This window comes from Aegilops tauschii, chromosome 7 (assembly GCF_002575655.3).
Source record: "Aegilops tauschii subsp. strangulata cultivar AL8/78 chromosome 7, Aet v6.0, whole genome shotgun sequence".
NCBI classification, from domain to species: Eukaryota; Viridiplantae; Streptophyta; class Magnoliopsida; order Poales; family Poaceae; genus Aegilops; species Aegilops tauschii.
Window position 1 is genome coordinate 437592418 of NC_053041.3, and position 72089 is coordinate 437664506.

At 46.3% G+C, this 72089-nt stretch overlaps 3 protein-coding genes across 3 annotated transcripts in view; 1 reads left to right on the forward strand and 2 right to left on the reverse strand.

Annotated features, from left to right (window-relative positions):
• The first annotated feature begins 45031 nt into the window (after positions 1-45031).
• On the forward strand, positions 45032-47504 carry LOC109777273 (uncharacterized). The gene is made up of 2 exons (XM_020335922.3): positions 45032-45745; positions 47217-47504. The coding sequence occupies exon 1, from the start codon at positions 45163-45165 to the stop codon at positions 45697-45699; it is 537 nt and encodes a 178-aa protein (XP_020191511.1). The 5' UTR covers positions 45032-45162; the 3' UTR covers positions 45700-45745; positions 47217-47504.
• Positions 47505-47637: 133 nt separating this feature from the next.
• LOC109777264 (agamous-like MADS-box protein AGL61) lies at positions 47638-48574 on the reverse strand. Its single transcript, XM_020335913.2, has one exon. The coding sequence runs from the start codon at positions 48375-48377 to the stop codon at positions 47796-47798; it is 582 nt and encodes a 193-aa protein (XP_020191502.1). The 5' UTR covers positions 48378-48574; the 3' UTR covers positions 47638-47795.
• Positions 48575-64794: 16220 nt separating this feature from the next.
• LOC109777543 (uncharacterized) overlaps positions 64795-72089 on the reverse strand; it is a 21100-nt gene continuing 13805 nt past the window's right edge. The window contains exons 4-10 of the mRNA XM_040397388.3: positions 69684-70487; positions 69112-69314; positions 68616-68739; positions 67681-67887; positions 66336-66614; positions 66099-66221; positions 64795-65281 (exon numbers count right to left, since the gene is read on the reverse strand). Of these exons, the coding sequence (XP_040253322.1) occupies positions 66471-66614; positions 67681-67887; positions 68616-68739; positions 69112-69314; positions 69684-70487 (1482 nt within the window). The 3' untranslated portion in view covers positions 64795-65281; positions 66099-66221; positions 66336-66470. The remainder of the gene's footprint in view (positions 65282-66098; positions 66222-66335; positions 66615-67680; positions 67888-68615; positions 68740-69111; positions 69315-69683; positions 70488-72089) is intronic.

Consider the following 72089-nt stretch of genomic DNA (forward strand, 5'->3'; position numbering starts at 1 on the left):
CAGGACGAAAAGCCCATTTTCTGTCATGATTTTTTGTCATAGAAGTAGGAGCCCACCACATCTATGATGATACCGGGTTTTGTCACAATTATCGTCATAGAAGTGTCATAAGTATGACAGAAAAAATTTCGTTCGGCCCAAAATGTCACGGATGTGTCTTTTTTTGTAGTGATGGGGTTTATATCATATTTCATGAGTTTATCCCTCTACATCATGTCATCTTACTTAAAGCATTACTCTGTTCTTTTGAACTTAATACTCTAGATGCATGCTGGATAGCGGTCGATGTGTGGAGTAATAGTAGTAGATGCAGGCAAGAGTCGGTCTACTTGTCACGGACGTGATGCCTATATACATGATCATACCTAGATATTCTCATGACTATGCTCAATTCTATCAATTGCTCAACAGTAATTTGTTCACCCACCGTAATACGTATGCTCTTGAGAGAAGCCACTAGTGAAACCTATGGCCCCGGGGTCTATTTTCCATCATATTAATCTTCCAACACTTAGCTATTTTTATTGCCTTTTATTTTACCTTGCATCTTTATTATAAAAATACCAAAAATATTATCTTATCATATCTATCAGATCTCACTTTCGTAAGTGGCCGTGAAGGGATTGACAACCCCTTTATTGCATTGGTTGCGAGGTTTTTATTTGTTTGTGTAGGTGCGAGGGACTTGAGCGTGGCCTCCTACTGGATTAATACCTTGGTTCTCAAAAACTGAGGGAAATACTTACGCTACTTTACTGCATCACCCTTTCCTCTTCAAGGGAAAACCAACGCAGTGCTCAAGAGGTAGCACGGAGCGGCATGGTTCACCTGTTGCTCGCCTCGCCCCTCCATCATATTCCCTCGCAAGCCACTTGATGGTTACCCCTTCCTCTCTCCCGTCTGTCGCCAGCCTTCCCACTGAACCCCTCCTCCTTCCGCATCGCCGCGCGGAAATGGGGAAGAAACTCGCAGAGAAGGGAAAGCAGACGGCCATGGCGAAGGAAGTTTCCGCTGAGGGAAGCAAGAGGGCGGCGGAGCTGAACAGGAGGCGTAGGGAAGACGTCATCTTCATCCCGTCGACCTTGAGCGGTCCGGTTCTCCAGGCGAGGTATGGGTACTTGTGGGGGAGGCCCGTCCCGAAAGGGCACGCGGCGCCCAAAGTTTTCGCGGCGGGGAAGGAAGATCCCCCGGACTCATATCGATTCTTTTGCGCTTACTTAATTTCTGGCCTCTGTTCCCCTTTCACCGAATTCTTTGAGGCGATCATGACCATCTACGGATTCCACCTCCTTGATTTCACACCAAATGCAATGGCGACCATGGCCATTTTCGCGCATTTGTGCGAGAACTTCGTCGGAGTCAAACCCAATGTGGATCTGTTTTGGCATTATTTTGTTCTGCGGGCGGAGAACAAGGGTCACCGCTCCAGAAACATTAGTTGGATGCCACGGGTGGCAAGGAAGCTCTAGGATTACATCCCAGGGAACCAGCACGAGAGGTGGTATGAGGGGAGAGGGGATTGGTGCTGGATTCAAGACGAGGAAGCCCCCTAGTTTTGTGAAGCACGAAAGGAATGTGTTGAGCGCGGCAAGGAATGGAGCGTTAAAGGCCTCACTGAGGATAGGCTGCGCCCGGCAATCATCAGGGTTACCCGTTTGAAGGCTGTCGGGCTAACCATCGAGCATGTGGGGGTAGATTTTCTTCTCCGCCGCATCTCACCGCTGCAGGAGAGAGACAGGCTTGCCTGGCTGTATGGGGATGCTGCTGACAGGATGAGGCTACTCCCAGGGTTGGCCAACAACTTGTCAGTTTATGGCCATGGCTGGTTGTGCGACCAACTGTTCGGTCGCTTCGAACTTTTCAAGCTCCCAGGAACTGTCATCCCTTTGAACATTAATTTAGCCCGGGACAAGATATTGAAATGGATGCTAGATTGTAATGCCCATGGGGTGGCAGGAGATTGGCAACTGCCCCCTCTTGGTGAAGAGCTCCAATGGTCGAACACCCTGGTGGAGAAGGCCACTAGGGCTGAAACTTTGATGTATAAGCGCACCTCCTCTGTCGAGGTGGCGTATATCTTAAGGAGGGTTGAGGAGGACAAGGCCGCTAGCCTCACGGAGATGGCGAGGGCCGCGAAGGCCGGGAAGGGCAAGGGGAAAGCTGAGGACAAAAGTTCTTCCCATGGCGGTAGCGAGGTGTAGACCATGGAAGGGGCTGCCGGGGAAGAGCTTGTCGGGGATAACCTTGCCGGGCTAGAGGCCCTAGCCACGGCAGCAACGAAGCTTCAGGAGGAGGAGGATGTTGGCAAGGTGGCGGAGCTCGAGGAGGAGTGGCTTGCGGCAGGGCCTCAAGCCCCCGAGCCGGTCCCAGACCAGCGCACCCGTAGGCGTGCTGCCAACCAAGCGGCGGCGGCCTCCAATCCAGCGCCAGCCGCCAAGGGTGCAAAAGACCACTTCCAAGGTCACCAAGACTGAGGTGACGTGTCGCCAATCTCCTCGCCTAGCTTGGACCAAGGCTTCCTCCGCCAAGCAATCGGCGGGTGTGGAAGTGGAGTCCAGCTCCCACTCCGACTCGAGCTCCTCACAGAGCTCATCTTCCCCGGAGCCCCTGCCGCCACGCCGGGCACCAAAGCTACCGGGGAGTTCTTCCCTTCCGCCCCCAAAGAGAGGAAGGGAGTCCCCGCCTCCCGTGGAGTTCAACTTGAACTCCATGCTTATTGAAGAAGAGTAAGGAAGATCTTCCCTGCCCTTCGTAAGTATCTTTGATATGCTTGATTACTTTCACTGACTGACCTTTTGTTTTATTGTTGCCGACAGGGAAGTGGAGGAGGACACGGAAGCCCTCATTTATCGCCCACGGAAGAAGCTCCGCCGTCTTGGGTCGTTGATGGGCGTGGAGAGCCCGGCCTTGGCGGGAGTTGATTGAGAGGACCCTGTGTCGAGCCCCCTGTCTAGCCCTCGGCCCGGGAGTGGAGATTTGGTCCCATCCGCCGGAGGTGATAGGGATGGCCTCCTTGTTCCCTCGGCCGGAGGGGGAGGTGAGACGACGCAGGGCGAGCCCCTCCCAGAGGGGCACGCTTCCCCCTCCACTCGAGCCGAAGAGACCCCCACGGAACCCTCCATGGATGAGGTTGCGCAGAAGGCTGCCGTGACTACCACGGCAGAGGGCGAAGTTCATGGCCCGGCAACAGACGTTGCCGGGGAAACTGAGGTCCCCGCCCGGCAGACTTCTCCAGGTATTCCACTTATTTCCTTTTTTCCTTTCTTGCTCTGATTACTCCTCCTGGTTTCCCCATTTGCTTGAAACTTATGTTTCTTCATTGTTTGTCGGCCCTTTCATGTGCAACCCCCCAAGCCGAGGAACCAGAGCTGCTGGAGGTGGTAGCTGACATAGGAAGGGCTGCCGTGGATGAGGCCACCGAGATTGCTGCTGCTGAGGGGCAGGACCTTGCTGCCGGGAATGCCCAGGATTCCTTGGCGGTGGTGGAGCATTCTCCAGCGGATGCCCGGAGGAGGAGGTGGTGGTTGAGGTGAAAATTCCACTCCAAACCATGGATCCACTCCCCTCTTCTGGGATCGTCATGGAGATTCCGTCGCCTCCATCAAGTTCACTAGCCATGGCGTTGCTGCCGTCTGGCACTGGAGCCCCCGGCCTGTCCCTGACGATGGGCACGGAGCTCGACGAAGAGCTTCAGCATCTCCTGGCACCGCTTTACCAGGGAGCCGGAGAGGCTGATGACTCAGCCGCCGTCGCGATGGACTTGTCCTTCACGGAATCCATGGTGACGGGCGTGAAGGAGATGCAGGCCCGGCACAACCAGAAGTGGCAGGCGCTCAAGGAGCGGTGCGAGTCCGCCAGCAAGGTGGACCAGAAGCTGAAGGACAAATGCCTGGAGCTGTGTGAGTGGCACGACAAGCAGTTCAAGGCGCTCATGAGGCAGCTGGAGGCGCTCATGATGACGAAGGAGGATGTCTTGGCCCGCGAGGCACGCTTGGCGGACCTCAAGCACTACAAAAAAAGACACAATCCATGACATTTTGGGCCGAACGAAAATCTTTTCTGTCATACTTATGACACTTCTATGACGATAATTGTGACAAAACCCGGTATCATCATAGATGTGGTGGGGTCCTACTTCTATGACAAAAAATCATGACAGAAAATGGGCTTTTCGTCCTGGGCGGGCCGGAGACGCAGCCGCATGACATTCTTTGGGCCGTCCATGATGGAAAAAACTGTGGTAGAAGCGAGGGCGCGGAAAATATCGGGGAGTCCCCGGTTACGGTGGGTGGTCGGGGGCCGAGCGATGCGCGTTTCTCTTGTACGTACGCGTGTGTGTGCGAGTCATTGGGCTCTAACTGAACATGAGCGAGGCGTTGGGATCTAACTGAACCCGAGCGATTGCACTGCAGGCTACGCGTTACTGAACCCGAGCGATCGATCGATGGCTGTTAACTAAACCCGATCGAGCGATTCCTTCGCTACTCCTGCTAACTGAAGTCGATCGATGCTGCCTCTGGATGAACAGTGAGTGTTGCGGGGGGTGGATGAACAGTTCCCGGTGGGAGTGGATGAACAGGACCCCATGGCGTTGCCTCTGGATGAACAGCGAGCGTTGCTGGGGGTTTGGATGAACAATTCCCGGTGGGGGTGGATGAACAGGACCCCGATCGTTCGAGCCGGTTGGGGCTGGATGAACAGGACCCCGTGGAGGGCAGGATGAACAGGACCACCCCGTGGAGGGCAGGATAAACAGTAGACGGTGGAGGGCTGGATGAACAGTAGCCCGTGGAGGGGTGGTTGAACAGGAGCCCGTGGAGAGGGCTGGTTGAACAGTAGCCGGTGGAGTAGCGCGCGGTGGAGGCTGGATGAACAGGAGCCCGTGGATGAACAGTCGCAGGTGGAGGCTGGAGGAGGTCGGCGGTGGATGAACAGTAGCCCGTGGAGGCTGGAGGGGGTCGACGGTGGAGATGAACAGTATCACCCGGAGTCCCGTTTTGTGGTACGCCACACCCCTCCCGATGAACAGGACCCCTGTTTTGACCGTAGCGCTCCAACACAAGTCCGTTTCCTCCGTTTTGCGGTACGCCACACCCCTCCCGATCAACAGGACCCCCGTTTCGATCGTAGGAGGTCCCTTTCCTCCGTTTTGCGGTACGCCAGACCCCTCCCGATGAACAGGATCCCGTTTCGAACGTGGCCGGTCGAACACAAGGCCGTTTCCTCCGTTCTGCGGTACGCCAGGCCTCGTTTCCATCGGCTGTTCCGTCCAAGCCGGTTGGCTCCCACGCGTTCCATTTCCTCCCGATGAACACGGCGCATTCTGTTGGCTCCCCATGAACACGACGACGATGTTGTTTCTCCGTTCTGAGCCAGCCATGTACACGAGCCCTGGCCGTACGTACGCGTGAGTAGGCGTTCGAGACCCCACCCGTATGTATGTACGTGACCATATTTACTTTCTTGCACCCTGTCCGCTGTACATACGTGTACATGCTACGTGCGCGCCTCTACTACGACACGTGCGTGCCTCCACATCGACCAGTATGTACGTACACGTTCGTGACCAGAATGACAATGTTGTGTACACTTCGACCAGGTGGGTCCCGACTGTCAGGCACTTCCTTGCGTGCGAAGATGTAGCTGGTGGGTCCCAGCAGTCAGGGGGGAATGTTTTTTTGCGAAATACGGTGGCCCGTCCGGTGGGTCCACGCTGTCAGGTGGAGGAATAATTATTTTGCGCGTAATAAGGAGGCACTTCCTTGTTGCGCCCGTGGACCCAGCTGTCAGCCTCTCCACGTACAGTCCACGTCCGAAGGAAGCCGTTCCCGGACCACATTGACCACGCCGCGCCGAGAGCACCAGGGCGGTGGACGTCGGCGAGGCCTAGGAAGGGGAGGACGCGGAGCCGGGGAAGACACGGCAGTGGAAGCCCACGCGGAGAGGAGTACGAGGGTTCACTGGTTTGGCTGCGGTGTGAGGCTATCGTTGCCGCAGGGCCTGGCCAGCGGTGGGAATAGTAGGGGGCGGTGAGGCCTCCGCGGCAGCACAGCCAGCCACGGGAGGCAGGAGCATGCGGCACGACCGGCGCTGCTTTGGGCGGCTGGAGCAACAAGACCAGAGGTTGAAGAAGCACTACGGCCGTTGGATGGACATCGTACGGTCACTGGAGCTAGAATCGTGCATATTGACTAAGTTGACAAAGCCCTCTGTCCCCGTCAACTTAGTAGGCCCACAAGTCGGCCTGCCACTATACTGGGTCCCAGCTAGCAAGGGAGTATTCATTTTTTGTGCGTAATAAGGACGCACTTCCTTGCGTGCGAAGATATAGCTGGTGTGTCCGAGCTGTCAGCGGCGGTAACGTTTTTTACGCGAAATACAGAGGCCCTTTCGGTGGGTCCCAGATGTCAACTGGAGGAATCATTATTTTGCGCGTAATAAGGAGGCATTTCCTTGCGTGCGACCGTGGACCCAGCTGTCAGCCTCTCCACGTACAGTCCACTTCAGATGCATGTCGGTCGTTGGCCACGTTGACCAGGCCGCGCCGGGAGCACCAGGGCGGTGGACGACGGCGAGGCCTAGGGAGGGAACGACACGGAGGCAGGGAAGACTCGACAGTTGTTTCCCACGCGTAGGGGGGTACGACTGTACGAGGGTTTACTGGTTCGTCTGCCGTCGCCGGAGAATAACAGCAGGTGTGGGTGAGTAGAGGGATGGCTAGGCCAGCGATGGGAGTACAGTGGGGCGGTGAGGCCTGCGCGGCAGCACAGCCGGCCACGGGGAGGAGGGAGCAGGCAGTCCTGCCAGCGCTTGTTTGAGCGGCTGGAGCAGGAAGAGCAGAGATTGAAGAAGCACGACGATCGTTGGATGGACATCCAACGGTCACTGCTTGTGCGTCAACCTTTTTTTTAGGAAAGCCTCAAATCTGTGGAAAACAGCATACATCCCATCTGCCATTATTTCTAATCATTTACAACCCATTTGCTAATTCTTAAGGGTTTTTTTGGAGCCCATATTCTTTTTGTTAGCATTACAGCCCATATTGTGGCCACGGTTAAAAAATTATACGAAATTTTGCATATTTCGGTGCGGTCCGAACTGTTTTTAATCCCAAAATTTCGAGTCACATTCAAACTGATTTTAAAAATAAATGTATATCAATATAAAATCCAACAAATTGTCCACGCATAAAAATTAATGCAATTTAAAATCTCGAAATGAAAAAAAGAAATTTGAAACTAATTGCCGGTTTGATGTGTTTTAAAAATGTACAGCCCATTTCTCATTACTGATAGGCCATTTTCTCGTCCAGCCGAATGAAGCTCTCCTCGTCTTGAAAGATTTGCAGCCCAACAGGCCTGACAAAGCGACTTAGTTGGCAAATCACAAAAAAAACTGGGCTAGCCATTTTCAGAAAGAAGGAAAAACTACAGGGCTGGTCTGTGGTAAACATAAAAGAGAAGGCTGTCTAGACAGGCCAGAGTGCCCCGCACAGCCCAGTTGACACCCTGCTTCCGTCTCAAAAACAAATTAGATAAATGCCACTCCAATTATGGTGATTCATAAAAATGCCACTGCAATTTCCAAACTTTGAAAAATGCCACTGCAATTTTTGCAAACTTTGGAAAACGCCACTGCAATTTGCAAACTTTGAAAAACGCCACTCCAGACTTTGAAAAATGCCACTGGAAATGGCATGAAATGGCATTTATCAAAGTTTGGAAATTGCAGTGGCATTTCTCAGAAACACCAGATTTTGAGTGGCATTTATCAAATTAACCCAAAACAAAAATAACTGGGCGAGCTGCTGGGTCCCTAGTGTCAGCCGCTCGTTGTGCAATTCTCTCGTTTATTGACTACGTTGACAATGGCATGGGACCCAGATGTCAGAAATCCATTAGGAGGAGCCATTTTTTTATTGGCTTGAAATAAGGAGGCACTTGCTTGCGTACTGCCATGACCTTGGCGGGTCCCTGCTGTCATCCTCTCCACGTACAATCATCTCCTGATTGTGTACGCGTCAACTTGGTAGGCCCACAAGTCAGCCTCTAAACCTGTGGAGGACAAATACAACCCATTTAAAAAATAACAGCCCATTCCATACGTTCAAACGGAAAGTTCAACATTCAGGGCAAAGTAACAGGTCTGATCCACATATAGAGTACTGAACTTCCACGTTGACAACCATCATAGCCAAGTTAACTATCTACTCCCACTAATACTCTAGTAGTGTACAAGTACTAACTAGACGATGCCGGCCGCCATCTGCGGTACATGCTAAACGCCGGCACCGGCGTCCTCCGCCTTGCCTCGGACTTGTCAGAGGTGCGATAGGGCACGTTGCTCGCGCCCGTTGGCCCTTTCCATGCCGGCGTGGTCCACCGAAGCTTCGGCTTCTAAGCGGGAAACCCACTTGACGAGCTGGTAGTAAAAATCGGCGTCGCGAACGCGTGCGTGCCCGACAGCCTCCAGGGCTATTTGCTGGGCGCCGGACTCCACGTAGTCGGCCAAGTTGCGGGCGCTCTGCTCGCGACTCAGAGCATCGGTGCGCTGCTGCTCCATGTCCCGCTGTCAGCGCAAATCGGTGATACGCTGCTCCTCCGCCAAGCGGTCGCGCTCCAACAACTCCTGCTCCTCTACCAGGCGGTCGCGCTCCAACAACTCCTCGATCTCCGCATTGCCATCTAAAGACCGATAGAATGCCTCCTCCCTCCGTCTGCCTTCCGGTGAAAAACCGAACACTAGTTCCGGCAGTGACCGCCTCCGGTGTCGCCTATCGCGGACGGGCGAGGGCATGGCGAACGTGGCGAGAGCGAGGATAAGTGGCGAGCGACGTCGGGCCGGCGGGGGCTTATGAGGATAGGGCGAGTTGGGTGATGGTGCCACCGGAGAAGCCCGGGAAACAGTAATTAAAGGCGGAAGGTAGGCGAACTAGCGTGTCGCGGGAAACGCGACGGTCGTCGCAGTCATCGGAATTCAATGCATAAGCAGGCATGGCTTAGCGCGCCAGCTTGCCGTGGAAAACTAGAAAAACTGAAATTATGAGTGTGTCGTCCTGTCCCTTCAGTGGAGCGTCCCGTTCGTGCTGGGTCGCACGCCGGCATGCTGGTCAAACGAGTGCACCTGAATCATCCAGATGAGGTACTCCCTCCTTGTCAAAAATGATTCCACCACTCATCATCTACCTTGGTTGGTTAGATTTTTGAATTAAGCCTTGCAAACCGGAAAGGAGGTAGTATGTGCGTGATCCACTATTTATTCGTGTAGGATCGAGTAGGTCGTTTTCTGAATTGAGCCCTGCAAACCGAAAAGGAGGTAGTACGTGTGTGATCCGCTATTTATCCGTGTAGGATCGAGTAGGTCGGATAGTGTACATGTAGGATCGAGTAGGTCGGATGGTGTACGTGTACGATCGCATTAGCTGATGAACGTTCGCTGGGAGATAAGGCATTTGCGAACGTTTTTGCTGGCAGTTTCTTTAGATTCGCATGGCATTTTCTTCAGAGCAGCTTGTCAGTTTCTTCAGAGGTAGGCATTTTTATTCAAAAAACTACCACTTCGGATCTTGCGTCGGAACTAAAACTGCCAGGAGCGCATTAGTAGGCTAGCTAGTGATCGATCAGTAACTTGTAAACACTAAGCGAACAGAAATAAGGAAATGTTAGTAACTTGTAAACACTGAGAACACAGAAATAAGGATCATGCTTTGCACAGTAGTAAGAGTCGATCCGTTCAAAATGTCCACACGAGACTCACAGGCCTGGCATTGTAATATGTTCACATTAGTAGCCCAAATTCAAAACCAACTAGTATGATTCCCATACATAAGATCAACATGTTACTACATCTCAATGATTCACAGATCATATATAAATATGTAGCTCCAAAAGCAAAAATCTAGAAAAAACATCTGTTCTTCCTACTAACATGGATGCTTCTCTTGGCCAACATTCAGTACAGATTGAAAGACAAATTTGTTTGTGAAGTCTACAATTCCTCTTGCAAACGTAAGTGGTTTCACCAACAGCTGGAACCATGAGAATGAACCACACATGATGGAGGAACATCCGCTGCAATATGATTTGGTCTTCTCTCGATCACACGGCGAGACTATTTTCGGAATACAAACTTTGACTTAGGCAAAATGATCCCCATTGTATAATAACACCAAAGCAATGAAGCACCTAGTGTTGGCCAATAAATAGTACAGCACTACTTTTATGCAGTCCATGAAGTGACTATCCAATCTTTCTGTGTCTATTTTCAAATGGCACTGCATGCAGTGACTATACTATTCTCTTGTGCAGTTCAACCAAAATTGCGGTCACTTTGTGTGTTTGCCAAATAGCAACGGGCAGACATCTTTGTCTGCACAAATATCAAGCAGCTAGTAAACATATACCCCACCTTGTATTTTCGGTTTAAACATGTCTCTTCCACTTAGCATCTGTCATGTTTTGCACTGGACAATTTGATACAGTCATGTTTTGCCCTGGACAATTTCATACTGAATTGATTTGCTGGTTCAGAGCAGAAATATAGCGCCTATTCTTCATCAGACCAAGGATATCCATGTTCGCAGTGATGGAAGAGGTGAAATCGATACAACCGAAATTGAGCATCCAATCATTGAATCATGTCCTGCACCTCCAATGTAGGTCCACCCTGCCAATAAATTCACATGCAAACCACTAGTATTACTATCTAATGACAGTACAAAAAGAGTAGCAAGATAGTAGCAAACCATGTACCTTCGTAATGAACAGCTCATAGTGCCACCAATTGGATATAAAGGTTTGGAAGAAAACATGCTCCTAATGTTGAACCAGTTGGACCTTTTGTGCAGTTCCACTAAAATCGAGCATCCCTGTTTGCATAGATATTGAAAGTGTGATTACTATAAAAGTGGCACTAGTTGAAGCATAGACTCACAAATATAAGCATTCCAATTTCTTAATGGGAAAAGGTAGCAAGACTGTTTCTAACCACCTGTTTGAAGGAATAAATAAGGCAACAGCGGCTGATGTCAGAAAGGCATATATAGTTCTTTCTGAAAGAATGATCGATTCCTAACCTTTCCTCTTCTTTTAAGCATATTTTGTGCAATTCAACTAAAATAAAATGCCATCACCGCCTTGCAAATTCAGTGACACTGTACAAAAGGAAATGACTTAACATTACATCATGATGTCAGGTATGTAGTCGACAGGCATTAGAGACAAACATACAGACCTCCTCCGATAACATAATGAACATTAATTTTAACAAAGGTGTGACTAGCTTTACCGGGATAATTTGAGTGAACTCTACACCCTCTATTCCTTAATATAAGACGTTTTCGCAGTTCAATTTAAAGTACCCAAATGTTCAGTATTTAGAAAAACAGGTAGTAGTTTTCTTGAGCATTTATCTGGGAAAGCTTGCCACACTATATATGTCCATACGCTAATGCAACACCATTCGAATAGTACAAATATACACTAATCCAGTGGCTAGTGCAATAGTAGAGTGGTTATTTTATTACAGGGTACAGTACAATGGTTTTACTGAACAGATTTCCATAAGCTCTAGCACTGGAAGATTTCTATAAGAATTAACAATACAAAATGTAAAGGTAACAAGTTTCAACATTGGTATACTAGCTGTGCAAGAGCATTAAACCAAATACAAAAGTCTGAAGGTAACTAGCATTATTAACTAATGACAGTATTAAAAAATTGCAAACCATGTACCTTCAAGGTAAATATCATTTCGAACTCGAATGGACATGAAAAGTTGCTATCCCAATCTTGATAATCGATCAAACATAAAAACTTGATCGAACGAATCAATACAATAGCCAAAGGAGGAGGTGCCCACTCTTGACCTTTCCTCTTGTCTTCATAATTTTTTGTGCAGTTTAACCAAAATAAAATGACATCAGCGCCTTGGCATTTTGGTGACACTGTACAAAAAAATTGACTTATCTCATGAAAGTGAGGTATGTAATCTATAAGCATTAACAGTGCAAAAATTTGAAGGTAGTAACAAGTTTCATCGTTGGTATACTGGCTGTGCAACAACATTAGAATGCCTTAGCTGAAAAATCTTTAATATGTCCACAATCAACAGCTAACCCTGAAATAATCCAGAGACATTAAATGGCATTGCTTAAATTTATCGGTGGCATTAGACTGAATGCGGCATTAGTTAAATGTGGCATCACTTTAGCAGTAGCATTGGTTGACTTTACCGCTGGCGTTATACTAACAGCAAAAAAGTGGCAATAAGAGCATGGGAGACCCATTCGGACAGTGGGCGCACCAGTACAATGTACCTCCACGGACACATAGAGTGGTGAGGGAGGTATAGTTGCCCAGAGCAACAAATATCCAGGCAGCATATGTGGATTACGCCCCATTTTTGTTCTCTTTAGCCACCTTTTTCCTATGTGAGGACAACAAATCGATCGACCTGGTCATTCTCTATTGCGTTGTCATGCCTTTCTACCCTTCTTCAACCAAGAGACACGAGACTCGTTCCTTAGCTACTGATTTTCCCCTTTTTAACCTAGATGCGGGTTCGATGCCTACTCTCTTGGACAGTACAGTCTCCCTCCCTTTCTTTATTCAACCCTGACATGGATTAGTATGCATGAAGTAGGGTTTCCTTTAATAGTGCAAATTAAGGTTTTCATCTGGATGCTAGCAGAGCAGAGGACAGGAAATTGGGAAGATGGTGGAGTGGAAAAAGATCCACATGCAGCGACAGTGGCGGAGCCAGCTCAAGTTTAGAGCCTGGGCAAGATCTAAGTGGTGCCAAATTAATTTGTTTTTGTCCAAACAAAATTCTACGCTCGTGGCGGACGGGGCAATAGAACAAGGGTATGGTTCGAAAAGAGGTAGCATACCTGAGGGTCGGCGGGAAGTGGCTTCGCTCGTGGTCGTCGTCCTCCGCACGCACTACGGCAGCGAGCTTGGGGACGGAGGCCATCCCGCACGGGTGCTACGTCTGAGAGGACGGCCTTGTCGTCAGTGCGTGACCTTGCTCGCCGACGACGAGTGCGTCAACGCTTCACGTTCTTTTCTTCCCCGGCGGATCTATGAACACCGGTGAGGAGGGAGAGAGAGGCCGTCTTTTTTAGATCTGGAGAGAGGGTGATAGTGTGAGAAGCAAGTGGGCAGCCCTTAGCAAGAAAGCTCTGAAGCTCCAGCCTATATATCTTCTTTATACTACTAGTACTAGAGGTGGAGTAGTGGTAGAGTAGTTTATATTTTCTCTGCAAATAGTACCAGTTAGTCGTGCTTCAAAACTGAACGGCACAACATTAAAAAAATAAAGTCGATAACTAATGCGGCACCTCGGGCCAACGCGGCCAGATCGCATTTTACACGAGAAATTACACACCATGTTTCGTTGACATGTGGTCCCGTTCCAACATGTCAATGAGACTACGGCGAGTCCTTTTGTACAATTTCCGGAAGGACGTGTAGGCCGGGGTGCCTCTTCGTGTACCGTGGCAAACTGGCAACCGTCCACCGACTCTTCGCCTTTCCCTCTCGATTTGGAACTGCTGTCGCACGCTCTTCCTCCCTCCTCCATTTGCCTTCACCCTTCCTTCTGCCATTGTTCGATCGTCTTCTCCATGGAGGGAACAAGCCGGAAACGACCCCGTTATTCTTGCCCCGATCTGAAAGATGACGTGGTGGGGGAACTCATTGATCGGTGCGACGTCATCACCTCGGCTAGCATGGCAGGTTCGTTCAAGCCCATTCTCGACTCAACTAATAACATCATTACAAGGAACCCAAGGGTCCAGGAGCGGTTTGATCTTCCCTATCTTCATCGCCATGATCCTCCTCGCTGGCGAGCGGACGACGGAGACCTCGCCTTGTGCAAGTTGATGCCGCTTGATAATGATATGTGTGATGTCAAGATGCCATCGCTTAAGGGTAAGTCCTAGGCTGGCGCAAATGGAGATTGGGTTGTTTATATTGGGTACAATTGCGAGTGGGAACTTGTGAATGTGTACACTCGTCAGCGGATTCCACTTCCAAAAATCTCCGAGTGCCCTGAGGTTGAGCACACAGATGATCTACGTACTTTCAAATACGATCATGGTGACTGTCGTCTACTGAAGATAGCAATTTGTCGAGTTCCCAACCGCTCTTGGAATTACAAGAACTATCAAGTTGTTGCTATCTTTGACAAGCTTGTTGCCGTCCTTCGTGGTTCGACTGGATGGATATTGCTCAAAAATCAGTTTCTATACACGGATGTGTACTATGATGCAATTGAATACGAGGATCTTGTGTTTGCTGCCACCACTCGTGGCACTGTTTTTGCATGGAATCCTTATGATTTCGGTACATTTGTCTTCCCCCGTAACTATAATTGTTTCATACACATGCATGCGGGTTAGCAAGTTTCCCTTTACTAATTAACCTTCTTCTTGTGTTTCCAAGGTCCTGTGAACATTCCACCACCTATACTTGAAAAACATTATAAGCAAGGGGAGATGACGATGGTGATGATCACGAGCATGAGGAGGAGCAGAACTTATATACTCAGTGGCGCCTGGCACCTAATTCCGATGGATCACCTCTTCTTGTCTGTATATAGTGCACTCAGACTGTTACTACTGAGGAAGTAGGTGTTGTCTCCCATGGTCGCCCTCTCCTGACCTATTCCAACACCCGTTGCATGGTATTTAGGACGGATACTAGTGTGCTAACGCCAACACCTTCTCCCTGGTTCAGTATTGATAGTCTTGGAGCAAACTCGCTCTTCCTTGGACCAAACTATCCAATGATGGTGAAAGGAGATCCAGCTGCTATTGACACAACGTTACTACCATTTATGAGAAGCAACTGTATCTATACCTCGGACATTTCGGTGGTTCCCTACCCTGGTCCTGATATATGCCGCTTCAGCCTGGATGATCAGTCCTGCGTTGCTCTCGATATTGACAATAGCTGGCCCTTCCCAGAGCACCTATGGTTCAAAGCAAGCGTTTCCAACGCCGAGGATTGGTTGAGTTGAAGTTCATTTCATTGCTTGTTATTTGTTGTGTGATGAAAAATTTAGTATTTGCTAGAATGTTTTGTTGGAAATAATCTATAATCCAACATGTATCCTCGTTGTCATTGTGTGTTGATGACTTGTTGTATTTAATGAATGGTACATTTCAGTTGCAAATGCATGTCATAGACTCAATTTATGAGTGGTTTTCGAGTCACTTCTTGGAGTGTGAGTACCGTAGTAGTATAGCCAGCATCCGGTTAGTATATGAAGTTGCCACATCACATAGAACCAATCTAATATTGGAGTATGCTAGCCCTCCACCGGCGCGCCGCTTCAAATGGCGGAGGAAGTGAGAGGTCGCGTCACCTTGTGTCCAGATCTGAGATGCCACGTGTACCAGATGAATGACTCCAAGTTCGACCACCGTGATGCTAGGTGAGAGCCCAGGAACACTGTTGGAGAGACCCCCCCTCATAATTTTCCTACATTGGTCGTTTGATTCATAGGATAGAATGCTATAGGATTTTTTTTCCTATGTAATCATGTTTTAATTGGCAATCTAGCATCCACTCCAACTTTTGTTTCACTTCCTTTGTTCCTACGAAGAGAGTACTTGCTCTAAATGATGTGCCGCTGCAAGAGCCGCCTATATTTATTAACCATGCTCTAAAAAGGTGGACCAACTTTGGCTATAGTAGTACTATACTAGGTTAGTATGTGACCTTGCGCTTGGCTCTTCTCCTCTTCCGGAAGTCGAACAATAATGATGGTAATACAGTAGTACTTCTGGCAATCTGACACCGAATGAACTGCTGCACGTCCACCGCTTGTAAGCAAAAGTTTCTCCTCATGTTGCGAGCCACCACGCACGCGTTGGCGAGGGAGAAGACATAGTAAGCAAGCTTCTCGTCGTTCTGCGAGTTGACGGGACACATCAAAGTTATTTATTAGTACTCTCTTCAAAAAGGGCCGACCATGTCCATGGCTACCATCCCGTGCTCTGTCATTGAGTACGTGCACTATTCACGTGCCATCGAGGAGAAAAAAATATTGCGTAGTACTAGGTGCCATCGAAGTGCATGACTCACTTACGCACTGCATATCTCCATTTTCTTGCATGACACGCCAACTTGATGCTAGATTTCCCGCGTGTCATGGAGGCATATAGTATGATTTTGTAAAATGGAGGCATATAGATGTCCCGCGTGTCAGCAAAAGGATGAACAAAGCTCATGTCTTAAACAAAAGAGTGGAAGAACATAGATTCCTGACGACCGAGAAGGAGCAACAAACCTCGGGGTGGAGCGTCTTCACTCATAATATTTTATATTATTCAGTGATATAAAATCAACCAAATCTCTCCATGTTCATATACCATTCTATAGTATCAGAATAACTTTGAACGTAAGCCATTGATTCACTCTATCCAATGTTCATAGTTGGAAAATCCAAACAAAACCAAGCATTGGATCAACTCTTTTTTCGAGATCAACTCTTTTAGCACTTACCGCCTGCCCACCTAGCCCACCTATATATCCGCTCACATGTGATGACCACAGGAGCTATCCACTCAGATTGTATGTTAAAAAAAATAAAGGTCGATAACTAATGCGGCACCTCGGGCCAACGCGGCCAGATCGCATTTTGCACGAGAAATTGCACACCATGTTTCGTTGACATGTGGTCCCGTTCCAACATGTCAGTGAGACTACGGCGAGTCCTTTTGTACAATTTCTAAAAGGACGTGTAGGCCGGGGTGCCTCTTCGTGTACCGTGGCAAACTGGCAACCGTCCACCGACTCTTCGCCTTTCCCTCTCGATTTGGAACTACTGTCGCACGCTCTTCCTCCCTCCTCCATTTGCCTTCACCCTTCCTTCTGCCATTGTTCGATCGTCTTCTCCATGGAGGGAACAAGCCGGAAACGACCCCGTTATTCTTGCCCCGATCTGAAAGATGACGTGGTGGGGGAACTCATTGATCGGTGCGACGTCATCACCTCGGCTAGCATGGCAGGTTCGTTCAAGCCCATTCTCGACTCAACTAATAACATCATTACAAGGAACCCAAGGGTCCAGGAGCGGTTTGATCTCCCCTATCTTCTTCGCCATGACCCTGCTCGTTGGCGAGCAGACGACGGAGACCTCGCCTTGTGCAAGTTGATGCCACTTGATAATGATACGTGTGATGTCAAGATGCCATCGCTTAAGGGTAAGTCCTGGGCTGGCGCAAATGGAGATTGGGTTGTTTATATTGGGTACAATTGCGAGTGGGAACTTGTGAATGTGTACACTCGTCAGCAGATTCCACATCCAAAAATCTCCGAGTGCCCTGAGGTTGAGCACACAGATGATCTACGTACGTTCAAATACGATCATGGTGACTGTCGTCTACTGAAGATAGCAATTTGTCGAGTTCCCAACCTCTCTTGGAATTACAAGAACTATCAAGTTGTTGCTATCTTCGACAAGCTTGTTGCCGTCCTTCGTGGTTCGACTGGATGGATATTTCTCAAAAATCAGTTTCTATACACGGATGTGTACTGTGATGCAATTGAATACGAGGATCTTGTATTTGCTGCCACCACTCGTGGCACTGTTTTTGCATGGGATCCTCGTAGTTTCGGTACGTTTGTCTTCCACCGTAATTGTAATTGTTTCATACACATGCATGCAAGTTAGCAAGTTTCCCTTCTCTACTAATTAACCTTCTTCTTGTGTTTCAAGGGTCATGTGAACATTCCACCACCTATACTTGAAATTTTTTATAACCAAGGGGGAGATGACGATGGTGATGATCACGAGCATGAGGACGAGGAGGGCCCATATACTCAGTGGCGCGTGGCAACTTCTGATGGATCACCCCTTCTTGTCTGTATACAGCCCACTGCTGATGTTACTACTAAGGAAGCAGGTGTTGTCTCCCATGATTGCACTCTCCGGACCTATTCCAACACCCGTTGCATGGTATTCGGGATGGATACTACTGTGTTAGCGCCAACACCTTCTCCCTGGTACAGTATTGATAGTCTTGGAGAAAACTCGCTCTTCCTTGGACAAAACTATCCAATGATGGTGAAAGCCGATCCAGCTACTGTTGACACAACGTTACTACCATTTATGAGAAGCAACTGTATCTATACGTCGGACATTTCGGTGGTTACCTACCCTGGTCCTGATATAGTAGGCCGCTTCGGCCTGGATGATCAGTCCTGCGTTGGCCTCGAGATTTACAATAGCTGGCCCTTCCCAGAGAATCACTTGTGGTTCAAAGCAAGCGTTTCCAACGCCGAGGATTGGTTGAGTTGAAGTTCATTTCATTTCTTGTTATTTGTTGTGTGATGAAAACTTTAGTATTTACAATGTATCCTTGTTGTCGGTGTGGGTTGATGACCTGTTGTATGTAATAAAATGATATGTCTGTGATAAACTTACTAAATCTATGAATGGCTATCGAGTCGCTTCTCTGAGTGGGTGCTGCGATAAGGCAAAAAAATATTTTCCGAATACATAATTGTATGTGCATTGCAATAGGTTATCGGATGAGGTCAATCAACAATAGTACACTATTTGTACTAGCTTCACATGCTGCACTATCTCTACGTCTACGTATGTAATACAACAAGTTTTAAACTTGAGACCAGCCACCCATCCTCACAAAGAACACTTTTTAACCTAGCACAGACTCCAGGAAATTTGGCCATAGTGTGAGGTGGGCCATATGTTAATGTGTTCGCTGTACGTAACCAGCACCTCGAATCCTCGATACTACTACTATAAGTAGTACTAGGAGTAGTAGGGTGGCATGGGCCAAAACAAGCATTCACGTCCAGGAGTACGGCACACGCCACCAGCACGACTTCCATCTGACACCATATTTCTTGGAGTCCGTGCTACAGCAATCTCTTCAACCTAGTCGTTTCTCTAACTCAGCCATCGCGCGGCGGGCGAGGTGGGGGTTTGCCGATAGTCGGTTTCCTCAACTGTGGTCCCACTTGTAAGGCCAACTCCAACGCACGACCCCAAACGGACCTCCGTTTTGCCCGGATTCTGTCCGTTTGGGTACGGCAATGGGGTCGTGTCCGGGCCATTTCTCGGATGCGGTGGTCGTGCGCCAAACGCGCGACCGCATCTCGGCCGCGTACATTTTTCTTTGCAAACACATATCTTTTTTTCATCATTGATTTTTTGGTACATGGAAATACATCACCAAAATTTTGACTAGAAAAGCAAGACCAAAGAAAACAAGAACCACAAGAATACATTTTAGAAGATATCCAACTTCCATAACTGCTCCTGTAAGTTGGATTAGTGCCTTCTCGATGCATTCATTATTGATCTGCGGAGGCTCGATCTTGCGTGCTTCTTTCTTCTTCGAGTGTAAATAAGTAGACGTGTCTAGCCTCTATTCTATCAACAAGTGCACTAGTCTCATCTCTAGCCTCTATGCTAGCTAAAAGTGCTAGAACATCTACTAAATTGCGCTCTATCAATATATCGTTGTACTCTTCTTCCCAATACCAAAACTTGCATCCATTCTACACAATAAAATTTTAAGTTAGCACAACTAGTCTAATCCGAGAGCACAACCGAAGATTTGGTCAAGTTCTTCCTCCTTTTGCCAACACGTGGGACATCCAGCATCCAGGTCGTGTCATGCAAGAAAATAGAGTGGTAGGTGAAGCCACGTGATGTGCATCTTGGGTTAAACTGTAAATAGTATCTTACTACTCTTGAGTAACTCCAAAAGCGGCCACTGAAGATATTTATTGGATTTGTTTTTCATCACCAGCACGTCGAGGTGAAAGATGTGCAGGTTCAGTGGGTCCTCTTGTGTTTTCACTGACATGTGGGACCGCATATGAGCAAACAGACGATGGGCTCCGCGCGTCTGCTGGCTGGCTGAGAAGAGAGATAGAGGAGGGCTGAGCACGGACTCTAGGAAATTTGTTCTACATACTCGATATAGTGGAGTAACCAGCACCTCGATATAGTGGGGTGGCATGGGCCATAACTAGCATTCATGTCTAGCAGTACGGCACACGCCACCCACACGAGTCCCATCCGACACCAATTTTCTTGGAGACCATGCTAGCTACAGCCATCTCTTCTCCCTCCTGTTTTCTCAGCCATCGCGCGGTGGGTGGGGTGGGGGTTTGCCGATAGTCGGTTTGCTCAACTGCGGTCCCACTTGTAAGTGAAAATGCAACACAGCACACATTCCCCCTTGAGCGGCGTGCCGGACAAACCGTGTGGGGGTGCGACACGAACACGGCAGGCTTTTCCTTTTGAACTTGTAACTTGTAAAATTTGGTTCTGCTCCATGGGGCGACCGATAGATAGAAATAACGATTTTCCCTAGAGTAATGAGAAGTTTGGTTCTGGCGCGGTTCATGCATGGAGTACGTAGGAAAATTATGAAGTTGATGCGAAAGGTAAGATAATTACTAGTAGTACCATATACTACTACATGGATTTGACGGAAAGATAAAGATACATACGGATCCATCAACGACATCCTCACGCCCTAGTGCACCGGGTCACCAACCGATGTGTGAGGAGCAGCGACGTTGGTGGCAAGCTCAACGTGCTTCTGAACAATGCCGTCCAAGGTTGCCCTGCGGTCCAAGAAGGCCAGCGTCCTATCGTCCTCCTCTTGCATGTAGTAGTCCTTGTGGACGATTTGCGCATAGACGTGGGTGATTATGTCGATGGTGTCTTGCTGCGCCAGGCGCTGCCCGGCGAGCGCGTCCTCGAGGTGCACATTCTCCGGCGCGACAGCGGGCAGTCGCAGGGCCACCAGTGTGTCGAAGAGGTTGTCACCATAGAGGCCGTTGAGGGTGGCAGGCATCGCAGAGCCTGGGCGTGTGGGCTGGAGGCGTACGTCAAGGTCGTCCGCGAGCTTCTTGACAATGGTGAACTTGTTGAGGAAGCCAACGAGGACCTCGTCGAACAAGGAGACGAAGCTGTCGTCCAAGCGGCCCCTCGCCCTGGCGGCCTCAAGCACTACCTGGAGACGTTCCTCGGTGCCGGGCCGCAGGCCGGCGTCGTGGACCATCTGGCACAGCCGGCTAATGCTCGCGCTCATCGCCTCCATGGGTCTAGCTTCTAGTCAACTGATCTTGCGATTGGAGTGATCACTCTTGCCCTTGGGTGCGTAGGTGCGTAGGATTTCGTAGATTGGACTGGCGTGAGCCTTTATATGAGAAGTGCAGACTGCGTTGAATTCATGTGCGTGTTGGCCATCTACTCCTCGCCCCTCTACTGCACCTACCTTTGGCTGTATGACAGGTTGGCCAGCCACCCGTTGGGCCCACGTATCATACACCCAAAGGCAGGTGCAGTAAGTCAATGAAGCTACGTCCCCCTCCGTGCCCGTGCATGCTTTCAATGACTTGAGACTACCAAACATCACATGCGGTGGTTAGTTCATTGCATGTAATCCTATTAAGTAGCAAAAAGACATTAAGTTATCTCGCCGATAGGAATATAACAATACACCATGTATTTATTTACAGAGAGAGTAGTACAATTTTTGTGACATGCATTACTAGATATTGCTAGTCAAATACTAAATCCAGATGGACGTGGTAGTACTACTAAATCCAGACGTTGGTGCTAGTACTAGTAGTAGTAGTACTACCAATGTAGTAGCACTGTACTACCTGTTGGTCAAATTATTACGTGTTGCTCCTCACAGTGAAGTGACAAGACCCTACGCCGGAGATGACACCTGAGTATTGATACGTCTCCAACGTATCTATAATTTTTTATTGCTCCATGCTATATTATCTACTGTTTTGGACATTATTGGGCTTTATTATTCACTTTTATATTATTTTTGGGACTAACCTTTTAACAGGAGGCCCAGCCCAGAATTGTTGTTTTTGCCTATTTCAGAGTTTCGCAGAAAAGGAATATCAAAGGCAGTCCAAACGGAATGAAACCTTCGGGAACGTGATTTTTAGGAAGATTATGATCCAGGAGACTTGGACCCTACGTCAAGAAACAAAAGAGGAGGCCAGGAGGTAGGGGGCGCGCCCACCCCCCCAGGGCGCGCACTCCACCCTCGTGGGCCCCCTGTTGCTCCACCGACGTACTCCTTCCTCCTATATATACCTACGTACCCCCAAACGACCAGATACGGAGCCAAAAACCTAATCCACCGCCGCAACCTTATGTACCCACGAGATCCCATCTTGGGGCCTGTTTCGGAGCTCCGCCGGAGGGGGCATCCATCACGGAGGGCTTCTACATCAACACCATAGCCTCTCCGATGAAGTGTGAGTAGTTTACCTCAGACCTTCGGGTCCATAGTTAGTAGCTAGATGGCTTCTTCTCTCTTTTTGGATCTCAATACAATGTTCTCCCCCTCTCTCGTGGAGATCTATTCGATGTAATCTTGTTTTTGCGGTGTGTTTGTTGAGACCGATGAATTGTGGGTTTATGATCAAGATTATCTATGAACAATATTTGAATCTTCTCTGAATTCTTTTATGTATGATTGGTTATCTTTGCAAGTCTCTTCGAATTATCAGTTTGGTTTGGCCTACTAGATTGATCTTTCTTGCAATGGGAGAAGTGCTTAGCTTTGGGTTCAATCTTGCGGTGTCCTTTCCCAGTGACAGTAGGGGCAGCAAGGCACGTATTGTATTGTTGCCATCGAGGATAACAAGATGGGGTTTTTATCATATTGCATGAATTTATCCCTCTACATCATGTCATCTTGCTTAAGGCGTTACTCTGTTTCCATGAACTTAATACTCTAGATGCATGCTGGATAGCGGTCGATGAGTGGAGTAATAGTAGTAGATGCAGGTAGGAGTCAGTCTACTTGTCTCGGACGTGATGCCTATATACATGATCATACCTAGATATTCTCATAACTATGCTCAATTCTGTCAATTTCTCAATAGTAATTCGTTCACCCACCGTAAAATACTCATGCTCTTGAGAGAAGCCACTAGTGAAACCTATGGCCCCCGGGTCTATCTTCATCATATTAATCTCCCAACACTTAGTTATTTCCTTTGCTTTTTTTACTTTGCTTTTATTTTACTTTGCATCTTTATCATAAAAATACCAAAAATATTATCCTATCATATCTATCAGATCTCACTCTCGTAAGTAACCGTGAAGGGATTGACAACCCCTTATCGCGTTGGTTGCGAGGAGTTATTTGTTTTGTGTAGGTACGAGGGACTCGCGAGTAGCCTCCTACTGGATTGATACCTTGGTTCTCAAAAACTGAGGGAAATACTTACGCTACTTTGCTGCATCACCCTTTCCTCTTCAAGGGAAAACCAAAGCAGTGCTCAAGAGGTAGCAAGAAGGATTTCTGGCGCCGTTGCCGGGGAGGTCTACGCAAAAGTCAACATACCAAGTACCCATCACAATCCCTTATCTCCCGCATTATAATATTTGCCATTTGCCTCTCGCTTTCCTCTCCCCCACTTAACCCTTGTTGTTTTATTCGCCCTCTCTTTTTCGCTTGCTTTTTGTTTGCTCGTGTGTTGGATTGCTCGTTTGTCACGATGGCTCAAGATAATACCAAATTATGTGACTTTACCAATACCAGCAATAATGATTTCCTTAGCACTCCGATTGCTCCTCTTACCGATACTGAATCTTGTGAAATCAATGCTGCTTTGTTGAATCTTGTCATGAAAGATCAATTCGCTGGCCTTCCTAGTGAAGATGCCGCTGCTCATCTAAATAGCTTCGTTGACTTGTGTTATATGCAAAAGAAGAAAGATGTTGATAATGATATTGTTAAATTGAAGCTATTTCCTTTTTCGCCTAGAGATCGTGCTAAAGGTTGGTTTTCATCTTTGCCTAAAATAGTATTGATTCATAGAATAAGTGCAAAGATGCTTTTATCTCTAAGTATTTTCCTCCCACTAAGATCATCTCTCTTAGAAACGATATTATGAATTTTAAGCAACTTGATCATGAACATGTTGCACAAGCTTGGGAGAGGATGAAATTAATGATACGTAATTGCCCTACTCATGGTTTGAATTTGTGGATGATTATACAAAAAATTTATGCCAGATTGAATTTTGCTTCTAGAAATCTTTTAGATTCGGCTGTGGGAGGCACTTTTATGGAAATCACTTTAGGAGAAGCTACTAAACTCCTCGATAATATTATGGTTAATTATTCTCAATGGCACACTGAAAGATCTACTAATAAAAAAAGTGCATGCGATAGAAGAAATTAATGTTTTGAGTGGAAAGATGGATGAACTTATGAAATTATTTGCTACTAAGAGTGTTTCTTCTGATCCTAATGATATGCCTTTGTCTACTTTGATTGAGAATAATAATGAATCTATGGATGTGAATTTTGTTGGTAGGAATAATTTTGGTAACAACGCGTATAGAGGAAACTTTAATTCTAGGCCTTATCCTAGTAATTCCTCTAATAGTTCCTACAACAACTCTTATGGAAATTTTAATAAGATGCCCTCTGAATTTGAGACTAGTGCTAAAGAGTTTATGAATTCGCAAAAGAATTTCAATGCTTTGCTTGAAGAGAAATTGCTTAAAGTTGATGAATTGGCTAGGAACGTTGATAGAATTTCCCTTGATGTTGATTCTTTAAAGCTTAGATCTATCCCTCCTAAGCATGATATCAATGAGTCTCTCAAAGCCATCAGAATTTCCATTGATGAGTGCAAAGAAAGAACCGCTAGGATGCGTGCTAAGAAAGATTGCTTTATAAAAGCGTGTTCTTCCAATTTCTATGAAAATAAAGATGAAGATCTAAAAGTTATTGATGTGTCCCCTATTAAATCTTTGTTTTGCAATATGAATCTTGATAATGATGGGACTGAATATGATCCACCTTTACCTAGAAGGCGTTCCAAAAATTCAGAGTTTTTAGATCTTGATGCTAAATTTGATAAAAGTGGGATTGAAGAAATCAAAACCCTAGATGTTGCTAAACCCACTATTTTGGATTTCAAGGAATTTAATTATGAAAATTGCTCTTTGATAGATTGTATTTCCTTGTTGCAATCCGTGCTAAATTCTCCTCATACTTATAGTCAAAATAAAGTGTTTACTAAACATATCGTTGATGCCTTGATGCAATCTTATGAAGAAAAGCTTGAGTTGGAAGTTTCTATCCCTAGAAAACTTTATGATGAGTGGGAACCTACTATTAAAATTAAGATTAAAGATCATGAATGCTATGCTTTGTGTGATTTGGGTGCTAGTGTTTCAACTATTCCCAAAACTTTGTGCGATTTGCTAGATTTCCGTGATTTTGATGATTGCTCTCTAAACTTGCACCTTGCGGATTCCACTATTAAGAAACCTATGGGAAGAATTAATGATGTTCTTATTGTTGCAAATAGGAATTATGTGCCCGTAGATTTTATCATTCTTGATATAGATTGCAATCTTTCATGTCCTATTATTCTTGGTAGACCTTTCCTTAGAACGATTGGTGCAATTATTGATATGAAGGAAGGGAATATTAGATTCCAATTTCCATTAAAGAAAGGCATGGAACACTTCCCTAGGAAGAAAATAAAATTACCATATGAATCTATCATGAGAGCCACTTATGGATTGCCTACCAAAGATGGCAATACCTAGATCTATCCTTGCTTTTATGCCTAGCTAGGGCGTTAAACGATAGCGCTTGTTGGGAGGCAACCCAATATTATTTTTAGTTTTTTTGCTTTTTGCTTCTGTTTAGGAATAAATGTTTGATCTAGCCTCTGGTTAGATGTGTTTCTATGTTTTAATTAGTGTTTGTGACAAGTTAAACCTATAGGATCTTCTTGGATGATAGTTATTTGATCTTGCTGTAATTTCCAGAAACTTTCTGTTCACGAAAACAATTGTTAAAAATCACCAGAACGTGATAAAATAGTGATTCCAATTGATGCTGATCAATAAACAAATTGTCTAGGTCTTCCTATTTTTTCTGATTTTTTGGAGTTCTAGAAGTTCGCGTTAGTTACAGATTACTACAGACTGTTCTGTTTTTTACAGATTCTGTTTTTCGTGTGTTGTTTGCTTATTTTGATGAATCTATGGCTAGTAAAATAGTTTATAAACCATAGAGAAGTTGGAATACAGTAGGTTTAACACCAATATAAATAAAGAATGAGTTCATTACAGTACCTTGAAGTGGTCTTTTGTTTTCTTTCGCTAACGGAGCTCACGAGATTTTCTGTTGAGTTTTGTGTTGTGAAGTTTTCAAGTTTTGGGTGAAAGATTTTGATGGATTATGGAACAAGGAGTGGCAAGAGCCTAAGCTTGGGGATGCCCATGGCACCCCCAAGATAATCTAAGGACACCATCAAGCCAAAGCTTGGGGATGCCCCGGAAGGCATCCCCTCTTTCGTCTACTTCCATCGGTAACTTTACTTGGAGCTATATTTTTATTCACCACATGATATGTGTTTTGCTTGGAGCGCCTTGTATGATTTGAGTATTTTCTTTTTAGTTTACCACAATCATATTTTCTGTACACACCTTTTGAGAGAGCCATACATGATTTGGAATTTGTTAGAATACTCTATGTGCTTCGCTTACATCTTTTGAGTTATATAGTTTTGCTCTAGTACTTCACTTATATCTTTTAGAGCATGGTGGTGGATTTGTTTTATAGAAACTATTGATCTCTAATGCTTCACTTAGATTATTTTGAGAGTCTTAAATATCATGGTAATTGCTTAAATAATCCTTATATGCTTAGTATTCAAGATTTGTAAAAACTTTCTTATGAGTGTGTTGAAAGCTAAGAAAAGTTTGATGCTTGATAATTGTTTTGAGATATAAAGATGGTGATATTAGAGTCATGCTTGTTGAGTAGTTGTGAATTTGAGAAGTACTTGTGTTAAAGTTTGTGATTCCCGTAGCATGCACGTATGGTGAACCGTTATGTGATGAAGTCGGAGCATGATTTATTTATTTATTGTCTTCCTTATGAGTGGCGGTCGGGGACGAGCGATGGTCTTTTCCTACTAATCTATCCCCCTAGGAGCATGCGCGTAATACTTTGCTTTGATAACTTGTAGATTTTTGCAATAAGTATATGAGTTCTTTATGACTAATGTTGAGTCCATGGATTATACGCACTTTCTTCCTTCCACCATTGCTAGCCTCTCTAATACCGCGCACTTTTCGCCGGTATCATACACCCACCATATACCTTTCTCAAAACAGCCACCATACCTACCTATCATGGCATTTCCATAGACATTCCAAGATATATTGCCATGCAACTTTCCACCGTTCCGTTTATTATGACACGCTCCATCATTGTCATATTGCTTTGCATGATCATGTAGTTGACATCGTATTTGTGGCAAAGCCACCGTTCATAATTCTTTCATACATGTCACTCTTGATTCATTGCATACCCCGGTACACCACCGGGGGCATTCATATCAAGTTGTAATTGTTGAGTTGTAAGAAAATAAAAGTGTGATGATCTTCATTTTTTAGAGCATTGTCCCAAGTGAGGAAAAGGATGATGGAGACTATGATTCCCCCACAAGTCGGGATGAGACTCCGGACAAAAAAAAAGAGGCCAAAAAAAAGAGAAAAGGCCCAAATAAAAAAATGATGAGAGAAAAAGAGAGAAGGGACAATGTCACTATCCTTTTACCACACTTGTGCTCCAAAGTAGCACCATGATCTTCATGATAGAGAGTCTCTCATTTTGTCACTTTCATATACTAGTGGGAAATTTTCATTATAGAACTTGGCTTGTATATTCCAATGATGGGCTTCCTCAAAATGCCCTAGGTCTTCGTGAGCAAGCGAGTTGGATGCACACCCACTTAGTTTCTTTTGTTGAGCTTTCATATACTTATAGCTCTAGTGCATCCGTTGCATGGCAATCCCTACTCACTCACATTGATATCTATTGATGGGCATCTCCATAGCCCGTTGATACGCCTAGTTGATGTGAGGCTATCTTCTCCCTTTTTGTCTTCTCCACAACCACCATTCTATTCCACATATAGTGTTATGTCCATGGCTCACGCTCATGTATTGCGTGAAGATTGAAAAAGTTTGAGAATCTCAAAAGTATGAAACAATTGCTTGGCTTGTCATCGGGGTTGTGCATGATTTAAATACTTTGTGTGGTGAAGATAGAGCATAGCCAGACTATATGATTTTGTAGAGATAACTTTCTTTGGCCATGTTATTTTGAGAAGACATGATTGCTTTGTTAGTATGCTTGAAGTATTATTATTTTTATGTCAATACTAAACTTTTGTCTTGAATCTTTCAGATCTGAATATTCATACCACAATTAAGAAGAATTACATTGAAATTATGCCAAGTAGCACTCCGCATCAAAAATTCTGTTTTTATCATTTACCTACTCGAGGACGAGCAGGAATTAAGCTTGGGGATGCTTGATACGTCTCCAACGTATCTATAATTTTTGATTGCTCCATGCTATATTATCTACTGTTTTGGACATTATTGGGCTTTATTATTCACTTTTATATTATTTTTGGGACTAACCTATTAACCGGAGGCCCAGCCCAGAATTGTTGTTTTTTGCCTATTTCAGAGTTCCGCAGAAAAGGAATATCAAACGGAGTCCAAACGGAATGAAACCTTCGGGACCGTGATTTTTAGGAAGATTATGATCCAGGAGACTTGGACCCTATGTCAAGAAACAAAAGAGGAGGCCACGAGGTAGGGGGGCGCGCCCACCCCCCCAGGGCGCGCCCTCCACCCTCGTGGGCCCCCTGTTGCTCCACTGACGTACTCCTTCCTCCTATATATACCTACGTACCCCCAAACGATCAGATACGGAGCCAAAAACCTAATTCCACCGCCGCAACCTTCTGTACCCATGAGATCCCATCTTGGGGCCTGTTCCGGAGCTCCGCCGGAGGGGGCATCCATCACGGAGGGCTTCTACATCAACACCATAGCCTCTCCGATGAAGTGTGAGTAGTTTACCTCAGACCTTCGGGTCCATAGTTAGTAGCTAGATGGCTTCTTCTCTCTTTTTGGATCTCAATACAATGTTCTCCCCCTCTCTCGTGGAGATCTATTCGATGTAATCTTGTTTTTGCGGTGTGTTTGTTGAGACCGATGAATTGTGGGTTTATGATCAAGATTATCTATGAACAATATTTGAATCTTCTCTGAATTCTTTTATGTATGATTGGTTATCTTTGCAAGTCTCTTCGAATTATCAGTTTGGTTTGGCCTACTAGATTGATCTTTCTTGCAATGGGAGAAGTGCTTAGCTTTGGGTTCAATCTTGCGGTGTCCTTTCCCAGTGACAGTAGGGGCAGCAAGGCACGTATTGTATTGTTGCCATCGAGGATAACAAGATGGGGTTTTTATCATATTGCATGAATTTATCCCTCTACATCATGTCATCTTGCTTAAGGCGTTACTCTGTTTCCATGAACTTAATACTCTAGATGCATGCTGGATAGCGGTCGATGAGTGGAGTAATAGTAGTAGATGCAGGTAGGAGTCGGTCTACTTGTCTCGGACGTGATGCCTATATACATGATCATACCTAGATATTCTCATAACTATGCTCAATTCTGTCAATTGCTCAACAGTAATTCGTTCACCCACCGTAAAATACTCATGCTCTTGAGAGAAGCCACTAGTGAAACCTATGGCCCCTGGGTCTATCTTCATCATATTAATCTCCCAACACTTAGTTATTTCCTTTGCTTTTTACTTTGCTTTTATTTTACTTTGCATCTTTATCAATAAATACCAAAAATATTATCCTATCATATCTATCAGATCTCACTCTCGTAAGTAACCGTGAAGGGATTGACAACCCCTTATCGCGTTGGTTGCGAGGAGTTATTTGTTTTGTGTAGGTACGAGGGACTCGCGTGTAGCCTCCTAGTGGATTGATACCTTGGTTCTCAAAAACTGAGGGAAATACTTACGCTACTTTGCTGCATCACCCTTTCCTCTTCAAGGGAAAACCAACGCAGTGCTCAAGAGGTAGCAAGTATAGGCGCCGTGTTCGGCATACCATAGTCAGCCTCACCGTCTGCAGTCACTATCATCATGGCTGTAGACCTAGCCTGCTTACAACTAGCCGTGTTCGACATAATTTCCCGTGCGTAGATGCCCGTGCATTGCACGGAACACCAAGATTGGGGGGTGGACGGCGCCGGCAGCGGACATCGCGCCAGATTTTTCCATGGCCTTCTAGATGTGGTGGGGAGGAGATAAGGCTGATTGTGAGAGACAAGGAGTTGTTTGTAAATAGGTAACAAGTGCGGGAATCTTTTTGCAAAACTGGAGAAGTTTGGTTTGTATGCGTTAGATCTAGATCCGATGGCTATTGGTGAAAAATGGCAGGCACAACATCATCACCAACTCAGGACCTGTTTGATTCGCAAGGTTTTGAAAACGCAGGAATAGGACACATCAATAGTACAAGTTTCAAACTGATATTACAAATATTAGGACTAATGATGCACCTACGAAGAGGGAATTACTAGGAAGTTTACGTAAGAACTTTCGTTACTTTAGGTGGATGCAGCATTATCGTACAAACTAAAATCCACCGCCCTGACAAGTCACTAATGGGAAAATAAGTTTTCGAGTCTCTGGCCACTTGATGTTTCAAAAACAAATTCAGCTTCTGCGGAGACTTTGTCATTTAGGCTTAGACGCTTGTGGTGATCAGCACGCCATTCATTGTTGTGCCAGAGAACGCCAAACCTCATTACCTTGAGCACACTTGCCTCCAGAACAAAGAACCTGGCCAATTTAATCTCAGATGTGCTGCCTCGGTAGTCGATCAAATCAATTTCTGTAAGATGGAGATCAAGGCATTCGATGAGATTGTTATAGTGCAGCACATTTTTCACTTTCGGGTCTTTTTTATCTGCAAAAGAAGAGAACATATTAGAGCAGCTGGCTGTATAAGATTGTCGTGTCATCAAGAGGTACCAATATCATTCGCTCATACGATAGGGTTGGCTGGCTAGTGATATTTTTTCACTCTCTCTCTCTTTCTCTTTCCTCTCATTTACCTTGGAGTATGTGAAGAGCTTGGGCATTTGTTGCCTTCCACTATGTGGCTGATGCCATATTTCGCAAAAGTATGCCACATAATATGCATCGATGTCAAATCAAAAGATTTTGGCACCGCTCTCGCGATGTGAGAGAGTTGGCACCGCTGTGCACACAGACCCACATGTATAAACAAATCAATCAAACCAACAACACCAGCCTCTCACTCTCCCAAACAAGTGTTTTTTTATTGCCTCAGTCCTCTCTCTCTCTCTCCCACGCAAGTGTTTTTTCATTGCGTGAGTTAATTTGGTACCGGAGCAAAGTAGGTGATCCAGATTGGGGCACCAGGTGAGAAATGGAGGGGCATCGATGCCAAATGCATCACAAGTGAATTTGGCACGTGTTTTGGCCTACATAGTGGAGGGCCGTTATAGCCCACTTTTGTACTACCTCTTATTTAGTATAAAATTTTGACCATATATTTATGTAAGAAAATGCCAATGCATGTCACTAAAAATTACACCATTTGAAATTATGTTCAAATACGAATCCAACGATATAGTTCTTAGTGACATGCATTAACATTTTGTCAGTTAAATCTATGGTCAAATTTTCATACTACAAAATAGGAAGAGTAAACTAGGACGGAGGTAGTACTTGCTCTTAGGGTAACCATAGAGTTACTGGAGTAGTCTAAGTTACTTTCCACTATGACTAGCCTAGGCTACTATAGTAGTACAACAACAAAACGATGCAGGCGATCACGTGAGAAAAAATACTAAAACATTTCTTTCGGTGCAGTGCGTAGATGCAGTTTTGAACACTACACTTGTCATCGTAATTTGGGAAAATTATGAAAAGTTTGAGCTACGTTGTGATTACCATTTACTAATAGGAAAGAAGTTTCACCTCGATAAGTAGCTTCTCCGTGCACGGAAGCATGTAAGGAATCCAACAACTTGATCCAGATTGGGCCGATAGATTTTATTGCCAAGATCTTCACTGTGCGCATAGACTGGGTCAAGCTTGTGGGAATCATTTTCTGGAATACGGTCGTAAATACATCAAGAAGAAATTTAAAAATGTGAATTTCAAGAAGACGGAGAAGAAGATGAGTGTTGTACCTGAACAATTACGGATCCAATAAAGAGTTCGGAGAATTTGGCAGACGAGTGCACCAACACTGTCAATTTCGGCGCGTCAATGACCCTGATTTTTGTTGGACCTTCTAGATCCGATACAAGCAATCTCTCAAGGAAAGGCGCATTCTCAATGACCATAATGTGGAACAGCTGGAGTGATCTCTTCCCAATTGATGTCTTGTTGCGGGGCCAGCAAGACACATAAATCCATCGAAGATTCGTCAAGGCGATGTGGAGGCTAATGAACCCGTGGATCTGCTCAAGACGAAGGTACTCGAGCGCAGTACAGCTGCGGAGCAGGTGCTCCATAGCCTTCTTCGAGATGACAACGTCGAAGAGGTCGAGCTGCTTGAGTTGAGGGAGAAGAAGGGCGGGCGCGGCATTAATCTGGGGAAGATAGCAGGAGCTGAAGTTGGCGCGGTGCAGCGTTGGCGCTAGGCGGAGTGCGGACGGCGGCAGAGAGCGACATCGTCCAGCTTCAAAGCGGAGCTCCTCGAGCTGATCTAGGGCGGGGGATAAGAACCACTCATCGAACTTGGGTTGGACCTTGCAGTTGGTACTGAACATGCGGATGTCAAGGCGTCTGGCTGGCCCAGGGTGCGATGAAAGGATCTTGGAGACTGCAGCCATGCGTTTGCAATCCCTGTCGTAGAGGCAGCTGTCGACGGTGAGGTTGAGGGGGACGCGGCACCAGAGGGGGCGCCACTGCCGGGAGAGCAGGGCGGTCTGCACGGCAGATTTGGTGGGGAGGAGGCCAATGATGACGAGCAGCATGTCGTCGGGGAGGCTGCTGATGAAGTCCAGGCTCGCCGGATGCGGTTTTGGCTCGAGCCACCTCCGCTTGTTGGCTGCCTCGCCGTCCATCTCAACCGGCGGCGACGCTGGTGTACACGTGTGCTGGTGTGTGTTGTGTGCTGGGTGTGCGCGAGTGCGTCCTTCTGTGCATGCCGCCGCGCAGTGGTGAATTGTGCGTGAGTGCGTCCTCCACGCGGAAGAAGTGTGTCCTCAATGCGCCCTCAATTTACTAGCGTGCGGGGTCCTACCCCGAGTGGTTTCAACTTTGTTTACTTCACCGTGTGTCAGATGGGCCTCTAGTTTACTTATTTTCACCCACTGCCACATGGGCCAGCACACGAAGATACAGAACACGAGCTGACAAGGCGTGGACTGGTTGACTGGTCAACTAAACAATATATGGAGCTATACGCTGACACAGTGAGCGTATAATCCGTCGATATAGAGTGTTCGTGTGAGAGGGGAGGCCCGTGAGAGATAGCAGAGAGAGATAGAGAAAGAGCTACTCCCTCCGTTCGATAATGTAGTTCCAACATTTTTTTAAAAGTCAAACTTTTGAAACTTTGACTAAGTTTATAAAGAAATTATTTATATCTACAATACCAAAGATAAATGATAGTATGAAGTAAGTACATGTTGTGATGAATCTAATGATCTTTCCAGATGTAAATGTTTTTCTCCACATATACCTGGTCAAACTTTTCTGAGGTTTGACTTTTCAAAACATCCATAAGCAGTCCCTAACTAGAGAGAGAGAAATAGAAAGAGTGAGTGAAAAAAATGTGTGTGCGTGTGTGAAAGAGACATGGACAACACTTGATAAAACTCGAGAAAAAACGTGTGTGTCTTATGCAAACATATCACAGATGCATCTTCGACAACGGAAGCAAGGTGAGGAGATAGTGTGTGGTTGTTTGCAACCGAGAGAGCAAGACCCCTAGCACGTGGCCAAGAGGGGTCTGACAAACAAGGGAGATAGGTCGAGAGAGACGTACGGAGAAAATGCAGACATGGGGAGGAGAGAGTGTATGTTTGTCATAGAGATCCCCTGGAGATCGTGATGGGACTACATGGGTGGGAGATCGAGTGACAAGGTGTGTGCTCGATAGAAGATACCCCGAGAGATATCGAGATAGACGTATGGATGGAAGGAGACAATACGTGTGTTCCTGATGGCTAGTGAGAGATAATCATACTTAGGGGGGCAGTGCTTGCGCCTATGATGGAGTGAGGGATTATGGTACTTATTAGGGGGGTGCGTGTCACATAGAGAGAGAACAAGGGCGGAGAGTGTTGGATGGGTCTATATGTATAGCGCGAGCGAGACATGTGTATGTGTGAACTAGGGAGATATAAAGTTTGAGAGAGATTGAGGAGCCCCGATAAGGCTGAGTGGTGCGTCAGATAGCTGAGAGGGGGAAAGAGATATTCCATCCGCTCGATAATGCAGTGCATGTAACTTTTTTAGAAGTCAAACTTTGGAAACTTTGATCAGGTTTACACAAATGTTATTTATATCTTCAATACCAAAGATACATCATACGAAACTACATCTCATGGTGAATCTAATGGTATATGTTTGTCGTTCCAGATGTAATTGCTTTTCTCCACGTACATGGTCAAACTTTGTGATGTTTGACTTCTCAATAAATCAATATGCTATGGACCGAGGAGAGTGCCTAAGTCGAGAGGGATCAAGTGCGTGTGAAGGAGAATGAGTAAGTGTGCAAAAAGAGTATGTGTGTGAAAGAGAAAGTGACAACAAATGATAAATTAGAGAGAGTGTGTGTTTTTTCGTTTCTTAAGCGAACATATCACGCATGCATCTCCGAGATAGAAAAGCGAGGCGAGGAGATACACGAAGATAGCTAGTGTGTGATTGTTTGCAATGGAGAGAGACACCCCTAATAGAGGTCTGGCCAACAAGGAACAAAGGTCGAGAGGGACACATGGAGAACATGGACGCATGGGGAGGGCGAGAGGGTGTGTTTGTGATAGAGAGACCCCCTCGAGATCGTGAGGGGACTATATGGGTGGGAGATCGAGGGAGGTGCGTGTGCGATAGAAAGATGCCCCGAGAGAAATCGAGATAGACCATGCACATGTTTGTGATGGAGACTAAGATTAGCTAGTCATATACATATAGGGGGGACTGCATGTGCCTGCAATTGAGTGAGAGACCATCATACTTGGCTAGCTAGGCATGAGATTGTGTGTGTGTGCGCGCGTGTGAGATGGAGAGAGAACGAGGGAGAGAGATAGAGTTTTAGATGGGCCTATCGAGTGCGAGTGAGATATGCATGTGTATGTGTGACCCAGGTAGATGGAGAGTTTGAGAGAGAGGGGGAAGAGCTCCGAGACGACAGAGTGGTGCGTGAGAGAGTTACGGGTAATGAGCCAAGGAATTTGTGTGCGTACGATGAGTGCACCCAAGATATCTAGCTTGGACTAGAGAATCATACATAGTGTGCGAGAGATACCTATAGATGGAGTATATATGCATGCGAACTAGAAAGACCCCCCCCCCACCCACGCACACACACAAAGAGAGAGAGATGGAGAGAAAGAGAGAGGACCAACAAGGTTTGTGTTGGATGCGTGCGACAGAATTGAAGATTGTCGGCGAGAGAGAGAGAGAGAGAGCAGGAGTCCGGGAGAGGGGGAGGTCGCGTTTTATGCATTAAAGACTAATATAAACCATGTTTCGATATAAACTTGTATTCAAATATTTAAATTGGAGAACATGTTGTCTGCAATCCACACATGAACGGATATATGCGTATATCAAACAAGTTCATTAATTTGACTTTCAACATGTTCATGGAGTACTATAATACTGTATAACATGCTATTCGATTGAGGTGTTCAATTTTGGATTTAGTTCACTATTTTGACCTGGTGAACGAGCTATTTCATTGAATCGAGATATTTCATTTTGGGTTTGATTCCCGTTTTTGAGTGGGTCAACTATTTGTCATATAGTAAATCGCTAGCAACGAGCATGTAAAAACACATTACTCCCGAGCATCATCGCTCCATCTAATAAAGAAGTGGCAAGCTAATATTTCTAAATTTGATTCGAATCGACTTTTTTTTAGCTTGGTTCGAATCGACTTGGTAAGGTAGACGTGGATGCTCGTTCCCCCAAATTTTGAATGAACCATTAAACATCCTCTGCTCGGTGGAATTCGCCCGAGCAAATAAATGGGAGACGCGAAATTACCGTCCTATGTGGGCGACGCATTAATTGGCCCGTTGTGCATCGAGGGTAGGTTCGTAACTTCATCCAAGCGCGCCTTCTCCTCGGCTGAAATGACATGTGCCGAATAATTCATAAACCATGGTCGGCAAAACACGCTCTCCTCGCCCAAAATAGCTCGCGCCCACTATTTCAAAACACGCTCTCCTCGCCTGAAATCGCTCGCGCCCACTATATTTCAAAACACGCCCTCCTCGCCCGAAATCGCTCCCGCCCACTATTTGGGGAGAAGCAAAGTTACTCTACTATCCCCAACCCTCAGTACACAGACCCAAGCCGAGAAGCCTAAAGGCAGGGATAGAACTGTAACTCCCCCTCACATTTCAGACAAATGCGTCCGTATCCCAATTCCCCCCCCCCCCTTCATACCTCGTGGGTGCCAAATCACCTTCTCCCCGGAAGCTCCCTTCTCCCGAGCCGCGAAACCTCAGCCCCTCCTCCATGGCGCCCCCCACCGCACCAATTTCACAGCCGCCCTCCTCCCTAATGCCGGAGACGCTGTCCATTCGCCGTCGTGCACTGGGCCGTGTGCCTCTTACTCCGTGCTGCTGGAGCTGCCTCGACGACGGCCACGTGAACTGTACCGGAGCCGATTCACCCCGTCATTGTTCACGGCGCCAGAGCGGCTCCAACTTCGGATCCGTCCAGAGTCCCGGCGCTGCTTCCCCGTAGCCGTCGACCGTCGCGACATCGTTGTTTCCCTGCCGCCGGTGGCCACCGCAACCGCGCCGGCCTCACTGACTCGGCAGCTGGACCTGCCTACTTCACCATGCCGCCAGATAGGTCGCACCCTCATCTCAAATCACTTTATTTAGGCGTCAGTTGTCTGAATTTTTATTCTGGGCCAATCGATTTCCAATGGGAAGCAGCACCCCTCGAGGCGGCGGAGCTCCTAGGCTGGCGATTGGCTGGTGTCTAACGTAAGGGTGCGGGGCCGCAAGTTCGTCATGGTAGCAGCGCTTAGATGGCTATCTTAGAGTTGCGTGGGTTCAAGGTACTGCCGCCGCCGGATCTGGATGACGGGGAGTCTTTCTGGATTGGTCAGGGGGCGGTGCAACCACGGCAGTGCGGTGGGGCGGGGAGCGGGGTTTTGGCCGGGGCCACGGACGGCGGAGGCAAGCTGCTCTGCCGTTGGTCGCTGGCTCTTCGGGGAAGATTCCTAACAGTGTCAGTCGGGAGGCACAAGACGGCCATCAAGCCATCCGGCGTAGATCGGACAGTACCAAAATAAAATAAAATTGTGTGACCCCAATTTAGTCTCAGTCAGCAGACGTGTGACCACTCTCGTACCTTGTTGTTGATCTCTTAGTGTATTTCTTCAGATCAAAGAGATGTGTCGTTCTTAACATTATGCGTTATCTGCATCTTCAGCCACACCATTTTCCGACTCACCGCAGCTGCTCCAACAAGGGAAGCATACACCAGAAGGGAGCTATAGTCCCCACTCAACAGTTCCCTGCATCCAATGCGCGTGCCCGACATGGACAGCCACAACAACTGCAGGGCCATCGACAAGTCAGCACATGATGCTCACTCCTATGGATGGTGGCCAGTTAGGTTGTACCCTCATCCACTTGTGTGCAACATTTATGGCTTTGTTATTCATCTAAGCATGGAAAATAGATTATCACATTTCACTGTATATTCATATTGATCTCTTACGGGTCTTGTTCAGGAGTTAACGTTGTTCCATAGTTCAGCTAAGATACTTGTTCTTTAGGTAACGTTGTTCCATAGTTATCATCCATCAGCCAATGCTATCCCACAGGCCGGTGATTATAGTATTATACCACTTCTAGTATTACCTATGTTGTTCTTTAATACTTTTGTGTGCCATCTAGTTAATCTCGAGTACAAACGATACATATTCTGTAGCTTTCATCTGTGTTCTCCCTTTAGTTTTTGAGACCTGTTGCTGCTAGTTAACCCCAGTCCTACTATTTATGTCGTCTCCTACAAGCACTCATTACATAAATCTAACTACTAGTTGTCTTCCATGCATGTCAGATATAATTGCACACACTGATATATCCACAAGAACCTCACGGAGCAATGTAAAGGCCAATAAACTTGATGTCAATGATACCCAATATGATGAAACATGTAAAGGCAGTTCTTCAGAAGACTTGCAGAAATATGTTGAATCCTCTTCACCCCACAAGGTCCTTGCTCTAACTTGGCCCGTGATATGGGTACAACATGCATACAATGTCCTGGAGTGTATGTACTCGGTTGCAATGCCATGTGCTTAGCATGCTGATCATGCATGTAAATAAGTCGTGCCTTCCTGCTTTTCAGTACCTATTCCATTCATGATAACATGTTTTCAAATTCAAGTACTGTCATTCTACTCTATCGCAATGTCTTCTGCTTAATTTGGACATCATGCTTCTGAATATCTTATGCATTGTTATTCATCAGTACATACTTCATCTATCTACCATACCATGTTTTTTACATTGAAGTGTTGTTCTAGTGCTCTGTTGCAATGCCATCTTAGTTTCCCAATCATACATGTGTATGCTGCCTTAGTTTTTTCTATACGTATTCCGCTAGCATACAATTTTTCATTCAACTAGTGTTTTTTACTGTGTTGTCCTGTCGTATCCCTAGCTCTTACACCATACTCCCTCCGTCTGAATTACATGTTGCCGAAATGGATAAAAAAGGATGTATCTAGAACTGAAATATGCCTAGACCCATCCATTTTTTTCCGGATGGAGGGACTACATGTCAATATGGCCTTTCTATTCTTCAGTACCTATTCCATCTCTCTGCTGTAGCATGTTTTATAATTGAAGCACCATTCTTCTATACAAGGCATGCAAGGGGAAGACGACTATGTTAGAATCTGAAGGGTTACAAACCAGGTCTTTGCAAAAGATCCAAACGCCAGGAGATAATAAACCAACTCCATTTTTTATAGATACTGCTCCAGCACAGAGAAACCCAACTCCTACTGATAATAAGCAGATTCCAGTGGCCAAAGAACTAGTCCGCTCCAGTCCAGCAAAAATATGTCAACTCCATTCTAAGAAGCGTGTGCGTATCCTCGCATCATGAAATTTTATAGCATTATGATCATATTTTCTACATGTTTCTTACCCATCTCTCTTTTAGAAAATAAGGTTAAATGATAGAAGATTTTCTTCATTGGGATTGCATTCAAGGAAAATATCTTGCGGGAATTCTCTGTGCTCCAATGCTGATGTAAGTACCTGTTGTATATCACTATATTTTTACATCAGCATGTATTTTGTTAATCGGCGTGAATCCAACCTTTGTCTGATCTAAAATTTGTTGTAGCAAAATGTTAAAAGCACCAATTTTGATTTTTGTAAAGAAAACTGCCTGGTAGTTTTGCATACTGAGCTGCATGAGTGTACTATCTCATATCATGCACATTACTGAATTATAGTGCTGCTCTGCTTGCCCATTCATTCATTGTGTCAATGTTGCTTTCGTATTACCTTACCTGGCTGATGATAGTTGTGCCATATTGTGTTAATTTGGTGTTGGCTAGTTGCCCAAACGTTCGTTGTGCCAATGTTGCTTTCCTATTATCTGACTTGGCCAATGATAGCAATGCTAGTGTCTTAATTTGGTGCAGGCTGCTGAAGATAAGAAGACAAACTCTGAAAACAGCAAGGCAACCCCATTGTTTCTTTCCAATAAATCTAGGCCAGGTAATATGCCAATAACTCATGATTAATCTATTTGATTCCCCTCCTAATTTATGTTATGATGTAGTGGTCGAGACACTCTCCACTATCAATAATACAAGCCTGCCAAAATCGCCATCTGAATCTGTTCAGTATCCTCTGTCTCGAATGCAACGGAAAAAATGTATGTTTGTGAACCAATTAATGGCTGAAGGAATGATGGAAATGGTGGAGGAATCAGAGGTGCAGAGTCGTGCGACACAACAACTGATCAATGTTTTCAGAGACATTGTAGCAAAGCAGCAAGAACTTGCCCACATGCTTATGGGCATCATCCGTGCTGAGGTTGCAGATTGTGACGTTGTAGATCGTTAGGTTCTGTACATTTATTTGCACTGGCATCAATCTTTGATTGCCCAGTGGATGTAATTTCCTGTAATATATGCTGGATGTGCAACGTTTTTCCCTGTATGCCGTACCTTTGCTTGATCGGTTTTGGTCCTGTGCATAATTGCTCGCCGTAATGGGCTCAAATTATCTAATTTGGCCTAAAGACATGTACGAACTTTAGTGGGCCCATTAAGTTAATGGGGCGTTACCAAGCCGAAAGTTAATGGTCAGCCCTCTTAACTCCCGGGTCGTTAACAGGCTGACATCCAAGCGGGCAACAGGTGGGCCCAATTGATTTCACGGGCCGTTAACATGTCGTTACTAAGTTTGGGCTACATATGGCCCAACTATATTGTGGGCCTTTAGTAGGCCGAAAGAGACAGCGGGCTTGTACTGGACCATGTAGAGCATGGGCCGCTAAGAGGCCGAAAGTCAGGTCGTATTGTAAATGGCCCAACTGTGTTGTGGGCCTTTAGCAGGCCGAAAGAGAAACCGGGCTGGTATTGGACCATGAAGGGCATGGGCCATTAAAAGGCCAAAACTCAGGTCCGACTACAAATGACCCAACTCATTTATGGTCCGTTAACAGGCTGAAAGGCACACAGGGCCGGGAATTAGCCCAACACTTAAATGGGTCGCTAAAAGGCCAAAACTCAGGTCCAACTACAAATTGCCCAACAGATATATGGGCCGTCACCAGGCTGAAAGACACACCGGGCCGGAAATTGGCCCAACACTTAAATGGGTCGCTAAAAGGCCGAAACTCAGGTCCGACTACAAATGGCCCAACTGCTTTATGGGCCGTCAACAGGCTGAAAGACACACCGGGCCGGAAATTAGCCCAATATTTAAATGGGTCGCCAAAAGGCCGAAAGATGTGCATCGTGAAAATTGGCCCATCCACTGAATGGGCCGTTAACAGGCCGAAATCTCATCGGGCCGATATTGAGCCCAAATATATAGCGGGCTGTTAACGGGCTCGAACTGACGATGGGCTGCAATGGTGTCGAATCTTTAACGGGCCGTTGACGGGCCGAATTGGCACATCTCGTATGGGCCGTGGGCTTAAATGGACCTGACACAAGTAGGCCTTATATGGGTCGGCCTGCTATTTTTTACTGGGCCGGCCTTTTTCACCGGAATGGGCCACTATTGGGCCGTGCCACGTGTCGACCTATCATAGGCGCCTCCTGTCCAATGACTGGATGACATCTGTCCCAACGGTGAGGCAACACGTGTTTCCTCCGGCCAATGATGATTTTACATGTGGAAAATCCCCATTGGTCCGGGCTGTTAACGGGTTATCGGATCCAAAACTGGACCCGATAGCTTAACGGCGTTCCGTTATGGTGGATGCCACGTGTCGGTCACCCTTGACGAAAGCACTTCTGTGACGCGCGATTTATCGTCATGGAAGTGGACACTTCCGTGATGATAATTTTGATGATGTCATGGAACACTTCTACGACAGCACAGGTATGACTATCTTGATTCTGTCATAAATTTGTCATGGATGTACATGCATGACAGAAAACGTGACCTACTGTGACAAACACGTATCATCACGGAAGTGTGTTTTTTTGTAGTGAAGGCATCCCTGGACGCCAGAGAACAAGAGATCTCCCTCCGTGAGAAGAAGCTTGACGCCACTCTTCGTGCCAAGGATGAAGATCTGGAGGCTCTCATGCGGCAACGCACTAAGGAACTGGAGGATAAGCATGGAGCTGCCCTGGATGCTCTTGCTGTTGATTCTGCCGCTCAGCTAAAGAAGCTTACTGAAGATCTGGCTGCTGTGTCTGCCGCCAAGACTGATCTCGACCGGCAGGTGGCTAAGCTGACGGAAGATCTTGCTGGGAGTGCCAAGGAGGTGACGGCTCTCAAAGAAGAGGCACGGAAGGCGGAGATCCTCTTGGCCGATGTGCAGCCGCAGCTCTCCTCCAAGACCCAGAGCCTGGATACTGCCAACAGCATCATCACAGATATGAAGGCCACGATCGGCACATTGGAACGCTCGGCGGAGTCCCTTGAGTCCTGCCAGCAGCTGGTGTCCAAGGATCTGGACACCGCCAAGCGCCTCCGGCAGGATGCAGAGGACCAGCAGAAGAATCGGTCCGAGCAGGTCGACCTCTGGATCAAGGGTCTGATTGATATCGCTGAGCGTCTTGGTGCCTAGGCTGTGGTGGTGGGCATGGATGGCCCAGTCTTCTCGGCCAGCAAGCACAAGGTCCCGAGCGTCAAGATGGGAATCTTCTTCAACGAGCTGATCGAGAAGCTGAAGGCGCATGAAGAGGGGAGGGTCGGGCGTTTTGCGACCGAGTCCCGGAAGCTTGCCCGCGACGCCCTCTTCATGGTCTTGAGCAATATTGCCTGCCGCCATCCGGACCTCGACCTTGACGACGGATTCAAGAAGCCACCAGCGGGCGCTGATGTCGCAGCTGCCAAGGAGAAAGCCGCTCCCTGGGCCGACAGGGCCCTTCACGTTTGAACTACTTCACCTAGCCATCGGACCAAGTATTGGGCCGCTGTTGCTCCTGTGTTGCCCTGTAATGAAACATGACGTATATTTTGCATTTAGTCACTCTATCTCCAGTGTTTGCGCGAAACTGATATTCTCTGTTGAATCTTAAATGCGTGTTTATCCCTTTGAACTCTATATGTTTGTGTTCGTATGATCAATCCCTATGTCTGCTCTGGATGCCTGCCGGTATCATATTGCCGTGATTGTCATAAGGGTCTGGCCCTTAACAGTCATCTTGGCGTGGATGCGTCCCGGCAGGTTTTTCCTAGGTAGCTCTCGACGCAGCCTCTCGACCTGCGAGCATGGCTCGGGACAGGACGATGGTGTGATCAAAGAGACTTAGCCAAGGTTCCATCACATGAGGGTCTTCACGATAGGAACACTTACTAAAGTTATAGGGTAAATAATGTAGACTTAACTTTCGTTTTAAGCTTCCTCCTCCTCTACTGAGCCGCGCACGCTTGGCGCGTTCGCGACGCCCGGAGAAGCGGAAGTCAATCGGGCAGTTCTTTCATTCCCGTCAGGGACCGACAAGTGTCTTGAACGTGGTGCGGGGACGGCCCCGCTTGGTTTCCGTATCTTCATGGGCGCCACAAATGCCAGAGGCTTCGAGCGGGCTACCATGGATGGGGCGCGCTGCTCACGCCTTCAGGTTCGCGCAAGCGCTCCCCCTACCTGACGCGCCAAAGATGTCGCGGGAAACCGCGGGCACCTATGGGACCAGAGGGCCCCTTGCTGGTTCAGCAGGGGGGGCGTCGCGTTGCACAAAGAGCTGACGAGTGTGGGGCAGCACGGCAGAGATCACACAAGCAATTTTACCCAGGTTCGGGCCGCCGTGAGGCGTAAAACCCTACTCCTGCTTTGATGGATTGATGGTGGAAGAGTGGTGGTGAGGCATAGTACACTGCCCGACAGGGGTTGCCTCGGGGCGACAGCGGCTACGCGCGTATGGGTGTGTGTTGTCCAGCTTTCCAACCCTTTCTACGGTTACCATGGGCCTCATTTTATAGATTAAGGGGTTACCACAATGGCAAAGTAGTCATTGTGCACTGATAAGATAGCAAACAGTGATATCATACCTAACTCTGCAGGCTGACAGGGTGCATTAAATCCACTGCTTAACGTCACGTCACAGGTTGCCCGGCAAGCCTTGCCGGGCTATCTCGCCAGCTCCACGCCTGCTCGCTTGAGACGTCGCAGGACGGGTGTCATCTGTAGGCATTTCCTGTAGAGGGAGGCTGCCACTTAGTCGCTCTGCGGCTTGACACCGCACTGATTGACAACGTGGGTTGTGGCGGAGTGGTTGGGTGAGGTGGTTTTGCCTTCGTGAGTCTCGGCAGGCCCTGCCGGGACGTCTTGGACGTCTTCTTTCGGGGGTGACCCCGCCCTTGTCGAGCTTGCCTGCCCGGCAAGGGAGGCTTCTCTCCTGGTGATGTCTTGCTCTTCTGGCTGGATCTTGGTTCTCTTGATCTGCATGTTGGTCCTTCGGTGATCTTGGTCTCTTGTACCCTGGCTTGGCCTTGGCGTGTCCGTGCACTAGTCAGGGGAAAATATATACCCCTGTCTGTTTTCCCCGACAGAGGTCGACGGCCATGGGCGCGGGCGTGGCCGGCGCGACAATACTCACCTTCGGCGAGCAGTCCGCGGGAGAGGTGGAGAAGCGGGTGGCTTGTGATTGGGGATGGAAGCCGGGCGTCTGCGGCATGGTGGACGTGCACGGCAACTCTGCCCGTGGCGGACGGAGTGCCAATGAGCCCGTGCTGGCCGCGACCATGGCGACAGCGACAAGCCCGTGCTGGCTCAGGCAATTGTTGAACCGTCGCATGAGAAGGGCCTACTGTGTGGCCTTGGCGACGAGGGCCTGATTGTCCGCGATGGAGGCCTTCTGTTGGGCGGCGGCGTTGGCGGCTTCCAGCTTGTCGGCCCGCACCTTCCTCCGGCTAGCCCTCTTGGCCGACTGAACGACCCGCTGCGTGTCCATCAGCTCCTTCTTCTTGGGTTGCGGCGCCTTTTTGCGGACGACACGGGGCTCGTCGATGGTGGAGGTGAGGCCGGAGGGGTTGGCGGGGTTTGGCGTGTTGGTCATGGCGAACGGACGGAGAGCAAGCGGGGCAAGAGGGTTTTGAAAAAAAAAGAAAAATGGGGTGGATATGCCACCGACTAGGAGACAGAGGAGGACAAAAGTGGACGTCACACGCATCCGTTTCGACGCAAACCCGGCTTAAAGTTGGTCTGAAATGGGTATTACGCGGACAAAATGCGAACGCCTTGTCCGTTTGGCTCGGGTCGTGATTTGTCTCCGATTGTGCTTGTGTGACCTTCCACCAAAATCCCATTCCTATTTCTCGTATCCCGAAGCAAAGCAAGTAGGAGTACTAGGATCACCGCCGAAGCAATGGCGACGGCGAAGGGCACCGTGCGGTGGCGGCAGGACGGGGATCGCACCCGGGAAAACCTGCAAAAGAGGATCAGGTGCCGCCGAGACAGGCTCCTCCAGGACGCCTGGGAGATCTCCGAGCTCTTCGCGCCCCACCTCGCCATCCTCGCCTTCCCCGCCTCTGGCAAAGCCAAACCCCTCCTCTTCGGCAACCCCACCCTCGACTCCGTCCTCCGCAACGTCCTTGTCGACGCCGACATAGGGGCCGAGACGGCGGAGGAGGCCGCGGCGCGCGTGGCGGCGATGAGGCGTGAGGTGGGGTCGATCGAGGCGCGGGTCGCGCAGGAGGAGGCGCGACTGCGCGCCGTCGCGGTGAAGGTCAAGGCGGCGCAGGAGGAACAGGGGAGGGCTCACTGGTGGGAGGTGGATGTGCACGTACTGGGGGAGGCGGAGCTGCCGGAGTTCGCCACGGCGCTCGATGCTCTCAGGGCCGACGTCCTCCGCCGCCTCACCGAGCTGGCCGAAGCCCGGAAGCCACCGCGGCAGCAGTGGTAGTGGCTTCGCCGTGGGGATCGGCGCACGGATTCGTTCAGTCCATCAGGTTGTTTTTTGCTTGCCTAATCAGGTCATTGTTCGGGATTGGGACAGCAGTACGTAGCTGCATATAGCAAGATGTTCCAACTTTAGCTTGAATTTTTGTGTTCATTGCTCGGAAAATCTTCTCCGGTGATTGAATCGGGATATATACATAATCAGGAATGGCGTGGTAGAACAAATTGTTGCTCCCTGGAGTATGGTTTTATCCTGATTTTTTGCTGATGCGTCTGATCTGAAGGTACAAGTATATTGTTCAGAGTGTCCGGAAGCTATTGTTGAAATTTTGTTTTTCTGGTCCCGGTACTTTGTTCAGATTTCAGAGTGTTTGCACGTCTCAATTGACATCTAGGAACAAGGAACAAGTGCGGACCTTGTTGTTACTGTTAGTTAGTCAAAATATTATGCTCGGTGCAAGTGTAGTTAACATGTGGCCGATGATAGATACTCCACTAAGTATTTGTCAACTAAGTTTCCTGTTAACTATGCTCCCAGGTGTCATAGTTGTGATAGAAGCTTCATAGCGTTTAGTTGCGCTTGAAATGGAATTAACACATATAGTGCCATGTATAATGTCTATGCTGATAGCCTGATAGTGAGAGATTATATAGCTGCAGAACAAGCATCTAAACTTGTCTACTCCAATAATGCAACCTCCTCTTTGGATTTTAGTATCTGTACATCAATGCTAGTTACTATCCATAACCATTTGTGAAGTGCCGCAGCGTAATCAAGCATGTATGAAACAAGCACATTTGCTGTTTTACATGGCAAGAAGAACCAGTTTGTTTTAGTTAAGCACCTGCCCCAAGTCTCCCCAAAAGGCCAAAATTCTTCCTGCACACCGTTATTCTCCTTCTCTCTTTTGTACTGCCATCGTCGAAGTCTCGGTGACATTTGTTTCGTCGCGATGGATCTCACACTGGTTGCTGCCATTGTTGAAGTATCTGTACTGCCGTTTGAAGTTGGTGCAGAGGCAGAGCCTTGAAGACCATCACCAATTCACAACGGAATATTTTCGAAACAGAAAGGGAGTTTCACTTTATTTTTTTTATTTAAATTTTTTGCGGGGAGAGTTTCACTTGATTTGTTTTGGAGTTCGTACTAGAATTAGTGCATTACTCATGTACTCCCTCCGTTCCTAAATATTAGTCTTTTTAGACATTTCAAATGGACTACAACATACAGATGTATGTAGACATGTTTTAGAGTGTAGATTTACTCATTTTGCTCCGTATATACTTGTTGGAATCTCTAGAAAGACTTGTGCTCCCTCCGTCCGAAAATACTTGTCAAAGAAATGGATGTATCTAGACATATTTTAATTCTAGATACATCCATTTTTATCCATTTCGGCGACAAGTAATTCCGGACGGAGGGAGTATTTAGGAACGGAGGGAGTATGATGTTACTTGCAAGTTAACTGAATGCATGCCAGTTTGTTCCTTCCACTATTGCCTGATATCTGCACTCTGCAGTGCACAATCGGTTATCTCATGACTACCTATCAACGTCCAAAATGAAGGTGCAATCAGAAGATTTAGACTTGGCATTGAAGTTAACTCAGCTATGTCAAGTGGTTCATCAGCAGCAACATGTTCGAAAGGAAACTTTTTGTTCTTGAAAAGAAAGGAAACTTTTATTTTCGTCCTGGATATTTGCGTTGCTGCTCGTCTTGCCCTTTACGAATGGTGCAGCATGTTCGAAAGGAAACTTATATTGGTTCCGGATTGTCCTACTTCGTCGAAAATTAATTCGGCATCAAATCTTGTGTTCATGAGTTGATCCAATAACGCATGATTTGTGCAGAAAATTGAGTTAATGATCAACAATTATCTAGAATAAAAACTGAAAGAATATGTGCTGGACTGCTCATGAGAGGAAAATGGTAATCTTGAAACCAGTAACTTCCAATTGTACTCGTGAACAATAATCCAATAATCTTACACGGTACAGTACTAGCAAAAGGCAACTATGTAAAGATGATTTTTTTTCTAGTAACATGTAAAGATGATCTAAGAACACTGGCAATTAACCGAAGCTCGGCCTGCCCTGGACTACTGCGGCGGTGGAGCAGCTGAGGGCATCTTGTCGGCGTGGCGGCGCACGTTGTCCCGGAGGCGCTGGAGCGCCCTGGCGAAGACCGGCAGCTCCGCCTCCCCGAGCGCCTCCACGTCCGCCTCCCACCAGAAACGCTTCCCAGCCTGCGTCTGCACCTCCACCACCTTCTTGCCGACGGCGCTCATCCGCTCGGCCTCCGCCGCGACCTCCACGCCCGTGGCCTCCGTCTCCCGGCACAGCGCCTCCAGGGCCTCCCACTCCACGTCGTCAGCAGCAGGAACAGGAGCAAGGGCGTCGGCGCATCCCAGGACGGCGTCGGTGGAGGGGCTGCCGAAGGCGAACGCCTTGCCGGCCTCGGAGAAGACGACGATGGCAAGGCTGGCGCGGCAGAGCACGGCGAGCTCGGCGGCCTTCTTCCACAGCCCGGACTTCCGCTTGGAGAAGGTCACCTGCCGCGACTCCTTCTTCTCCACGCGGCGGTTCTCCCTGCGCTGTCGCCCCTTGGTCTTCTTGCCCAGCGGCGGCAGCGTCTTGGTCGCTTGCTCAACGAGGGGGAGGAGACGCGGCGGCTGCGTCATGGTCGCTCTCTCAACGAGGGGGAGGAAACGCGGCGGCAGGTGCTGTCTCTCTCTATCCTCTCTTCTTGAGCCTGTCTCTCGGTGCGACGGGAACCAGCGGCGGAAGGGGGATATATAGACCTCGGAGGAGGCACCTCGGGTCCGTGTTGGACCGGAGAGGCGGTGACAAAGAAGGAAGGAGAAGAATAGCGCTCCCGTCGGGTTCGCGGTTTGGAAGAAAATTTCCTTAAAGGAAAACGTTTGGGGCCGGGCACCGGCGGAAACATTGGGCCGGTCTCCCTCTTCCTCGCGTCTCCTTCACGAGCGCGTCGCCCTCTTCTTCTTCTGCCCCCTCCTCCCCACCCCTTCCCCATCCCTTCCCCTCTTCCCGAGCTGCGACTGGGCCCCACCACGACCTCCATCGCCGGCGGCCAGGCTCCCCTCACTGACTGCCATGGCTGCCTGCCGCCATGGCCAGACCCATCCCCTACCTCAAGCCTTCACGCGGGCGCATCCCCTCCCCCCTTCCCCTCCCCCCCCCCCTTCCCCCTTCCCCCGGGCTGCGACTGGGCGACCACGACCTCCATCGCCGGCGGTCAGGCGCTCCCTCACCGGCCGCCATGGCTGCCTGCCACCATGGCTGGATGCAGCCCGCGTATACTAGTGTTGCAACCGTCACCTAGAACAGCTTCAACAGCTGTTGAAAAAAGCTTCAACCATAGACAGAAAAGCTTCAATGGAACTGCACAATAAGGGGAAGCTACAACCGCAGTTGGTTTTTGTTACTACTCGCGAAGGATTTTGCTACATCCATCAGGCGGAGCTGCGACCTCACGACGATGACAATGACGATTTTTGTTGCAACCGTAGTTTTTTTTTTTTGCTACTACGGGTGAAGTTTTTTGCTACATCCATGTAAGGCGGAGTCGCGACCTCGCGAAAGACGGCGACAGTATATCAAGCTTCAACCGGATACCACGCACAGAAAAAAGCTACAATCGTTCATACGAAAGCTTCAACTGTAGTTTGAAAAAGCTTCAACCAGCGACGGCTGGAGGTGGAAGAAGATGACAAAACGCTGCAGTTTTGCTACATGCTTCAACTGGCATAGATTTTGCTACGACCGGCATATCTTTTTGCTACAGCTAGGGTCACGTTTTGCTACAACACACAGCCGGCGTCGTGGTTTTGCTACAACTAGCATCGCTTTTTGCTACAACCGGCATAATGTTTTGCTACATCCACCACGGCCGAGTTGCGGGATCCATCCATGGCCAACGAGGCGGAGCTGCATCCATGGTGTGCGCGGGCGGCGAGGGCGGGATCCATCCATGGCGAGCGTGGGCGGCGAAGCTGCATCCACGGCAAGCGCCGGGCGGCGGAGCTGCGTCCATGGTGAGCGCAGATCTCTGATGAGCGCGGGCGGCGGAGCTGCATCCATGGCGAGCGCGGATCTGGGACAAGCGCGGACGGCCGGCGAGGATGCCCACCGGCGACGAGGAACGCCGCGGTGGTGCTTCAAGCTCGGCTGTTTCCTCGCGAGGATATGACGTGGTGTCGCCGGCGCTCGGGCGTTGCAATTTTTTTTGGAAAATTGACTCAGGATGAGGACACAGCGAGGGACAGATCTGACGGTCTAATCGCTGCATCGGGCGGCCAGGGCTGGACCGGCCCAACTGTTGGGCCGGTGCGCCGGCGCCTAGCGTCGCCCTTCCTTAAATGCAACGCGCTGTGCGTCCCCTCACCTAGGCGACTATGCTAGGCTAGGCTCGCACCCGCAACACGGCGCGGCGCGGCGAGCGAAACAACTGCATCGTGCGGGATCAATCCGATCTGACCGAGCGGCGATCGGTGTAACCAACACTTGGAGCACTAAAAATAATCGCAGCATGCTCTCAGGCATTGCAGCGGACACTCCGAGTCATCGTAGCATGTCCCCCTTGTGTGGTTAGGGATGGCAGTTTTGCCCATGGGTATGGGTACCCACGGGTACCCTACCCGAAAACAATGGGTATGGGCATGAATTGAAAAGATTTTGTACCCATGGGTAATGGGTATCCATACCCGCAAAATCTATGGGTAGGGCATGGGTATTAAATTGCGCCCATGGGTAACCCAATGAATACCCAGAAAATTTAATAAATCAAAATTATTCCTATGACATGTGGGGTAAGCATCTAACTCTTATGGCCCAACCCTAAATCTTGTATTCTCTAAACCAACCATAGTTCATAGGCCCGCAATATCCTGCTCGACACTCCTCTGACGTCCTATGTAACTTCTTGAAACAATGAAATATCGATTTATCGCCATCAAACTCTCGATCCAGTGACCCCCAATTCCAACTGCTCATTCCCACTACGCCGGGCTTCCACCAACCGCTGCTCATACTCCCTTGATGCCTCCAAGAAGCCACCCATAGGAGGAGGCTATGTTGGTGCTATAATGCCCGCCCATATCACTTGAATTTTACACTCATTTATCTATTTTTTTAAATTTAAATGCTATATATGGTACCCAACGGATACCCATTGGGTACAGGATACCCGGTGGGTATGGGCATGGGTATCAATTTCTTCCCATGGATATTGAAGTGGGTGGGTATAGAAAGTTTCTATGGGTATGGGTTTGGGTAGAAGGAGGTTGTACTCGCCCATACCTTACCCATTGCCATCCCTATGTGTGGTTGCAGCAAAACACACGAGGTCACGTCGTCTCGAAATAAGAGCAACTCCAACGGGCCGACCCAAAGGACAAACTCGTCCGGCGTCCGCCCAGTTTGCATTTGGGTCGGCAGTGCGCCCAACGTGCCGACCCATATGTGCCGGCGCGGCCGGCTGGCCGCCCAATTGTACATTGATTTGCATTCAACATATTATCAAATGAAAATGTTTAGTCTAGCCGTCCAAATAAATAGTATAGTTTTACAAGCCAAATACAAATAAAAAATGTTTCACATAGTTTTGCAAACGAATAAAAGAAGATACATCTATTGGTTGCCAACATGAGCCCACATATGCTCAACCAAATCATTTTACGGTTGCACGTGAGTTTCCCAATCACGCATGTCTTCATGAAATTGAGTGAACTGCTCAAATGTTGCCGCTACTCCATGCTCAGGCACAACATTCTCACCCTGAAACTGAAAGCCTTGTTCGTACAGACGTTCCGGGCGCTCGTCTTCTACGATCATATTGTGCATGATCACACAGATAGTCATCACCTCCCACAGTTTCTGCGTGCTCCAATTATTAGCAGGATACCGAACGATGCCCCATCAAGATTGCAAAACACCAAAGGCACGCTCGACATCCTTTCTAGCACTCTCTTGCTCTTGGGCAAATCTTTTCCTTTTCTCTCCGACAGGGTTGGGTATTGTCTTGACAATAGTGGTCCACTGAGGATAGATACTGTCACCCAGATAGTACCCTTTGTCGTAGTTGTGGCTGTTGACATTAAAGTTCACCGGTGGGCTGTTGCCTTCGGCAAGCCTAGCAAACACCGGTGAGCGCTGAAGCACGTTGATATCATTGTGTGATCCAGCCATGCCAAAGAAAGAGTGCCAGATCCAGAGATCTTGAGACGCCACGGCCTCTAGTATGACAGTGCAAGCCCTGACATGTCCCTTGCCAATCAGAAGGGCAGTTCTTCCACTCCCAGTGCATGCAGTATATGCTGCCAAGCATCCCCGGGAAGCCCCTGCTGGCATTCATCGCCAACAAATGGGCTGTATCTTCAGCTGTCGGCTCTCTCAAGTACTCAGGGCCAAACACAGCAATAACAGCCTTGCAGAACTTATACAGGGACTCTAGGCATGTAGACTCGCTCATACGAACGTACTCGTCAATGAGATCACCGGGCACTCCGTATGCAAGCATTCGGATGGCGGCAGTGCATTTCTGATAAGAGGAGAAACCAATCTTGCCGACGGCATCCTCTTTGCACTCGAAGTAGTCATCATAGTCGACCACTCCCTCTCTAATACGGTTGAAAACATGCCTACTCATACGGAACTGGCGGCGGAATTTGTGATGTTTGAACAACGGGTTTGTTGTATCAAAGTAGTCCTTCCAGAGAAGGAAATGCCCGCTCTCTCGGTTGCGATTCAACGCCGGAAGGTGGCCCGGAATGGAGCCACGGAACAACGGCCGCTGGCTGTTGAGGTGGTGATGGACCAACACGGTGCCAATATCTCCTCCTCATCGTCGGACGATGAATCGTCGGAGTCGCAAAGGAAATTGTGGAAAAAGAACTCGTCGGCGGAGTCCATTTCGTACCTTGGCAAACTGTCGAACAGCTTGCGGGCATCGATGAAGGAGACGGCCGGCGAGGGGAGTCGCGGCGCCCACAGGCCAGCTAGCTGCCCTGCCGGCGTCCGACGAGTGTGACGGCGTCCGACGAGCGTGCCGGTCGGATGTGGCAGGGGCGGCGAGGCGGCTTCTTGGTCGCGGGCGGCTGTGCGGTGGGGGATGTTGGGGAACGTAGCGGAAATTCAAAATTTTCTACGCATCACCAAGATCAATCTATGGAGTAATCTAGCAACGAGGGGAAGGGGAGTGCATCTACATACCATTGTAGATCGCTAAGCGGAAGCGTTGCAAGAACGCGGATGAAGGAGTCGTACTCGTAGCGATTCAGATCGCGGTTGATTCCGATCTAAGCGCCGAACCACGGCGCCTCCGCGTTCAACACACGTGCAGCCCGGTGACATCTCCCACGCCTTGATCCAGCAAGGAGAGAGGGAGAGGTTGGGGAAGACTCCGTCCAGCAGCAGCACGACAGCGTGGTGGTGATGGAGGAGCGTGGCAATCCTGCAGGGCTTCGCCAAGCACCGCGGGAGAGGAGGAGGACATGGAAGAGGGGGAGGGCTGCGCCAAGAGAGATGTGTTCTCATGTCTCTGGCAGCCCCAAAACCCCCACTATATATAGGGGAGGGGGAGGGGCAGCGCCCCCATCTAGGGTCCCCCCCCAAGGGGTGCGGCCAGCCCTAGATGGGACTTGGGGGCGGCCAAGGGGGGAGAGAGGGGGGCGCACCACTAGGTGGGCCTTAGGCCCATCTGAGCCTAGGGTTTCCCCCTTCCCCCCCTTCCTGCGCCCTGGGCCCCTTGTGGGAGGCGCACCAGCCCACCTAGGGGTTGGTCCCTTCCCACACTTGGCCCACGCAGCCCTCTGGGGCCGGTGGCCCCACCTGGTGGACCCCCGGGACCCTCCGGTGGTCCCGGTACGTTACCGATAGCACCCGAAACTTTTCCAGTGACCAAAACAGGACTTCCCATATATAAATCTTTACCTCCGGACCATTCCGGAACTCCTCGTGACGTCCGGGATCTCATCCGGGACTCTGAACAACATTCGGTAACCACGTATATCTATTCCCTATAACCCTAGCGTCATCGAACCTTAAGTGTGTAGACCCTACGGGTTCGGGAACCATGCAGACATGACCGAGACGTTCTCCGGCCAATAACCAACAGCGGGATCTGGATACCCATGTTGGCTCCCACATGTTCCACGATGATCTCATCGGATGAACCACGATGTCGGGGATTCAATCAATCCCGTATACAATTCCCTTTGTCAATCGGTATGTTACTTGCCCGAGATTCGATCGTGGGTATCCCGATACCTTGTTCAATCTCGTTACCGGCAAGTCTCTTTACTCGTTCCGTAACACATCATCCCGTGATCAACTCCTTGGTCACATTGTGCACATTATGATGATGTCCTACCGAGTGGGCCCAGAGATACCTCTCCGTTTACACGGAGTGACAAATCCCAGTCTCGATTCGTGCCAACCCAACAGACACTTTCGGAGATACCTGTAGTGCACCTTTATAGCCACCCAGTTACGTTGTGACGTTTGGTACACCCAAAGCATTCCTACGGTATCCGGGAGTTGCACAATCTCATGGTCTAAGGAAATAATACTTGACATTAGAAAAGCTCTTAGCAAACGAACTACACGATCTTGTGCTAGGCTTAGGATTGGGTCTTGTCCATCACATCATTCTCCTAATGATGTGATCCCGTTATCAACGACATCCAATGTCCATGGTCAGGAAACCGTAACCATCTATTGATCAACGAGCTAGTCAACTAGAGGCTTACTAGGGACATGGTGTTGTCTATGTATCCACACATGTATCTGAGTTTCCTATCAATACAATTCTAGCATGGATAATAAACGATTATCATGAACAAGGAAATATAATAATAACCAATTTATTATTGCCTATAGGGCATATTTCCAACAGTCTCCCACTTGCACTAGAGTCAATAATCTAGTTCACATCACCATGTGATTAACACTCACAGGTCACATCACCATGTGACCAACACCCAAGAGTTTACTAGAGTCAACAATCTAGTTCACATCACTATGTGATTAACACTCAATGAGTTCTGGTTTGATCATGTTATGCTTGTGAGAGAGGTTATTAGTCAACGGGTCTGAACCTTTTCAGATCCGTGTGTGCTTTACGAATATCTGTGTCATCTTGTGGATGCTACCACGCGCTATTTGTAGCCATTTCAAATAACTGCTCTACTATACGAATCCGGTTTGCTACTCAGAGTCATCTGGATTAGTGTCAAAGTTCGCATTGACGTAACCCTTTACGACGAACTCCTTTTCACCTCCATAATCGAGAAAATTCCTTAGTCCACTAGATACTAAGGATAAGTTCGACCGCTGTCATGTGATCCATTCCCGGATCACTATTGTACCCCTTGACCAACTCATGGCAAGGCACACTTCATGTGCGGTACACAGCATAGCATACTGTAGAGCCTACGTCTAAAGCATAGGGGACGACCTTCGTCCTTTCTCTCTCTTCTGCTGTGGTCAGGTCTTGAGTCTTACACAATACTCACACCTTGTAACATAGCCAAGAACTCCTTCTTTGCTGATCTATTTTGAACTCTTTCAAAATCATGTCAAGGGGTGCGTTCTTTGAAAGTATCATCAGGCATCTTGATCTATCTCTATAGATCTTGATGCCCAATATGTAAGCAGCTTTATCCAGGTCTTCCTTTGAAAAACTCCTTTCAAACAACCCTTTATGCTTTCCAGAAATTTTACATCATTTCGGATCAACAATATGTCATTCACATATACTTATCAGAAATGTTGTAGCGCTCCCACTCACTTTATTGTAAATACAAGTTTCTAACAAACTTTGTATAAACCCAAAAACTTTGATCACTCCATCAAAGCGTATATTCTGACTCCGAGATGCTTGCTCTAGTCCATGGAAGGATTGCTGGAGCTAGCATACCTTTCAGCATCCTTAGGATCGACAAAACCTTTCTGATTGTATCACATACAACCTTTCCTTACGAAAACTGGTAAGGAAACTTGTTTTGACATTCATCTGCCAGATTTCATAAATGCAACTAATGCTAACATGATTCCGACGGACTTAAGCATCGCTACGGATGAGAAAATCTCATCGTAGTCAACTCCTTGAACTTGTGAAAATACTCTTTGCCACAAGTCGAGCTTCATAGACGGTAACATTACCGTCCACGCCCGTCTTCTTCTTAAAGATCCATTTATCTCAATGGCTTGCCGATCATCGGGCAAGTTCACCAAAGTCCATGCTTGTTCTGATACATGGATCCTATCTCGGATTTCATGGCTTCTAACCATTTGTCGGAATATGGGCTCACCATCGCTTCTCCATAGCTCGTAGGTTCATTGTTGTCTAGCAACATGACTTCCAAGACAGGATCACGTACTACTCTGAAGTAGCACGCATCCTCGTCGTCCTACGAGGTTTGGTAGTGACTTGATTTGAAGTTTCATGATCACTATCATAAGCTTCCACTTCAATTGGTGTAGGTGCCACAGGAACAACTTCCTGTGCCCTGCTACACACTAGTTGAAGTCATGGTTCAATAACCTCATCAAGTCTCCACCATCCTCCCACTCAATTCTTTCGTGAGAAACTTTTCCTCGAGAAAGGACCCGTTTCTAGAAGCAATTACTTTTGCTTCCAGATCTGAAATAGGAGGTATACCCAACTGTTTTGGGTATTCTATGAAGATGCATTTATCCGCTTTGGGTTCGAGCTTATCAGCCTGAAACTTTTTCACATAAGCATCGCAGCCCCAAACTTTTAAGAAACGACAACTTAGGTTTCTCTAAACGGTGTCGCCTCAACGGAATTGCGTGGTGCCCTATTTAAAGTGAATGCGGTTGTCTCTAATGCCTAACCCATAAACGATAGTGGTAATTCGATAAGAGACATCATGGTATGCACCATATCCAATAGGGTGCAGTTATGATGTTCGGACACACCATCACGCTGTGGTGTTCCAGGCAGTATTAATTGTGAAACACTTTCCACAATGTGTGCCAAACTCGTAACTCAGATATCTCTATGATCATATCATAGATATTTTATCCTCTTGTCACGACGATCTTCAACTTCACTCTGAAATTACTTGAACCTTTCAATAATTCATACTTGTGTTTCATCAAGTAAATATTCTCAGCATCTACTCAAATCATCTGTGAAGTAAGAACATATCGATATCCACTGCGTGCCTCAGCACTCATTGGACTGCACACATCAAATGTATTACTTCCAACAAGTTGCTCTCTTGTTCCATCTTACTGAAAACGAGACCTTTCAGTCATCTTGCCCATGTGGTATGATTTGCATGTCTCAAGTGATTCAAAATCAAGTGAGTCCAAACGATCCATCTGCATGGAGTTTCTTCATGCATATATACCAATAGACATGGTTCGCATGTCTCAATCTTTTCAGAAAACGAGTGAGTCCAAAGATCCATCTACATGGAGCTTCTTCATGCGTTCTATACCAATATGACTCAAATGGCAGTGCCACAAGTATGTGGTACTATCATTACTATTTTATATCTTTTGGCACGAACATGTGTATCACTGCGATCGAGATTCATTTTAGGTGCAAGACCATTGAAGGTATTATTCAAATAAACAGAGTAACCATTATTCTCCTTAAATGAATAACCGTATTGCGATAAACATAATCCAATCAAGTTTATGCTCAACGCAAACACCAAATAACAATTATTTAGTTTTAACACCAATCTCGATGGTAGAGGGAGCATGCGATGCTTGATCACATCAACCTTGGAAACACTTCCAACACATATCGTCATCTCACCTTTAGCTAGTCTCCGTTTATTCCGCAGCTTTTATTTCGAGTTACTAACACTTAGCAACCGAACCGGTATCTAATACCCTGGTGCTGCTAGGAGTACTAGTAAAGTACACATTCATATAATGTATATCCAATATTACTTCTATCGACCTTGCCTGCCTTCTCATCTACCAAGTATCTAGGGTAGTTCTGCTTCAGTGACTGTTCCCCTCATTACAGAAGCACTTAGTCTCGGGTTTGGGTTCAACCTTGGGATTCTTCACTAGAGCAGCAAATGATTTGCTGTTTCATGAAGTATCCCTTTTGCCCTTGCCCTCTTGAAGCTAGTGGTTTTACTAACCATCAACAATTGATGCTCCTATTTGATTTCTACTTTCGCGGTGTCAAACATCGCGAATAGCTCAAGGATCATCATATCTATCCCTGATATGTTATAGTTCATCACGAAGCTCTAATAGCTTGGTGGCAGTGACTATGGAGAACCATCACTATCTCATCTGGAAGATTAACTCCCACTTGATTCAAGCGATTGTGGTACTCAGACAATCTGAGCACATGCTCAACGATTGAGCTTTTCTCCCTTAGTTTGCAGGCTTAAGAAACTTGTCAGGGGTCTCATACCTCTTGACGTGGGCACTAGTCTGAAATCCCAATTTCAGTCTTCGGAACATCTCATATGTTCTGTGACGTTTCAAAAACGTCTTTGGTGCCACAATTCTAAAGCGTTAGCATTACGCACTGAACTATCACGTAGTCATCAAAACGTGTATGTCAGATGTTTCGCAACATCTACAGACGACGCTGAGGTTCAGCACACCGAGCGGTGCATTAAGGACATAAGCCTTCTGTGCAGCAATGAGGACAATCCTCAGTTTACGGACCCAGTCCGCATAATTGCTACTATCAACTTTCAACTAAATTTTCTCTAGGAACATATCTTAAACAGTAGAACTAAAGCGTAAGCTATGACATAATTTGCAAAGACCTTTTGACTATGTTCATGATAATTAAGTTCATCTGATTATTTAATGAACTCCCACTTAGATAGACATCCCTCTAGTCATCTAAGTGATACATGATCCGAGTCAAACTAGGCCGTGTCCGATCATCACGTGAGACGGACTAGTCATCATCGGTGAACATCTCCATGTTGATCGCATCTACTATACGACTCATGTTCGACCTTTCGATCTCTTGTGTTCCGAGGCCATGTCTGTACATGCTAGGCTCGTCAAGTCAACCTAAGTGTTTCGCATGTGTTCCGAGGCCATGTCTGTACATGCTAGGCTCGTCAACACCCGTTGTATTCGAACGTTAGAATCTATCACACCCGATCATCACGTGGTGCTTCGAAACAACGAACCTTCGCAACGATGCACAATTAGGGGGAACACGTCTCTTGAAATTTTAGTGAGGGATCATCTTATTTATACTACCATCGTTCTAAGCAAATAAGATGTAAACATGAAAAACATCACATGCAAATCATAAAGTGACGTGATATGGTCAATATCATCTTGCGCCTTTGATCTCCATCTTCGAGGCGCGGCATGATCACCTTCGTCACCGGCATGACACCATGATCTCCATCATTGTGTCTTCATGAAGTTGTCTCGCCAACTATTACTTCTACTACTATGGCTAACGGTTAGCAATAAAGTAAAGTAATTACATGGCGTTTTTCATTGACACGCAGGTCATACAATAAATTAAGACAACTCCTATGGCTCCTGCCGGTTGTCATACTCATCGACGTGCAAGTCGTGATTCCTATTACAAGAACATGATCAATCTAATACATCACATATATCATTCATCACATCCTTTTGGCCATATCACATCACATAGCATACCCTGCAAAAACAAGTTAGACGTCCTCTAATTGTTGTTGCATGTTTTACGTGGCTGCTATGGGAATCTAGCAAGAACGTTTCTTACCTACGCAAAATCCACAACGTGATATGCCAATTTCTATTTACCCTTCATAAGGACCCTTTTCATCGAATCCGATCCGACTAAAGTGGGAGAGACAGACACCCGCTAGCCACCTTATGCAACTAGTGCATGTCAGTCGGTGGAACCTGTCTCATGTAAGTGTACGTGTAAGGTCGGTCCGGGCCGCTTCATCCCACGATGCCGCCGAATCAAGATAAGACTAGTAACGGCAAGTAAATTGACAAAATCGACGCCCACAACTACTTTGTGTTCTACTCGTGCATAGAAACTACGCATAGACCTAGCTCATGATGCCACTGTTGGGGAACGTAGCGGAAATTCAAAATTTTCTACGCATCACCAAGATCAATCTATGGAGTAATCTAGCAACGAGGGGAAGGGGAGTGCATCTACATACCATTGTAGATCGCTAAGCGGAAGCGTTGCAAGAACGCGGATGAAGGAGTCGTACTCGTAGCGATTCAGATCGCGGTTGATTCCGATCTAAGCGCCGAACCACGGCGCCTCCGCGTTCAACACACGTGCAGCCCGGTGACATCTCCCACGCCTTGATCCAGCAAGGAGAGAGGGAGAGGTTGGGGAAGACTCCGTCCAGCAGCAGCACGACAGCGTGGTGGTGATGGAGGAGCGTGGCAATCCTGCAGGGCTTCGCCAAGCACCGCGGGAGAGGAGGAGGACATGGAAGAGGGGGAGGGCTGCGCCAAGAGAGATGTGTTCTCATGTCTCTGGCAGCCCCAAAACCCCCACTATATATAGGGGAGGGGGAGGGGCAGCGCCCCCATCTAGGGTCCCCCCCCAAGGGGTGCGGCCAGCCCTAGATGGGACTTGGGGGCGGCCAAGGGGGGAGAGAGGGGGCGCACCACTAGGTGGGCCTTAGGCCCATCTGAGCCTAGGGTTTCCCCCTTCCCCCCCTTCCTGTGCCCTGGGCCCCTTGTGGGAGGCGCACCAGCCCACCTAGGGGTTGGTCCCTTCCCACACTTGGCCCACGCAGCCCTCTGGGGCCGGTGGCCCCACCTGGTGGACCCCCGGGACCCTCCGGTGGTCCCGGTACGTTACCGATAGCACCCGAAACTTTTCCAGTGACCAAAACAGGACTTCCCATATATAAATCTTTACCTCCGGACCATTCCGAAACTCCTCGTGACGTCCGGGATCTCATCCGGGACTCTGAACAACATTCGGTAACCACGTATATCTATTCCCTATAACCCTAGCGTCATCGAACCTTAAGTGTGTAGACCCTACGGGTTCGGGAACCATGCAGACATGACCGAGACGTTCTCCGGCCAATAACCAACAGCGGGATCTGGATACCCATGTTGGCTCCCACATGTTCCACGATGATCTCATCGGATGAACCACGATGTCGGGGATTCAATCAATCCCGTATACAATTCCCTTTGTCAATCGGTATGTTACTTGCCCGAGATTCGATCGTGGGTATCCCGATACCTTGTTCAATCTCGTTACCGGCAAGTCTCTTTACTCGTTCCGTAACACATCATCCCGTGATCAACTCCTTGGTCACATTGTGCACATTATGATGATGTCCTACCGAGTGGGCCCAGAGATACCTCTCCGTTTACACGGAGTGACAAATCCCAGTCTCGATTCGTGCCAACCCAACAGACACTTTCGGAGATACCTGTAGTGCACCTTTATAGCCACCCAGTTACGTTGTGACGTTTGGTACACCCAAAGCATTCCTACGGTATCCGGGAGTTGCACAATCTCATGGTCTAAGGAAATAATACTTGACATTAGAAAAGCTCTTAGCAAACGAACTACACGATCTTGTGCTAGGCTTAGGATTGGGTCTTGTCCATCACATCATTCTCCTAATGATGTGATCCCGTTATCAACGACATCCAATGTCCATGGTCAGGAAACCGTAACCATCTATTGATCAACGAGCTAGTCAACTAGAGGCTTACTAGGGACATGGTGTTGTCTATGTATCCACACATGTATCTGAGTTTCCTATCAATACAATTCTAGCATGGATAATAAACGATTATCATGAACAAGGAAATATAATAATAACCAATTTATTATTGCCTATAGGGCATATTTCCAACAAGCGGTGATGGGAAGCAGTTTGCTCCCCGGCGGCAAAACGGCGGCGGAGGGCGCCGGGGGGAGGGGCGGCGTTGCTGGGCGGATGTGGAGGCGACGGCAGCTGGAAGAGTCGCCGGAAAAAATGGGCGGCGGCATCGGCGACGGAGGAGGCAGGTGAAGGTTGCTTGTTGGCCGGGGGGTGAGACGGGAGGCCAATGTGCCACAGACCAGCAGGCCCGGGGACAGGAGTAGGCGAGCACGCGCGCGTCCGTCGCGTGTCCGTGCCGACGCAAATCCGGCTCAAAAATGGGCCAGGAATGGTCGCCCGCGGACGAAAAACGGACGCGCATCCGTTTGGGTCGGCGCGTTGGGCCGCCTTTTGTGTCCGCGCCGACCCAAACGGACGGCCGCGGACGAAATGGGTCGCCCCATTGGAGTTGCTCTAATGCATGCAACATTGAGAATCCCGAATCACTAGCCATGACTTTTGGGCCTAATAAGTGTCACACGATGATGTGGCACGAACACATGACAACTCAGAACATTTTTTATGACAAGTTTAGTGACATGTGTATGGCAACTTTCTTTTCGGATGACAGGTTTTAGTTTTTTTTTCTTTTCGGATGGCAACTTTATTTGTAAAAAAATGTCAAAACGGAATTGCTTCGTGTCACACGTGTGGCACTTGTCATTTGGATAATTTTTTAGGCTGGTCGTAATGATAGTATCATAGCTAGTATCATACATACCAACTAGGCAATTTTGATGGGGTGTCATAGAATTAAATGAAGAAAGAGAGGGTTGAGTATCATATCATGATACCGTATCATAATAAATGCTTATGCTACTATGTGTCATGCATGGCAATAACTAAATTACTACATGATACTCATATATGATACTATGCATTAAGGAGGTAGTATCATACACTAGTATCATATGCATGATACTAGTACATGATACTCTCCATTACAACCAGCCTTAGCACAATAGCTTCCCGCCATGGTTCGCCCGACCCATCCCCATTGGCCCATCATATCCCTCGGTTTCAGCATGGCGGAGAACCTTGAATTCGAGCTCCATGAGGTGTCCATGACAACAAAGAGAAATGATGTATTTTACCAAATAACGAGTAAACATATGGCGAGCTGAAAGATGTTACTTTAGAATGCAATGCTAAGGCTGGTCATAGTGGGGAGTAACTTATACTAGTGTCATATGTCAAACCTCTTAAACTTTGACTAAGTTTATAGAAAAATATACTAGCATTCATAATGTGAAATCAACAACATTAAATGCGTCATGACTTTAATTTTCATATTGTATAAATTTAGAAATGTAGATGTTAATATTTTTTCATATAAATATGGTCAAACTTTACGAAGTTTAACTTCAGACAACTCTTATATGCAGAGTAAAAAGGACCGGAGGGAGTATTTACTAGTAGTATGAGTAACATCACACATATTAAGGCAAGATGTGTCTATAGCTTAATAAATAAAGTGTTGCATGTTACCACACATATGTTACTCCCTCTCTCTCAGTTTACAAGGCGTGCGCGTATCCCTAGGTCGTCAATTTGACCAACCTAATACAAGTCAAATATTACAAAAAATATAGCAATATAAACGTCATATGTTCTATTTTCAAATGGTATAATTTTTGTGTTATATAGTTTATATTAGGATGATAAAATTGGCAACCTAGGTATACGCGCAGGACTTATAAACTGAGACGGAGGGAGTACTACCCACTATAGAGGTAGTAACATAGACTAGTAACATGTTTATGTTACTACTCTATGTTACTACCCATTGTGGCTAATCTAAACACCTCTCTCCTCATTAACTACATGCCATATAAGCAAAAAATTCTTGAAGTGCGCTATGTTACTACTCCCTCCTTTCCGGTTTATAAGGCTCAACTCAAAAATCTCACCAACCAAGGTAGATGGTGAGTGGTGGAATACTTTTTTTGTTTGCAAAAGCACCCAATTAATGCTCTTGTTTTTCTCAAAAAAGTATGTTTACCAATACATTAATTGCAATACATGCATGCATAAATTACATGCATTGGTCAATTTTCTCTTTATACTTGCATGCAATGATTTAATGCACCTTGGAATTTGAACATGTGATGGAAAACAACCAAATTGAGCCTTATAAAATGGAAAAACTAAAATTTTGAGATAAGCCCTATAAACCGGAAAGGAGGGAGTATCTAAGTTACTCCACTATGACTAGCCTAATCCATTTCGAATGTACGGATATAGCAGAAATACACATTGGGCATGGTGCTAGAGCCTGCTCATAGAAGGTGGGGATGTTGACAAAGTTGAATCTCAGCCACGGTTCCGTACCTGGGAATGCAGTTTGACATGCTACCTGGTGCTAGAGAGTAGAGATCCTTATAATGCCTATGCTCTGTGGGTTCGATTCTCTCACAAGTAGAACACGTCAAGAAGGCCCACATAATGAATAAATTCACTCTGTTAAAATCCTTAGAATGAGTCACATTTGTTGCTCCAGAATGAACCAACCTTAAGATGCGACAAGATGCTTGATAAGGAATGAACCTCAGTATCATGATGCGTTCCTCGTAGTAGTTATGCCATCGAACCACGTCAAAAAACTCTTTGTGCTTTGAAAGCAAGCATATGGTTATTTGCACAAAAAGGAAACATATGGCCATATGAGTACGTTTATAATTTGTATGCTTTGAAAACTCGATCAAAGCTTTCCTTGCAAGTTTCCTTAGCCAACCCTTCTTATTTATCCTAGGGATATACTTTACTATGAGTACCAAGCTTCATTGAGGCCTTAATTTTGAAAAAAATAATCAAACTTTTCAGTTTCAAAAAATTCTAAAACTATACACATGCATACAAAGATGTAATGTGTATGTGTGTAAAATTTCAGAATGAAATACCTTGAATTGCAAGCTGCACCAAAAAAACAAAATCATGGACTTTGAGGATGAACGATACGTATGCTAAAAAGGCACAGATTTGTTTTATAGGAAAGAAGAGGAAACGTAAGAGGTAAACAATACAACAAACATATGTCATTTCTTCGCAAACTTCACATCCGAGTTGAACACTCGACCATGTATGTTACCATGCTCGATTATAGGAAAGAAGAGGAAGCATAAGAGGTAACCAATATAACAAACAGACTACAAAGCTGAAATGGTGGTGAAGCTTAGTGGTGTTGTGTTTAGGAAATTGCTTGGCGCTCTCTTCGGTCGAACCTTGCAAGAAAGAGAACAAAAGCTCTTCTAAATTCTCTTCTCACCTAAAACCATTACGTAAGTCCAACATGAATAGTTCTTACATGGGTGTAAAATGCCAAAAAGAACTTGTACAATAACAAACATTTACATTTTACACTTTACAGCGTTCTTGTCAGGCAAATTCTAACACTTCAGATCAACCTCAGTTGTACATTCCCTTGCATAAGCCGGAAAACATGCCTTGCAGTAAATCAGGATTTATCTATATTCAATTATAAAAGTATTGCTAGTTTGGTGAAATGTCCCTTTGGTGTCTGTCATCTCAAAACTACGAGTCCATCTCTTCAGGTGGTATCTGTGATGGTAGTACAGCATTGATGAAAAGCAGTAGAACGAAGAAAGATGTGTGCTGAACTCAAGAAAGTGACTACCAGAATCTGACATTCTGATATCCTTCAACTCTTCAAGCCGTTAGCTGATAGTTAACGGAGAGAAGCTCCTGACTCTCGACAGCTCCCACTAATGATACTGCAGGATGAGTGCATTATGAGCTACGTTTCAGGAAAATTATCAGCACAGGCAACTTGGCAGAAAGACTGAATTGTCTGAGGCGATTGCCCATTGCTAACTCAATCTTACTTAAATTAAGTAAAAAAAAATGGAGTACATGAGTAATTGATTCTAAACATGACTAATTCATCTGGCCAAATACCCTAAAATACAATGGTGAACATGGGTCCACACACACCTCCTATGAACAGTAACACTTTAAAATAGCAAAAAAATTGAAACAATTCCTTTTTTTTAGGTTAACAAACTTGGTCGACTTCTCTACTCACGTGTGAAGTTTCGTGAAGAAATGACATCGGTAGTATTCTTGGCAAAGAAAACAAAATCAGACCTCCAAATTGCTCGAAAGAAAGTTGAAACACGGTCTTTTTATAGCACAGATTTTGCCTTTATTTTACCTAAAATACCACGGATGGCATTTCTTCGCAAAACTTCACATGTGAGTAGAACACTCAACCATGTATGTGACCAAAAAAAAAAATCAGAATTGTTTGATTTTTTGTACCATTTTTTCGATTTTACTGTTCATAAGGGTGATCGTGTACCCATGCTCCAAAAATCCATGTCTGATATCAGACTGCTTAAACCTAGATCCGATTGGAACTTTTAAGGAACAGATCTCTCGTAATATTTTATCACACTTTTCATCTTGTGTCTTAACATCAAGCATGAGTATAAAGTTAGATTAAATGAAAGGTCGAAGACCAACAAGTTTAACAGGGGCATGATCCAGACATCAGTTTAGACTTCTGAAAGAGACCAACTTTAAGACTACCTTAGGTTGCCACTACTTGATCTGTCAATCAGAAAGCATGCTGCATTTGTAGCCTGATGGTGAAACAGAACTGCTCCTTCCAGAGAACTCCATGTAATATTGTAATCAACAATCCTGTTGGTGCTGCGTTTGGGTTCAGGTTTTCCAAATAGTACATTAGGAAACATATAATGTATTGTTTATACAAATATGTGCAAGAATATGTTTCATAATTGGCGACAAAGATAAGTGTCTTACATGATATATGACTGTCACTTGGTGGCTTCGCTTTACTTTGCACCCTCGTCAGACTTCAATACATCTGCCTACTAAAACTCCAAGGCAACTCAACCAGATCCATAAGCTATCGATAAGCCATAACTCATCTTTTAATCACAACTGAAATGTACCCAGGTCCTGATCATGCCTTGTAAGTTTAATGGTCTTTCCACCAACCCAATGAAGGCGGTAAGAAAGGTCAAGATTATGTAACAGCAGTTTTAGATTATCAGCCTCATCTAGTTCCCTCGTCTTGCTCTGCAAGCCCAGAACGAAAACACATATCAAATGTAACTGCCTTAGATTCAACATGAAGAAAACTGACGAAAACAATAATCGGCAAGTTTGAATGAAATATAACCAGTATTGTATGTTCACAGCCTATTATAGATGATAAAAGAACTGAAGATGACACTTCACATCAAACACAAAATAGAAAAGCAGAAAGCATGAAATGGGAAAGCGACAGAAAATTCTGCTTAAGACTCTTTTAAGTCTTAAATTAACATAACCCTTGCCCTTCTTATAAGTCCCTCCGATCCATATTAGTTGCTGCTCAAATAGATGTATCTAGACGTATTTCACGGTGCCAGATTAATTCACCAATAGATACGTTTTTTGAACACTCATTCATGCGCTAATTATTCTTCACATAAGTGCAGTTTATATACAGTTTGTTCAATTCAATTTCTTACCACCATTTACGATGTAAAAAATGCAAAGAGTTGGTGAACACCAGGTTCCAGAAAATAGCAATAACAGTTTCAAAAGGGTAGTTCGATTCCATAAACAATGGATTTTATCACAATTTCCTTAGAAACATGCATGAGTGTCATTCCAACATATATTCAGTAGATTTTGGAAACAAGTCCAATTCAAATTGGAAGGCTGCCATCTGATTCAGTTTTAGGGCCAGCTTAGGCATTCGCGATCCTGATTGGTGCATTTCAGGATGGACCACAGGATATTAGAACCTGCTTATGACCAGAGTCAGATAATTCAAACCAGGTGGACAAGGGGGCAAAATCTTTTGCAAGGGTGATGTGGTGTAAACAGTCTATCATCCAAATTAGAACCACATGGGATGGGATTATGTCTAAGATATTCAGAGTTGCAATCAGGGTAGTAGGCACACAGACATGAGATGCAACACAGTTGCTTGGGGCAGAAAAGATTTTTACACCTTGTTCATAGAACATTAAGCATTTGCTGTACCTGCAACTGACCAGATTGACAATTACAAAATAAACATGCTTACCAGTATATTCACCAACGCCAAAACAACACGACATAATCAGTGAGAAGAAACTAGTAGAAAATATACCTCTGAATTTTGATGTTTATCATGTCCCAAGATGTTAGAAATAATACTTAGGCGAGCTGAGTTGGGTGAAAATCCTTCCCATGGAGGAACATAGATAAGTTTTGTGCACTGAATAGGAGAAAGGCTTCTGCTTAGCCTCTCCCACCAGGCTGAACCAAGAGACCACCATCTAATCATCAATCCGTTCTCCGAGAAAGCGACAAGGCCCTAGGTAAAAAGGAGTAAAATTACGTCAAAACACTCTGGATTCCCATATATAAGATTTACATCTCAAAAACAAACTATAGCTTAAAGCAAGCAGATTATGTTTGTCATATAGCTCAATCTTTTAGCAAACCTACCACCTTTTTTACTACAAATAGCAACCCATTCACCACTATCCATATTTCATGGAACAGGTATGCCATAACCCCATTTCCATAGGCATAAAATCACAAAGAATACAAATTAAGAAATTGAAGAACCATGTAGCCCTTTAGACAAGAAAATTAGTTTGATATCCCCCAGTAGCTACTGGATAATGATCTATTGGGTAAAGAAGATACCATAATGTTTCCTACGGTCGATAATATGAAAAGCAAAACAATTCAATACCAAATATGCAAGTGACATTTTATGTAGCTAATTTCAGAAGAAATGCTTATCAACATCTATTTGATTATTTTTGCCTGGAGGTAGTATCAAACACACCAAAAATGGCAATATGTAATGTCAGGTTCAATAAAATTTAGTAAATACTTAATACTCAGTTTGGACATGAGTGATATGATTTTTATAGAACCAATGGACTGGAGAAAGAATGAAATATACATATACACTAACGAGTTGAGAGGTAATCTTAGGCCAGCACAAGCTACAAGTGTAATATATTCATATATCATATGTGTATTTATTAAAAGCAGTCTGACTCTGTTATGAAAATAGCAATATCAAACCTCTCCATCTGGTGAGAAACTCAAAGCTGTTATCAGTATGGTTGTTGTTGTATCCGATGGTCCTTTGAGAAAGCTTGGAAGACCTGGTGGTCCACATGCATCGAGAATTCTTATTTTTGTGACACTGCAAACAAAAAAAGGAAAAATGGAGATGATGAAAGTACGAATTAGCATGGCGTCTCTGAGTTCAAATTCATTTTTGGTGAGAACTCACAGTTCTGTATGATCACAAATCACCAATAGTGCTACAAACAATTAATATCATACGTTTCATTTAAAACAAGTTGCGCAGAAATTTTACCTTATTATTTGGGCCTAAAGAAACAAAATACATTTCAAAAGAACTTCAAAATATTCTAATCTCAAGAGAAGTATCAACCGGTAGATTTCATGAGTATACACTATACAATAAACTTTGTGAAGTCAGCATATGCCATTGGTGATGCATAATTTAACAGCTCTATGGTAACAACTTTCTGCAACTTGAAGACTGTACCTTTCTATGTCATAAACACGAATTGTGGCACTGTGAATCTCTCCAATAGCATCACCAACAGCTAATCTTGTCATTGATTCATTGAGAGCAACCATTGGAAATACACGGGCAATTTCTCTTAGAGCCATCATTGAGCTGATAATGCAAGCTTTACGCATTATTAAATTGCTTGGATCCATCGTGTGTAGGATATAGCTGATTGCCTGCACAACAAAGAAATGTTTTTCTTTTGGACATAAGACATTTTAATACATATATAATGTTTGGGCATGACATCTCAGTGTGGTACTAGACAACTTGATAAGAAAAGTTCAAATAAATAGCTGGATCACATAAAAATAAAGCATCTAAACAATATTGGAACATTTCCATGGTCTTCTACTGGAACTTTGCAAACAAACACAAAAAACAGGAATGTACATAGGAGATTTTCCCTTTTTGTAGAAATCACATACTACCAATTTTGCTGCAACTTCAAGAAGCTTCCAACTTGGAACTTAACCAATTCTTAGTGATTACAATAACTCTGTATAAAAAAATTACAATGTGTACAATAAGGAAACAATGCATACCTTGTCAAGATAAGGAGCCAGGGCCTTTGGAGAGCCTCGAAGTACTCGGATGAGAGTTTTGAGCGAGACTACGTGAACAGGTGAATCAGATGAAGTAGCCCAAATTTGACTTTCTATTACACCAAAAAATCCCATTATGTCAGCCATAGCCAAGCTTGGTAGAAGGGTGCCAACTAATGACTCCCTCATTGTAACAGCAACTGCAGTTTTATAGATGACATTGCTAGAAGGTGCACTACTTAGACACTCAATTTGGAAAAGGACGTCACTCAAGAAATGAGTGATGTCAGTCCCCAAACATATTTTCCATGTGCTTTCCATTCCCTCCGCTAGAAGCTCAGCTGCAGTTGAACTGTAACGATCATTCATCGACATAACTAACTTGATTAGTTGATTGACAACCAACTTTGCAAGCTTAACTTTCACAATGCTTGGGTACCAAACAACGAAAGCAGCTGCAACAATGATATTTGATGCCACTGCATCCTGGCTTGTTCCTCCAATCCAAGATAGCCACTCCTGATTTTCAAATGATTCCAGCCATGAGCTTATCTGAGAAGTATCATCATCATCCCTATCAAGATTTTCGTCATCCACCTTGAACTGTCCATAACTAGATACTGAGGCACTCTGCATCTCTGGGATAAGCTTGTCCATATGATCAGATAAAGACAAGTGATCAGGAATTTTATTTCTCTGTACACGGAGGGGTAATGGAACAGAGCGAGGAGCTGAGCAGTGAAATAAGGAGCGGGCAGCCATTCGCACATGTTCAGAAGGATGTTGCCAAAAGCTCACCAGAAGCTGTAAAAATACATATAACTAAGTTACAAAAAGATGGTGGTGCTTTCATGTATTTAGGAAGAAAATATAAGTATGCAGAAGTGCAACAGAATACCAAGACACATTGCTTTGTTTCCTATAATAAATGCTTAAGTGAATTTCTGACAAGTCACAGGGTTACCCTTTATAGGTAGAACAAAAGCAGTTGGTCATTCAAGCCCTTGCGAGAATAGAAGCAAAGCTAGCATACTAACCAAGTGATCAATAGTTTCCAATCAAAGGGAAATTTCAAAATATGCTGACCCCATTCGTCGACGATCTTATGATCTACCAAGGAGTTGTGGAGAACAGTAGAGAGAGGGGTGGTGCCCTAAGAGATCTTGTCAGAGACAATGGAGACACGAGACACGGTGCTTTACCAGGCTCAAGCCCTCGGATGTGTATTGATGAATGAGAGATTCCAGAGTGTAGATTGGATCTGAGAAAACTAGGTCATGCGAGTATAGCCTCGCGGCTCAAGATGATCTTCAGCGAGGGCCATCGAGACTTCTATATAGGCCTGCTTTCTCCGGTAGCGACGTAACTATCCTCAAGACGATACGATCCAATCCGGTCTTGCATGGTTACAAGGAATATATCTCTTGCAACAATAAGATCCTGGAAATAGTGTGTTCATCCTTATCTCCTCCGAGTTACTAGTTTGGCATGATTGGGTGCAGGCCCCGGGGCTCCCTAGACACTCTTTGGTTGACTCAGTATGTCCACACCCGTAGGGTATAGTCCTCCCATTATGCACCATTTCTCGTTAACACTATCCATCATGTCTCCCCAACAATGATGCATGCTAAGGTGAGTTCAAAAGAATCTAATTTACAGATCATGGCACTACAAATATAAGCTATGATCCAAGCAAATTTCCACCGCAAGGCTAAATAAGGTTTAACTTATAGGTATGAAAATTATAAAACATGGACACGTAGTGCTCCAAATTAATCTGTAAACTGATGCACCTGTATTGTACCAACTGGAATATGTGAAATACAGATGCAACTGTAAGCACACATTTAGCAATATAATAATTGATCCAAATCATGGGCTGGCATTAATCCAAAAGTTTTGTTTCAATTGGCATTCGTATCATACTACAATAAATTCAGCATTGCAAACTATAAAAATACAGAGAATTAGAGATTATAATTTACACATGCAAACTCTAAAAACATGCAGCTCGGAAACGGCACGGAAGCCCTCTTCTGGGAGGACCGATGGATCGCCGGACGGTCCGTCCGCGAGATCGCCCCGCTCCTATACGCGTGCATCCCCAAACGCCGTCACAAACTCCGGACTATTGCGGATGGGCTGGAGGACAACCGTTGGGCGCGAGATATCCAGGGCACGGTTGGCATTCACGAGATCGGGCAATACCTCCAGCTTTGGCACAGGATCGAGGGCACGACCCTCTCTGTCGAGCCCGATCGCCTCATCTAGAGATGGAGCGCAAATGGCGTCTACTCGGCCAAGTCGGCCCACACGGCCACTTTCGCCGGCTCCACGACCTGCGCCGCCTGGAAGCTCACCTGGAAACACTGGGCACCGTCGCGTGTCCGCTTCTTCCACTGGCTC

Bases quoted from the DNA above. Each gene is read 5' to 3' on its own strand.
- LOC109777273 (XM_020335922.3), top strand. From the start codon at position 45,163: ATGGCGACGGCGAAGGGCACCGTGCGGTGGCGGCAGGACGGGGATCGC.
- LOC109777264 (XM_020335913.2), bottom strand. From the start codon at position 48,377: ATGACGCAGCCGCCGCGTCTCCTCCCCCTCGTTGAGCAAGCGACCAAG.